The following is a 72,089-nucleotide window of genomic DNA, read 5'->3' as shown; positions in this document are numbered from 1 at the left end:
GGCTATAGTGGCAAATATGTGGGAGAAAGAGATTATTCATTAAGAATTTCCCAGGCATTATTCATAATTTCACCTAATGATATTATAGACCCTAGACCTTCTAGATGCTTCATCTGGCACTGAATGGAACCTTGCAGATCTGTGAAGCAGTTAGCCATATGGAGCACAGCATGCCTCTGATGTGCAACCTGCAATAAAGGAGTTTTCTTGCTTTTTGCAGCAATGCTTTGTCATGAGAATTTAGTCATCAATAATTTGGGCTGAGACATTGTTAGAAATATAAATTTGTAAGTGTTCCGGTTTATGCTCTTGAAATTGTGTAGAGCTAACTTCAAGGTTTTATTTTTAAAACACTGGTGTATGTGTATGTACTCATGTGTGTGTGATACACACACAAGCCTCTGACACACTATCTTACCGCTGCCTCCAATCTTTCTGTAGACTTGCTGGGATTCCGTTTGCATGCCAGCACAAGGAAGGTTTTTACAGGGGTTCCCGGAACCAAATGCAAGTCATCCGGCTTCCAGGTGAGCACTTTTATCTGCCGAGCCATCTCCCTGCTCAAGATTTTATTTTTTTTCTGATGCTTGAGACCTCAGCTGTTAAAGTGAAAAGTACAATAATTGAACAGGGAGAAGTTGGGTGTAGGTAGGCACAGTTAGCCAACAGTTAAGGGAGTCTTCAGTTAGAAACTGTTCATGAGTAAATTGTCTCTAAGGATACCAACTGTCTGGGTGTTTTCTCTGCACAACGGTTGCTAACAATTGGGAATCATGTGGATTTCCTAAAGTTTGCTTTTTAACTATATAAAATTAGATTTCATTAAATCTAAGATGTGTCGGCTATATAATACACCATTGTTTAAGACTTGCAAAACTAAAACTTTATGACTAATCCTAGCAGGGAAATGTAAGAAAATCATGCCATTGAACTAATAAAATTTGCTGGTGCAATATAAAGCATGCCTGTAAAAAAAAATCAATCATATACATACAGATATAATAGCTGCTCCTCTTGGAATTCTCTAGAAATAATTTGTTTGCGTCCCCTATAATTGAGTGTGTTTACAGTTATTTCCCAGACAGAATCATTCTGTCTGTTCTGTATCGCCGCTGGCTTTTATCATGTCACTGTGCACTATGGACACATTTTGCAAGTGGGTGTCTCACCTTTAATGACTTAGGTGATATTCAGAGCATCTTTTCTATCTTTAGGTCCGAAGTTTCAAGCATTGGTTCACAATTCACTGCACCCCTCTTCTAAACATTTGGAACAAAATTTAGTGCAGTGGCGCATGACGGGTTTTTTTGTTGTTACGTTTTCAGTTCACTCATAAAACGAACAAAATTTCTCACTGCCTATCACACCCTCTGTTGAGTATTTAGTTCAGTCATCATTAGATTCATCAGAATCCAATTATTTTTACCTCTCTTACTTTACTTATTTAGTAGATGTGTTCCTGGGTGAGGGGCCTGTTTTCCTTCTATTTTCTCTTATTCTCACTTCTCATACACCTTACTCTGCTTTCCTGTTGATCTTTCTCCCATGAGCCTCATTTATAATAGTATGCATAAATCCACCCCAAACTCAAATGTGCCGTTCCACTACTGGGCACCTCAGCTTGCTTGTTGCAACCTAAACTGATCTCTCTTTCTAACATACTTCCTTAGAGCTAAAGTTTATTCCCTTTCAGCATCATTATTTCTTTAGTTGCCCAAAGGTGCTGTGGAGATGTTGAAGCCCTAGGACGCCCAGAGAAACTGAGGCAGAAAGAAGGTAAAGGCAAAGCCTGGACTACACAGCATGACTCTGTCTCCGGGCACACACATGCACACACACTCACACATGCACACACACTCAGGCAGTCCAGATGCAACTGTACAATTCCTAGTATGATCATCTTTGTAAAGCTGCCTAGGAACACTCCCACAAAATTGCGATTCTTAATAGATTTCTTAAACTTATTTCACTATTGAAACTTGTTAGAGCCAGGAGATAGCTTTTAAAGATTTTGGGGGTGATGAGTTTGTTACTGTTTTTTATAATGTGTCTTTTCTATGAAATGGGATATAAAAACAATTTAAATGTGATCTTTATATTCTTGGAAGACATGATAACACGTTTCTGATTTGCTTTAAACTTGAAGCAGAATGGTAAAATCCTTAGGACTGAACGTGGTGAAATTGTGAGGCTGTGGAACAGTCAACACAGAAGCATTTACTCCGCAGTCTTAGTTTACAGATGTCACAGCTGGATAAAAGTCGTTCTCCGGGACGCTTTTCTTTTTCTGTCGTTTCCTTTTCCTTTACCTAGAATGTCACGTCAGTTGTAGCCGACAGAGAGGCTGCTCCCTTGAGAAACCATGCCGTGGAACTCCAGTCAAGGGAGTGAACCGCAGCAGCCTTATCTCTGAAACACACCCACTGTCTCTGAGGTAAACCTCTTCCAAGGGGAGGAAGAAACGCTAAAGACTTTTCAGTCTTTGCTGGGAGATCATGCCCTCTGCCATGTAAATTAGATGCAAAGATGGGACCACTAGAAACTCTTCCAGACGCACTCTGAAAGACTTCCTTGAGAACAAGACGCCGCAGACTGTCACATATGCCATGGACAGTCAGGGTAGAGCCAACTCTAGGCAGCCAGTTATTGGAACTGTCCCAGTGCAGAGCCCTTGAACTGTCATTGCTTTTCTTTAGTAAGCCATGGATTAAGACACGCAGGCATATTATCTTGCCCTGATTATATATCGTTATCCCGATGACCAGTCCTAAAAGTTCTAGTAACAAAAGACCCGACACACTTACTTCAGAAAAATCTTTTTAAAAAGTACAAAAAAGGAAACAACTTCTGGTCATATTTTTAGATGTCCTGAGTTCCCAGGAGGTTATTTTATGATGCATGTAAATATTGGGTCTTACACACACAGTACATACATCTGCATATGTGTGTGTGATCAACAGAGTACAACGGAGCCATTTTTCCCAGGTCGGCGAAAATTTTAAACACATAATTTATGACAACTTCCAATATGTCAACATCATAAATTTATCTCTACAGTTCTCCTATTTGGGCCCTTTAGTTAGTTTTCTTATTTTTTTCCTTTTTTCTGTTATAGTCATGTTATAAAGCATTCGTAGTGATCCTTGAAGAATAACGTAGGTAAGAAGACGTGAAAAATGTTTAACAACTAAACAGCATATTATTTAGTGTTTTAAAGAAATGTTTTAAGGAAATAGTTAAGTTTATCTTAGCTACTGTCATCAAGCCCCCATTTCAACCCAGTCTCATTGGCAAGGAGTAGCCTTCTTTCCCAAACTTTTGCATAGGTGGCTAAGTACTGTCTCTTTCATTGAAAGTACACCGCTCTTATCTTTTGATTTCTAATAATTTGTTTATTTTATGTGCATTGGTGTTTTGCCTGAATGTATGCATGTGTGAGGGTGTCAGATCCCCTGGAACTGGAGTTACAGGTGGTTGTGAGCTGCCGTGTGGGTTCTGGGAATTGAACCCGAGTCCTCTGGATGAGCAGCCAGTGTGCTTAACTGCCGAGCCATCTCTCCAGCCCCATTGCTTTTACTCTTGACCAGGATGACTACTACAGCAAGGGCGGTCTTGCAGACAGGAAGCAGTTCACATCATGCTGTCGCATACACAATTACCTTACTGGAATCTTCCTGCCCTTTCTTCAAGGTTGGCAAACACAGGTGTTATTTTCTCATCTAAAAGTGAGACAAGAGAGGCTGAGTGAAAATCAGTAAGGAGCCCAGGTTAGCGGCATAAGAAGCATCAGTTTCGTGCAGTTGGTTTTGCTGCTGTTTCGTCAGCGGCTCAACAAAAACAGTGTTCCTGTAAAGGAAGGCCCAAAGAGGAAAACGGGAGTGAAGGAAGTAAGGTTGTGATCACTGTTCCTTCCCCTCTCTTGTTCTCCTTCTAAAAAGGATTGACATCTGGGAAAGAAGTCTCTGCCCCCTTTGAAGTGACCAGTAAGAATCTCCAATTCTGAATTGCTGCGCCTGCACGGCCTGGACTTGCCAAGACTGGTGGGGGTGGGGGCTGCCGGGATTGGAACAAGGAGGCTTCTTTTCAGCAACCTTTATTTCAGCAACCTTTTATACCTCTACAGCTTCTGTGGAAACCTATTGGTCAGAAAGAACATAAACATTCTTGCCAATTATAGATCACAAAGAAGTTCCACTGTTGCCACAAGGAAGTTCTGCCTTCGGTCAGGGGGAGTGAGGGCAGATAGATCACAACAACTTCCCGTTTTATTTTATAATACCTTGCCTGCCGTGGGGAATAGCCCTCTAATATTCCCTGTCTTAGGTGGCATCCTGGCCCCAAAGTATTGCCCGTCTGTGGCTACCCAGACACATAACCCTAAGCCAAGTATCCCCAGGACTGACAACACTAACGAGCCAGACCAACTCTACAACCATCTAGCATGCACTAACTGGGTGGTAAAATTAACAAAAGCACTATTCCAAACCCCTCTGATATGACGTTTGAGTTCCATAACAGCAGCAGAAGCATGCAGTACCGTGCCATGAGTAACATACATTGTAAAGTCCAAAGATAGTCCACTTACTCCTGAACCAGAGTCACTTGTTGGTTCAAAGTCAATATGCCCAATTGAGTATGTCCATTAAGATCATTTTAAATGTCCAAAGAATTGCTGACTCTTTCAGCCATCTGGTTGACAGTCTCAGCCGTCTGCACAGTCTGGGAAAGAGCAATTCCGGCAGTAGTATCTACGGTGGCAGAGATCTATGGTCCAGCACTTGTTGCCATATTTGTTGATACTTCTGTCACCGCCATGGTGTCCCCCAGGCCGGGCACTGACTGGGCCAGAGCAGCATGCCTTTTGCCACAGTCACCTATCAAAGCTCTGCTCCAGCTAGCTTCTGGCCCCAGACACACTCTCTTTGGGTCCAAACTGCTGCATTTGCCATTTGCGGAGCAGAACTCAGGGAAGCAGGCTCACTGCTCCTGCTCTGGAACCATTGAAGGGGCCCTACTTTAACAATCTTTTAGGGAATTTGGGTGTCATCAACCTGTCTGGCTACTTCCTACTGAGCGGGGGTGCTGCATTCTTGGGGTTATTTTACATCAACATTTCAGGGGGTCTTGGTGATTCAAACCACATAAATTTGCAATGAATCCACAGGTTCTCATCCTCTGTGGAGACAAAAGCAGAACTTCTTTTCCAAAGCATCAAATCCTTAGGCCCATATTTTAAAGTCGAAATAACTTTCTTAGCAATTCCCAGAATACACATTCTATCTTTCTGAGGCCCTCAATTCACCCTCCTGCCTCCTCTTTGTTACTTCCCTACTGTTCAATCTTACAAGGGCATCCCTCAGAGTGTCTCTGGGGATGAAGAAACATACTCTGACTAGGCTTGTTAACATTTAACCCCCCTCCCGTAGTAAACCAGGGGCTAACTTGAACTATCATTTGTACAAAATCTTCGGCTGTCTTCCTTGTTACTTCCATGCCTTGTTGCTTTAAGAGTTTCAGTTACTTTTTGAAGCCTTTCAATTCACCCTCTTGCCTCTTCTTTATACTTGCTAGTCTTTTGGAGGATGTCCCTCAGAATATCTCTGGAGATGAAAAATAAAAACACTTTACCTTCCCCACTATGCTCCTCAATTTAGCCGGCAGACAGAGCGACCCCGTTCATGAATTCCCACTTTCCAGATCCCAGTGGGACCTCCACTTGCCGCAGTCAGCGCAGCCTGGATGCCGAGACTACCAGGGCTTGGCGGAATTGAGACACGGAGGCATCTTTTCAGGTGGAAGAACAGCAACCTTTATTTTGCCCAGCAACCTTTATACCTCTGCTGCTTCTGTGGAAACCCATCTGCCAGAAGGAACACAAACATCCTTGTCAATTACAGACCACAAGAAAGTTCTGCTGTCAGTCAGGGGGAGTGAGGGCAGCTAGATCACAACACTGAATAAATGTTTAGAAAAAAAAAAAACTACAGGAAACATTAGCCCACGATCTGTTTCTTTAAGGTTTACCTCAGGCAAGTATTAGCTTCCAGCACTGTATCCCAAAATATCAAGTGACAAACTGAAGCATTTAGGAGATTTGCAGAGGGCTGGCAGGATTTTTTAAAGAGAATGCTACAAAATTCCACGAGTTAATTAAATAGAATATTGGGTGTATATTCAGAGGAAAATGTTTGTTTCTTCTGCATTGTGAATGACAAAAAAATTGCTGGCTGACTTGCTGATTTGAGGGGTGTGGCAGTGTGAATGGATCCTCATAGGCTCAGAGGGGTGGCGTTATTTGAATGGATAAAGATGTGTGGTCTTGTTGGAGTAGGTATGGTCTTATTGGAGGAAGTGTGTCACTGGGACTTTGAGGTGCTAGATGCTCAAGCCAGCCCCAGTGGCTCACTGTCTTCCTGCTGCCTGCCAATCAAGATGTAGAATGTTCAGTTACCTCTTTAGGACCATATCTGCCTGCATGCTGCCATGCATGCATGGCACCTTGACAGTAATAAACTAAAGCTCTGAATTGTAAGCCAGCCCCAGTTAAATATTTCCTTCATAAGAGCTACCATGTCATGGTGCCTCTTCACAGCAATAGAAACCCTAAGACAGGGGAAGATCACTAAACATCTCTATTTTGACTAAACAACCTGGTGTGAATTCAATTATGTACTCAAAAGTCTTCCCAATAATGATAAATCATACAAATTTCAAAAGAAGATATACCTAAAATTGTATTATTATATTCTGTTTTCTAATTAAAAACTATTTGGCTAGTGTGTGTGTGTGTGTGTGTGTGTGTGTGTGTGTGTGTGTGTATGGGTGTGCATGCATGGGCATCATGTGTATGGTCAGAGAACTATTTATGAGAATTGGTTCCTTCTTCCACAATATGGGTTCTGAGGATAGAATTCAGGTCATCAGGCTTAACAGCACGTACCTTTACCCACTAAACCATGTAGTCAGCCTTTCCAATAAACTCTATCCCTTTTTATTGCTTACAAAGTTTTCATAAAGACATCATAAGTTTTCAAACCAATGAATGGTACCTGTGCTGTGGTGGACTACAGTATGAATGATACATTGATAGTTTAGCACCAAGGCCTTCTGGATGATGTTGTCATTCGTACCAAAACACTAGAGGAAATGGTGTTATCAGTTACAATTTTACCTGGAAGCAACAGAATCTGAATCTTGGGCAAAGAAGGAACTATTTTCTAGGTTCGTTCTGATGGGTAGGGTTATTATGAGAATGTCCAAATTTCTTTCTTCTCTATTTAAAAAAAAACATATACTTTCAAATTTTTTACTTAGCCATTTTGTGTGTTTGTATAGGGGGTAAGAGCTGATGTATGTCTTAGCAGGTGTGTTATGTAGGTCAGAGAACAACCCGTGGGAGTTGATTCTCTCTGTGATGACTAGTCTTAGTTGTCAATTTGAGCACTTCTGGAATCAACAGAAACTCAAACATCTGGTCACAGCTGTAAGGTCTTATTTTTGATTGGCTCATTTGAGGTGTGAAGACCCTATCCAAATATGGATCATTTGAAGTCTTAAGACCCACTGAAACCTGGACCACACCTTCTGGCAGGAGCCTACATAAAAAGACATGGAAGAAGCCTTTTGCTTTATGCCTACAAAACTGATAAGTTCATCTATCCTACTGAGGCATTTCTTTGATGGTTTTAGAACTTATTTCTTCAGGATTCCCACAAAAACTTAAGGTCAGCTGAGTTATTCAATCTCCTGGACTGAACAACTACTGGATTTTTGGCCCTTTCTGTTGGGAGATAGTCATTGTTGGACTATGAGGACCACCACCTATAAATGCAACTCTAATAAATCCCCTTTTTAAATATGTAGTCTCAGCCTTGATATCAGTTCTGTTCTTCTAGGTTAGTGGTTTCCAATCTTCTGAATGCTTGACACTTTAATACAGTCCTTCATGTGATGGTGAACCCCTTGCCACCTTAAAATTATTTTGTTGCTTCTTCATAACTGTAATTTTGGTACTGTTTTGAATCATAATGTAAATATCTGATGTGTATGATATCTGATATTCAACCCTCAAAAGGGTCATGACCCACTGGTTGAGAACTGTTGCTCTAGAGACCCATGAGTAATCCACTCTCTGTCCACCAAGTACTTTTCAAGGATCACAGTCAGATGGTGTGGGAGCTCCTTCTGTCTATGTGTTGCTTTTATTGATTAATGAATAAAGAACTACTTTGAGCCTATGGCAGGGAAGAATTAGGTGGGGAAAAGCTAGGTTGTATTCTGGGAAAAAGAAGGACAGAGTCATAGAGAAGTCATGGAACCACCAGAGATAGATGCTGGAAACTTTACCTGGTAAGCCACAGCCATGTGGCAATACACAGATTAATAGAAATGGATTAAATCAATATGTAAGTGTTAGCCAGTAAGAAGCTAGAACTAATGGGCCAAGCAGTGATTTAAGTAAAATGGTTTCTGTGTGATTGTTTCAGGTCTAAGATAATGCTTTAAAAGAGGGGGTGTAAAGCCTTCCTTTTTATTTAAACAGAAAAGGGGAGGTTATGTGGGGTTTCCCTCTATATGCTGTGATTACCATTAATAAATAAAGAAACTGCTTTGGGCCTGTTGATAGGGCAGAACTTAGGTAGGTGGGAAAACTAAATGGAATGCTGGAAGAAAGAAGGACCTCCCATACTAACTCAGGTCATCAGACTTAATGGAAAGTGCTTGTACTGACTGTGTCCTCTAGTGGGCCTTCTGCTAACTTTTTGGCATACATAGTGCATTGCATCACCATTATTCTCCCACTGCAATGGCACCCAGAGTCCTTTCCCCTTATCTGACTATAACCCAGCATCCATTAGCCTTCCCTTCTTTTCTTCCCACTCATTTTATTGATCATAACAAAATGTCTCTTTTTAGCAAGATAATGATATCATCTACAGCATTTGCATTATTTTTAGACAACACAAATACACATAAAGAAAAAAAATATCTACAATCCCACTACCACTGTCTACAGATAACTGACTTTTAAGTTTTTGCAGTGAGTTCTTCCACTTCTCCCATTCTACATGTACATGTATGCACACACCAGTTCACATGTTGTATATGGCACATCTACGTGGACATTTATGCGGTTATGTGAAGTGAAAGACAACTTTGGTATCCTGACTTTTAAAGTGTTGTCCTCATTGTTTTTTAGTGTTGCATAAGATTTGATGCTTAAAAGTTAAATCTCACTGTAATTGAGTCAATTAGAAATGCATACATAAATAAAAATATCTTAAATTCCCTTAACCCACACCTCTGAAGTAAACATTAATTATAACTTGGTGTTTGGCCTCACAGAACCTTTATGATATTATGTTCTTAAAATGTGAATCAGCAGACACACAAGCATGCTTAAGATTTCGTCTCATTACCTGTCATTTGGGGGTAACCTTTTGAACTTCAGAAGGAACAATGGGTTGGAAATGTCAGCGTTGCATCTGTTTGGTTGGTAAGACTAGAACATTCAATTGAATAGAAGTTGATAAATACAGTTCTTTTGTTTTAGACTTCTCATTGCACTCTGCCTTATTAATGCCTGAATTCATGATCTGTGCAATCAGTCTTTGCAGGGAAATGGGCTTCCCATGTAGACAAATGATAAGAAATGACTCCTTTGAAATTTGCACTGGGGACTCTGCAGATGGATATCTATCCAATTTAATAATCACTCAGCATTCAGAAAAAAATATTTTCTCTCAAGTGCCAAAGAAATATTTGTTGTTATCTTGTTTAGTTTGTAGAAAATTGGACTCACAATTTTTTCTAACCCTTTTCAAATGGTCCTGTAGGAAAAGAACTTGATGATCAACTCAAAAGCCATTGACTTTACAGAATGAGACACCTATGACATTATTAAAAACACTTAAACTCGCAGAGTTTCTCACCAAACTTATTTTAGTCTAATTTAATGGCTGTCCCCCATCACTCTTCTGTTTTGTTTTATCCTAGATAAGAAGCAAATATATCGTCTCTGGGTGGCATTAAATATTTCTCTCCTAATATATCATCAACAAAGTCCCGCTGGATTAATGAATCATGTGCATGTTTGAAAGTGGGATTGTACTTGTCTAATTGTGGCATCAGTTGTCATGGAGACTATCATCCAATCAGTGAATAAACACCCTTTCTTGGCAATGTTTGGGTGAAGAAAGCTTTGTGCGGTTGTCAGCCTGAGATTTATGATGGTAAAACTATATTCGGCAGGGCAATCAATGTGTTGACCACTCTTTGTGTTTCTGCCCTCATTTTGAGTCGACCCCTGATATTCAGCTAGAATATGAAGAGATGCTGGGTCTTTGGAGCAGTTTTGTTATTAATAGATCACTTTTATAAAGTGTGCATGAAATGGCTAGCTATTTGTATACATAGCCAGTAAAGGCAACCCTTGGTATTTCTTTGTATTTCTAATTGCAAATGTCAGATCTTGAAAGCAAGTGTGTCTTAGAGGATATCTTTTTATGTCTACTATTAAAACATGTCGAGTGATCTATAAATTACCCCACAGATAAACAGTGGATTAAAATTAGGCACTCTCCTCAGTCATCGCCATAATATTAATCATGGGAGTTTGGGTCTTTAATGTTAATATATACCTTTTAGCAGTATATGTCACTACATATTAAATTACATGAGAGCTGACAGATTTTTAAATCAAAACATTTTTTCTTTCCTAATGTCATAACATGAGAAGACATGGAGTAATTTTTGCATGCATGGAATATTGTTTAATCTTTGTTCATGCTGTTTTGATTGTTTATATTTGCAATGGACACAGATGTTTTTACCAGTAACTACTCTTATTCACATACCAAAAAGGGTGATTAATATTTCTTCTAATGCACCAAGAGCTATACAAAGGAATGTCTATACATCAATACTTATGTATTAAGTTTTTAGTAAATAAAATTGTGAGAAAATATCATATTTTCCCAAGTATTTGCTTCCTTTGACCAGAAGGAATTGCTATTAAAAACACCATTAAAAACATGAGAAAATAATGACTTTTTTGTCTAAACAAAGCCAACACCAAAATCCCTACAATATACTGTCCAGTAGAGAGTGAGTCATTTATACTCACTTTTCCTAAACAAGGATGATCAAGTTGTATGTAGCTAGTTGACATGGATTATATTCAGTGAGCAATGAGAAGTTAAAGTTTGTTTACATGTCAGTTTAGGTCACAAGCAAAATCTCTTCTATGTATACCCTATCCTAACCTTTGCGTCTATTTGAGATACAGCTTAGTTATGGATGCTGGACCTCGCATGGAGACACAACACGAGGTTACTTTGTATAGAGTAAAGGTATAAGCAAGCCTATTGCCCACTTGGCTAAACCGTGTTTTACCTGAGATTCCAATGCTTCTATGTTTATCTCTTCTGGCTGTGATATCTGTATAATTCACAGCCATAGACTATTTATTGCTCTATCTTCAGTATTTTGGACATTTTGAGTCAATCCCTGATATTAACCTAGCATATTGAGATTCCATCTCTGGAGTGTTATGGTTGCTAGTAGGTCACCTTCATAAACAGTCTGAGAGCAGAGCCAGCTCTCCGATAGCTGAGTGAATCAATGTCGAAGGCTTCAGAACACCGCCTTTCCCCCGTGTGAGGAAACAGCAAGAGGTCACGTGGGAAAACACAGGACAAGCCCTCAGCAGACACTGAATCTGTTGAAGCCTTGGTTGTGGGAGCCACACGTGTAAAGATTAAGTTTCCATCGTTTATGAGAAACAGGATTTATTAACAGAAATAGAAAGTGTCTGATGACAGGTTTTCATTCTCCTTTAAATTCCCTTTAACTGAAACATATTCGGCTAATCAAATAAAAATTATCCTATTTCTCAGTGATAAGGTTCAACAATCAAATCCAGGAAAATGAGAAAAATGTCTTGAGTAGTAACTGGAAAGGGAGTTTTTCAGTAATTGCATATTAGTGAAAATGAATTTTAAATAATATTTTAAATCACGTTTTAAAAATAATTTCTTAATAGGAATAGAGTTTAATGTAATAACAATTATTTTTATATTCACTTACATTTCTTAAGGCATTTTTGTACATATTTTTTCCCAATTTTCTGTTTCTAATTTCACAGATTAAAAAAAAAATCAAAAGACAGAAAATTTTGAGAACTTGCTCCAAAACAGAAGGAAGTTATCCTGATGCCAAATTTAGAAATCTTTCTACTATAAGGATGAATTTTTAAAAACTCCCATATAAATGCCATGTCTGAACCTAAGGATCTGCTCCCAACAGGCTCAGCGGCACACTGTCACTAAGAGGTCACAAAATACGTCAAGGTCCTTTCGGTAGCATATTGGTAATAACCAATACAGTTGTCCATGTTTGAAAAATGAATGCCACAGATTGCGATAGGCTTTTAAAGCAACATTGAAGATAGGATATCACCAAGAACATGTACCTGGCAAAAATGTCTCCACTGGAGCATAAAGTACTTGCCCTAGAGCCGCTGAGAGATAATCAGTGCCCTGGGACGTATTAGCTGCTGTGTACACAGACTCGCGGTGAACGAACAGCTTGCAACCGCACATTCACCTACCGAACGACCGCAGTGAAGAGGAGAGTGGCTGGCTACCCTGGGACCCTCCCTCGTCGTCTCTGCACACTCATTTGCTTGCTTGACATCTCAAGTTTCCCGAGGCCCTTGAATTTTGTTCTCTTTAACATTCCTGATTTATTTTCAGTTTATTTACTTATTTTTTTTTTTTTTATTCTGGGCCTTTGTCAGAATTGGCAAAGATTCAGAAAGCAGATAATTCACTTTATTAAAAAAACTAATGCCCACACATCTACTATGCTCTACATTTACTCTGTGACTTTATATCCCTAATACCCAAATGTTCTGTCCGAGAAAAAAAATCATTGTGAGGATAATAATTTAATTCTGTCTCCATACTGTAGCCCCATGTGAGGTGTCTATAGATGCTGTCTGTATAGAACATTTTATGAACTTGCAAAAGATGTGTGTTAGGTTATTGTTAAATCTCAAGGGTTCTCTTTATTCTGAAGAACAATGGCCACCAAAATCTAGTCAGTATGTGCGGTAGAAACATATGTGTCATCATCATTCATATGAACGAAAGGAATAAGAAAATAATCTTCACTTAGGCCATTTCCAGTAATATGTACAAGTGAACAAAGGCAACAGACAAGTTTTTTGTGCGTGAAAATATGTATTGACTATAAAATGACATCAATACATCTGGTAAAACATATAGGATCTTCATATTATACTACATCATTTAAATAAATATCCATAAACTATCTCATTTAAAACATTATCGCACACACACAAATTCAAATATTACTATATAGAAATTATAATGGTATAAAATATTATGTAACTTGTAAGTATACATACGATTTTAATTTCAGCAATCTCCATAGTAATCAGTGCTGTATGGAATTTATGTTTAAATTTCTCTGCATAAATGCAAAACCTGCTACCATTTTCTCGTTCATCCCGATTATTTTGCTTTCTCACTATCCTTCCATTATTTATCCCTCTTCGATGTCTTGGATGTGTTTCAAAGAAAGTTTCTGAAAAGCTAGAAATGAAGAAAGGACGCAATGATTCAGTCTTCGTTGACTTGATTAGCAGAAAACATGTTTCTCACTTGATTGACAAATCTCGACTATTAGAGTCAAACGAGGCATAATTTACAGATTTATAACATTTAACTTGTGTTGAAAAATGAATCTTGCTCACTGGGGAGATATTCAGGGGTAAAGCTTTCGCTGTACAAGCTTGATGTAAGTTTGGATCCCCAGAGCCCATGTTAAAGCTGGGTCAGTAGCATGAGCACCTAACACGCCCATCCAAAGACACGGGAGGTTCAGTTATGGGAAGTCAGAGATAGCCTGGAGCTCACGGGAATGGAAAGACCTGGTCCCAAACAAGGTAGAAGAACTGGTGACCCATAGTGCGCATGCGTGCATACACACACACACACACACACACACACACACACTCGTGTCTTGCTATTTTTAAAACAAGTTTGCTTTTCTTACGCAATTATATGCTCCTTTTGTTCTTGGTACGAAGATCAAAAGCTCTGAATCTACACATAATTATAAAAATATCTTGGTGAAAATTATTTATGATCACGATCCAGCATGATAATCCAAGAAGTCTTTTGTTTGCAGTACACAGTGATGATAAATCCGTGACAAAGCTTTCGTGAGGGTTTTAATAGGACGGTAGGAGAATCTCCATAAGTCTCATAAGGCTCATTGTGAGGCCTTGACTGGGAATGCAGCTCAATGGTGGGTTGCTTGCCCAGCACACGTGAAGCCCTGGGTTCAAGCCCAGGTACCACAAACAATAATGATAACAATTCAACTGACAAATGTCTCCTCTTTACCTCTTGGTATTAGGATTCTCGTGGATCTTTCTTCACTTGAGGGTTGAAAATTCAGTCTAACAATAGTATGCAATGTTGCTACTGATAATGGGCAGCTCTTGAAATCAGTGCCGAGGAAGTCATACCAACTCCAAAGCAATGTCCAATACTACATGAGATTTGTCTGTTTGCTTTTTGAAAAAAAATATTTATGGACTTGCATGTTATTTCAGGAGCTACTGAACCATGTGGGGACTAGATTCCAGCTCTCCCATACCATCTGTTGGAGACAGCGCTACTGGCAGTCTTTTTCCTTTTGTTACTGTTTAGTCAAGATTATTTTTTACTAATTTTGAAAAATAGCTTTAAAAAAAATCTTGCTTCTCCAAGTATTACCCTTAGGGAAATTAGTACTTGCTTATCACAACAAAAATTATTTTCGTGCTATTTGAAATAATGGCTTTGTAAATATCTTTCCATTGATTTTAGGAAGAAAGACTGTTTAGTCTCAGGAAAGAGTAAAAGATAAAATTCTAAAAACCATTACACTTGATTTGTAAATCTTTGTATCAGAGATTAGGGGTGACCCACCTTCTACTTCTGCAAGACTCTTGTGCTGTTGTGGGTCCCTTTGGTTTAGGCTGATATTGTCAGGGTATTATTTTTTTGTTTATCTGTTTGTTTTGTTGGGGTTTTTTGGTTTATTTTGTGAGACAGGGTTTCTCTGTGTGTAGTCCTGCTGTCCTGGAACTCACTCTGTAGACCCAGCTGGTCTCGAACTCACAGTGATCTGCCTGCCTCTGTCTCCCGAATGCTGAGATTAAAGGTATGTGCCACCACTGCCTGGTATCAGGGTATTTTTAATTAACCTTAATTAAGAATCTATTTAATATTAAATGGTTTCGCTCTGATGAAGAAGGAACTCGGGACTTGTGCACATAGATTAGTGATCAGTTTGCTTGCCTTGAGCTGGGGACACAGGTCAGGGTTAGGTTACTTGCCTCCTATGGGAGAGGTATTGAAAATTGCCCCAAAAGATAGTGATGATGGGGGAAGAGGGGAAGAAGAGTCAGTGGGGAGAAGGGAAGAAAAGAACAAAGCGGAACTAAAATTTTCAACCGCAAAGATGCCAGGAAAAAGGGAGCCTTCAGTTTAGTTTCAAGAAGAAATATAATTTTAATCTAGCCCAGAGAATAACTCTGTTCTTACTCACGCCTCTATTTTTTCTGAGAGACGGTTTTCCTCGGTTCACAAGCCTAGCTTAGCAGTCAGCTCCTCAGAACCAGATATATTTTATCTTCCTGCTGTCACTGTTCCAACAAAGACCTCTGCTGTCAGTCAAATTTACATTCAGTTCATCAGCTCTTTTTTCCATGTCTCCTTTTCAAAAACATTTTTTTTCAAACTCTAGTGTTCTGTTCACACAGTTGTCTAATGTTTCTTTCTTTTTCTTTCTTTTTCAAATCTATGCATTTCAGACCAGAGCTGTCTTCGTGGTGAGCCTTTTCTTCTGTGAGTTTGACACTCAGTTATTCCCCCTCCCTCTGCACCACCACTTCAGCGTGGTGTTCCCGGATTTCAGGAAGGAGTTTTCCCTGCTAGTCCCTCCCTGTCCTCCTCTTCCCACAGTTTGTATCTCTGCCTCGCATAATTACAGAACTTATTCTTTGAATCTGCCTTTCCATTCCCTGGTTCTTATATCACTCATTGAATTTAAGTTCAAGTATTTTAAAAATTCAGTGCATAGAGTACTTATTCATGATCTTTTCATCAACTGTTTAATTTCTTTTTTTTTTTGAAAGTAATTTTATTAAATTATAAAAAGTTTCCATTTACGCCCCTCCTCCCAACACCCTCCCACTCCCCCCTCCCTCTTCTCCTCCCTCTTTGTCCCCAAGGGCAGTCAGGGTCTCCTGCCCTGTGGGAAGTCCAAGTTCCTCCCCCCTCCCTCCAGGTCCAGGAAGGTGAGCATCCAAACAGACTGGATCCCAAAAATCCAGTATATGCAGAGGAAACCAGTCCCAGTGTCATTGTCAATGGCTTCTCAGTAAGACTGCAGGCCCGCCACATTCAGAAAATCCGGCCACATTCAGAGAATCTGGTTGGATCACATGCTCGTTCAGTCACGGTCCATCTGGCCTTGGTAAACTCTCATTAGATCCGACCCCTTGTATCAGTGGGTGATAGTATCCCTCGCAGTCCTTCGTCATTTTCTTCCTCCTTCTGCTCCTCATTTGGATCTTGGGGGGGCTCAGTTCGGTGCTCCAACGCGGGCCTCCATCTGTATCGCCATCCAACGCCAGATGAAGGATCTATGGTGATAAGCAAAATATTCATCAGTATAGTCGCGGGCCAAGGCCGGTTCAGGCACCCCCTCCTCTGTCCAGAGAACAATCTGGGGATCTCTCCTTGGACCTGGGATCCCATATATAATCAAGTTTCCTGTAAACTCTAATATGACTCCCTTAGTTGAAATATATTCTTCCCTGATCCCACATTCATCCTTCCTCCCTTCCCCCCATCCCGGTCAACCGAGCTTTCTCCATTCCTCCCCTACTCCCTTCTCTCTAACTCTCTCCCCTTCCAACAACCCTCCCACCCCCTCCCCCATGCACCCAAGGTTACCTGGGACTCTTGACTATTTCCTACCTCCTGGCAGATAGCTAAATAATCTTCATCAGGTTCGTCTTCTTATTTAGCTTCTCTAGGATCACGAATAATAGGCTCAAAGACCTTTAATTATGGTTAGAATCCACTTATGAGTGAATACATACCGTGTTCCTCTTTTTGGGTCTGGCTTACCTCACTCAGTAAAGCGTTTTCTATGTCCATCCATTTGCATGCAAAATTCAAGATGTCATTATTTTTTACCGCTGAGTAAAACTCTAATGTGTATATGTTCCACACCTTTTTTAACCATTCTTCTATTGAGGGGCACCTAGGCTGTTTCCAGGTTCTGGCTATTACAAATAGTGCTGCTATGAACATAGTTGAACAAACGCTTTTGTAGTATGTTTGGGCATCTCTAGGGTATATTCCCAAGAGAGGAATTGCTGGGTCCTGAGGGAGGTTGACTCCCAGTTTCCTGAGAAACCGCCACACTGATTTCCAAAGTGGCTGCACAAGTTTGCATTCCCACCAACAATGGATGAGTGTTCCCCTCATAACTGTTTAATTTCTTTTCCATGACTGACTGATTTACACTTACCTATATCTTATTTAATTTCTGTCCCATGATTGATTGACTGATTTACACTTACCTATATCATTTGTGCTCTACGTTTAGAAGTATCAATATCTAAATTCTTCGCTTGCATATTTAAACCTTAATTAATTGTGTTGATTTTTTTTCTCATGGGAGAGGGACTTTTTGCATCATCCAGATTTTATGTGCTCAAGAATTTTGCTGCATTTGTTTCAAAATATTTCTATAAATGTAAATAAACTATTCAGAATCCATTAATGACACATGCCCCTTCTTTTGTCCCAACCTCAGAAGAAGACATTATACTGGAGTGGTTTTTCCTTTAATTCCATGCACATTACTATGTTCTGCTATATTTTCGTGTTAATAAAAACAAGTAGTGAGTTTATATGTTTGAAACTCATTTTAAAGGTCTATAACATGTATACCATGTACGGGGTGGGGATGCCTCAGGTTTTATTTTTGTTGTTGTTGTGTTTTGTCTTTTTTGGTTTATCATTATCTCAAATTTTGTTGAATTTGGCCTGTAAGAGTATCACTACCTACATTTAGTATTGGTTCTTTTGGAGGGGAGGAGTAGTTTTACACGGTGCCACTGATAGTTTGAAGTTCACAGTCTAATGCAGGATTGAGGGATCCATCACCTTATTGTCTAATACCACATGCTTTAGCCTCCTAGTCAAAACTCTGCTATCGATAGTAACAACTAACAGGTATGTCAAACCTTCTGACTTTGCAACATGGCTTTTTCGTCTACACAGTTAACCCCAGAGAATATGTAATCAAGATGCAAGAAGAAATCAATAAGGAATTCCAAACATCTTCAGAGAGTTTACTGTTATGCTGGGGAGCTTTCATAGATGCCTCCAGTCACATGTGGCCCATGGGTCAGAGCCATCTGGAACGCTAGGGCTGTTCTGATCATCTTGGGATCAAATGGCTTAGCAGTAGTTTATTTTGCTAATGTTTTCAAGGGTTCAGCAGTGTATCAAAAACTTATATAATGTACATTATCCAGAATCTAGGTTATATCTTAGCACATGATACTTTATGAGACAAAGTTTTCATACTATCATAATGGCTATTCATAAGATACTTTATTAACATTAAAAATAAGTCAAAATTAAGAAGAAATCACACATAAATGTACTATTTAGCTAATGCTATTTAAATTTTTGTGCCATTCGATCATAACCACATGTTCACAATGCCATAGTAACGGTTTCTAGTGCTGTGAAGAGACATCGTGACCACGGCAACTCTTATAAAAGAAAACATTTCATTGGGGCTGTTTTATAGTTCAGAGGTTTAGTTCATTATCCATCATCATGGCTGAAAGCATGGTGGCCCATGGTCAGACATGGTGCTGGAGAAGAAACATAGAGTTCTGCATCTGGATCAGCAGGAAGCAGGGCGAGAGAGAGGGACACAGGAGAGGAGAGGAGAAGAAAGAGAGAGAGGGAGACAGACAGACAGACAGACAGACAGACAGGGCCTGACTTGAGCTTCTGAAACCTCAAAGTCCATTCCCAGTGACATGCTTCTTCCAATAAGACCACACCTACTTTAACAAGAGCACACCCCCTAATAGTATTATTCCCTATGAACAAATTGAGGCCATTTTCATTCAGATCACCACACTTGGGATGTGAATATATTTTAGTATATGGGTAGAGTTGTTTTGTACTGTATACATTGAGAGTGCTGAATGCGTAGCCTTGATATCAAGACTTCCCCACCCCTCACTGTACTCATGACAGACAGCTCCAGCCTACTACTGCTTTCCAAACCCTGGGACCAGTAGCTTCATGTAATCCACATAATCAGAGCCAAGCAGATGTTCAAGCAGGTCAAGGTGTTTGCTGTCATGACTAACAACCTGAGTTCTGCCCCAAACCCACATGGTGGAAGGAGAGGTCCAACTGCCATGATTTGTCCTCTGAGGTCCATGTGTGCTTACACATACACTCACACACACACACACACACACACACTCACACACACACACACACACACACTCACACGGATAAAATAAAGATGGTTACTCCTAATCATTTACAGTAAGTATATATAAGTTGGCGGTCTTCTCATTTTTTGAAAGAACATTTTATTTTTCAGATTTTTTAGCAATTAAAATCAGTAAAGACAAGTTATAGAATTCAAATGAAAAGTCTTATTTTTAAACATTCATAAAAGGGACTTCAGAGAAACATTTAGGATGCAAAACTGTCACCTCTAAAATAGTAAATGTCAACACAAATACAGCGTAAGAAGAAAGCCTTCCAGGTGTCACGTCAGAGCAGATTAACAGGTATGGAGTATAAATGAGATGTGTTATGCTACAAATACTCTTCACTCTTCGTGAGTAATACATCTTTACTAAATATCTAAAGTGTGTATGAATGACAGTTCCAGTTAAAGGCCTAGAAAAGAAGATCCAGCCTTGTCTTTAGAGGTCTATTTGTTGTTTGCAAGGAAGGGATCTACTTCCTGGAGTTAACATAGAGTAGCCCCATTCCAGCCTGCTGTCTGGTAGGTAAAGATGTATTGGAATGAAGCCATACCTATTTCCTTGATGCTTTGTCTCAGTAGTGTGGTGTTTGGGTGGCAGACTAGATGACCTATAATATTTGAGTCATGGATGAAAACCTTTACCTTCTGGGTCTTTTCAGAAAATCTTCTCTGACTCTTATTAGTTATTTCGGTATTGATGAGACAACAAAGCAGGGTGAAGAGTCATTAAGCATACAGGTGACTCTCATTTCCTTCATCTTCTCCACTGAACATTTTCTTTGCTGCTTCCTCCAACTTTCTTTGCATGTATTCTGTCTCATTCCAGGGAGCCCTGCTTTCAAGTTTGGCTCTGTCACCTGACTCCTGTGTCACCAATACCTGTCTTAGCATAAGTAACATCCAGACACATGCCAAGTCTGGCTTCTTTGGATATTATATAATTCAAATGTGTTCGCTTTTTTAAAGCGTGTCTTAACTCATGTATGTTTTAGCCCCTAGCACTTCCTCAGTGCTCCCCCAATGAATAGAAACTATTAAAGAGAACAAAAATGACATAAAAATGCAAAACTAATTTCCAAAGGTAAAAGGTCACCATCTGGTAAAATGAACACTGTTGAGGTTACTGTTTGAGCTAGACCCCAGGAACTAGAGACATTACGGTAAGGACGAGCTGGGGTTGAGATTCTTGTGGTTAAAGAGAAGGGCAAATGCAGGGGACAAAGGTGGAGGCACATTTAAGATGATCAGAGCCAAGGAGGGAGGGAAGAACGGTGAGCTTGAGTGAGTCAGGGAGAATTTACAGCAGTCATTTAGAACGAGGGCGTGTGCAGCAACAAATACAAAGAGGAGAACATTCTATTAGGTTGGCATAGGTAGGGAACTTGGTTGGGGGAAGGGTCACTTGTTCGTCCCAGCCTCCTAGAACCAAAATAACCACACAGAAACTGTATTAATTAAATCACTACTTGGCCCATTAGCTCTAGCTTCTTGTTGACTAACTCTTACATCTTAATTTTACCCATTTCTATTAATCTGTATATCACCACGAGGTCACGTGCTACCAGCAAAGTTCTGGCATGTCTGACTCTGACCGCAGTTCCATAGCATCTCCCTGACTCAGCCCTTCTTTTCCCAGCATTCAGTCCAATCCTCCTCGCCTACCTAAGTTCTGTCCTATCAACAGGCCAAGGCAGTTTCTTTATTCATTAATAGTAATCACAGCACATAGAGGAGAGGGGACTCCCACATCAAGGAAAGATTTGAAAACAAAGGGCCATTTACTTTGCTGAAGTTAGTAGGAGTATATGGGATTGGTGGCATCACCTTTGTCTTGGCCCAGCATTAGGTAACTATGTATGCCTGAGAGCATCCATGTCATTGTAGCTGGACCAACTCTCCTGGTGTATAGTCTTTAGAACAACTGTTTATTATTGCCATTCTGTGTGCAAAGAAACTGATGTTCAGCAGAAGTATTCATGTGTAAAGTCCCAGAACAAAGGATGGAGACTTCTGGATTGAGTTTTAGCCAGTACAACATTAAGTTTCATCTTAACCTTTCTCATGTACTCCTTGAGATCACGGAAGTTATATTTATTAATGATGACAATTTTTACTGAGAGCAAAAGGAAGAGAGCTAGAAATGCCACAGCAAGAAGATAAAAAAAATAGAGGATGCACGAAAGAAAAATGTTTAGCAAGGGGAACTTACAAATATGACTCAAATACCCCTTACTGCCATAAAAGAGAAATGAAGTATGAAATTACTGAGGGAGGCAGTATATGAAAATGAAGGCATTGATACTTCATTCAAGCCCCTTAATATATAAAGTTAAATATTCAGTCCCATTTTTAAGTGAATGATTCTGTCAAAAGAATTAATTTTCTGAGCAATGAGGATATTCATTTAGCGTGATTCCACCATCTGCAATTTATGAACCAAATTATACTCTTGCAGAAAAAGGGAAGTTCATACAATGCATTTAAACTACATCAAGACCAAATCAAAAATGTTTCCTTAAAATTGAAGAAATCACCAAGTAAAAGTTAATCGCCTGCACCTTTAGTAGACAGTGACCATTACAGAATAATATATAACAAATGCCTGATTCAGATGGTTTTTGAAACTTCAGCACATTATTCATGATATATGAAGTCAGGGACCAAGTCTCAATTGAAAAGGCACATTCTTACATCAACTGAGCAGTCAATAGTCTTGGGTTTTCCAAAAAAGACTTTTATAAACATACTTTAATTTTCTACTGAGTTTACAGGAATTCTAGAAAACAGTGCTCACCAGAACCTGGCAGGGAACTTGGAAAAAAAATGTGGGTATTGTGCAAGGCAGAAGAACTTTCTTCATACTTAAGAAATAAAATTACCTGAGATCCAGGTCATTGTTGCCATAATGGAAGGGGTTCAAGGTTACTGGCTGCTCCCTTTTTTAAGGGATCTTGTTACCCAAGATAATCAGGGACTGGGATGGATGGATAAATAGAAGATAGATGGATAGACAGACAGACAGACAGACAGACAGATAGATAGAAAGATAGAATATGTAAAATAGTAAGTCAATGAAAACATTTCAGATGCTAAACATAAAAAAGCTACCACATCTACAAGCTAGATATACTAATAGGCCACAACATGTCCTCATTGAAGAGTACAATTATAATGCATCTTTTTCAAAACATGGGGTAAAAACCAACAAAAGGGGAAATGCTTGAAAAGAAAAACCATAGGACTCTTGCATGTAACAGTGATGATTATCTACTTACCAATTTTTTTCTTCCCATTTTTTATTCTGTGATTGAATAAACAATTGTTTGTTTTCTTGGTGTCAAGTTCAGTAGCTAATTAAAGAAAAAGTCATGTACTGGAAAAACTACAGCTGCTTAACCTATGCCAGCCAAAGTCTGGACTAAAGTGCTTTGAGAACATGCGATAGAAATGTGAATTTCCTGCCCCTGAGGAAGTCAATCTTGCTGGATGTAGTGGAGGCCTGTTGGTTTTGTCTTTGAAGTATGGATACTTCACCTTTTGCTTTGCTAACATTGACTTAATTCTAATTTGAGAACATTTTTTAAACATTGTTAGTAAAATCACCCTCAATATTTTTTTTTCTCACACTAAGTTCTCTTCTTCAAGCTCCTGGTCTATAGAGATTTTGTTTAACTACAGTCCTTCGGAGATCAAGACTGACAAGTGTTCCACCATCTTTACAAGTCAAATGCTCCTTCTTCTTTGCTTTTGTTTTATATATGTCACATCCCCTGCAGTTCACTGGCTTGAGCAATCACATGTTCTCATCTAACCCCACAGAGGCTTAGAAAACGTGGAAGAGCAGAAATAACCATGATCTCAAGCATTGCATAAATCTTAGAAGACCATCCATCAAGATGTACCATGATGCACTGGTTAAGACACAGATGTCTTATCAAACTAAAACAGTCATAAGTCCCATCTTTGCCTCTTGTGTCTTAGACTGTGTCTAGTGGAATGCCAAGCTAAAAGCAACTCTTTCAAAGGATTTGCTCATGAAGAGTTTATCTGCTATCCAGAGTTCCTGCAATCCAGATCCTTACAATTTGGTTTACATGGAAACCTGTGTTTCCTGCCTCTGAACAAAACCATGCCCTCTCTCAAGATTTTATTGTCCCAACTAAGTCAGAGTTCCTTATGAAAGTCACTTAAGGTAGCTGGTGTAATGGCAGAGGTAATAAGGTAGGTTTCAAGGGAAGGGTGAGAGACTGAAGCAGCAGGAAGCCCGAGTTGGGATGGATGAACACACAGTCAAAGGCAAGAGATCAGAGACAGAAGCACAGCAGATCCAGGTACAAAGAGTTCTCTGTGGTCTAAAGAAATGATGTATAGATATAAAGCTGCTCAGGGACCAGAAAATGCTCATAAGCGGGAAAACAGCAGCAAGGCCTCCCACCCCGTGCTAAAACAGTTTCCACTTCATTCCAGGGATGACGCTTGTACCTAGCTCCTAGACCAGCTACGGACAGCTGGAAGCCCTTGAAAGCTTTTAAACCATGGTAAATTCACTATGCTTTTTAAATTTTTCTGTTGTTTACCCATTAGCACTACTGAGATAAGCATTTACCATAAAATTTTATCCATTTAAAATAAACAATTAAATGTTTTAATATAGTCATAAAGAATGAATCCATTACCACTATCTAAGCTTTAAAAGTTTTAGAACCACCCGCGAGAAAACCAAAGCCCCATTCATAGTTTCTGCCTATTCCCCATCACCTGGCAACCACTTGTCTATGTCCTGTCTCTGTAGATTTGTCTGTCCTGGACATTAAGTGTAAATGGAATTATTTAATATAGAGGTTATTATTTTTCTTAAGATAGGAAATGTTAAACCATGACTTTATTCTCTGCTGGGACTGACTGCTGTTCACCGATACATACGTATCATAGTTTGCTTGTTCACTTGTCATATGGTGGAAACTTAATATCTTTTACTATTTTATTTATTAAAAGTGATTCTGCTGTAAACATTCGCGTCCAACCAGGAGGCCACCAAAATAGTGCAGATATGGTATACAGGGACTAGACAAAGTTAGTTCTGTAAGGGTGAAAGCTCAGATGTGTGAAAACAAAGTTTGCATTTGTAATTGGGGAATTTTGTTTGTCATTTTTTTCACTTTAAAAAGCACTGAAGCTTTCTTTGTGGAAAATTATTTTTCCCTTATTTAGTTTGCTCTGGGGACATCTTGTCCAGATTTCTCCCTTTCTTGATATAAGTCAAGGGTACTATATGCTTTTTGTCACTTTCCACAAAGCGAAGTCAGAAAATTTACACTTGATCTTTCTTTTTATATATTTTAATCTTCTATTTTATTAGTTTATGTGTATTGGTGTTTTGACTGCATGTGTATTTGTGCACCACATGTGTGCAGTGTCCCCAGATGTCAGAAGAGGGAGTCCAGTTCCCTGGAATTGGAGATATAGACACTTATGGGCCACTCACTTTGTCAGTGAGAGGAGTTGAACCCATGTCTTCTGGAAGAGCAGGCAGTTATCCAAACTGCTGTGTTACCTCTCCAGCCCCACCACCTGATATTTCAGAAATTGTCTTCTAGGACTTTGACCCACCCAGAAACAATAATCAATACAGAATCAGTTCTTTAACTTGCCTCTGACCCCGATCAGTGTATGTCTTCTATTGCTCATAACATGCCACTTCAAAATACAGTCGAAAACAACAGCAATCAGATCAGCTCTTATGATTTTGTAACTCTCATGATTTTGTGGCTCATATTTAGATGAGGCTCAATTCTTTTGCCCTAGAATCATCCCACTGAACACCTATTGCCTAGGTAAGAACAGTTGGAAAGATGAGCCTACTGTCTTATGCTACTGAGAGCCTCAAGAACACAGTTCAGTCCTCGTAGAGGCCAAGTCAACAATTAGTATAGTGCTATTCCTCCAGTAATCTATGGGTAATATATACTATCGGACAGTCTAGCTACAAAAGAAAGGAAAGTAATCTCAGCCTCTGTGTAGAGGAATGTCAATGTTTTATAGCTTCTGTGTGTGTGTGTGTGTGTGTGTGTGTGTGTGTGTGTTTGAAGTCTCTAGATTTCAAGAGCTGTCTTACTCCTCTGAGTTATTAGAGCTAACTTTCAAACATTCCAATTCCTACAGTACTTAGTGTACTTTTTGTGTGTTTCCAGTAAATACTTAAAACTATATGTGGCTTCCATCCCCCCTCCCAAAAAAAAGCCAAATGATACAGGCACAAAGTAGAAACTCACCAGTGGAGAAAGCTAATGGGCAGATGCATGTCTGATTCCTCCGACACTGCAGTTGGGCAGGTTGAAATGATGAGCTGTCACTCTCGAGCATAGGTGAGTCACAGGAGCAGCATGACTGGGGTGAAAAGGAGGAGTTCCACTCCTGAGTACCCTGGGCAGGTTCTCCCAGCAACCTTCTGAGTGTGTGGCTGGGGTTTGTAGCAACAAGTTGGAGGGTCATGAACATAACACCCTGCTGTTAGCAGAAGCCAACATGATGGAAGTGCTATGAAGAATTAAAAAATAATGCAAAAGAAGGGACTCTGTGGTGTGGAAGAATTATCTGTATTCTGTCAATCATGCATTTCAATAAAACGCTGATTGGCCAGGCAGGAAGTATAGGCGGGGCAATGAGAACAGGAGAAGGCTAGGGAGGAGGAAGTCCATTTCTGCATTCCTGCCCAGACCACCAAAGGAGCAACTTGTGAGCTGACAGCTGAAAAAGGTACCAAGCCATATGGCTAACATAGATCAGAATAATGGGTTAATATAAGCTATAAGAGTTAACAAGTAGTCTGACCTAATGGGCCAATCAGTTTATAACCTAATGTAGACTTTGTGAGATTTTCTTTGGGACTTGCCGGTTGTGGGGTACTGGGTGGGAACAGATACCCTAACAAGCCGGCCCTCATGTTACATATGGCAACCATGTGGATAACTGAATCCACAGAAAGCTTGGGAAAGAATAGAGTAAAGCATGTTTTCTTGGTGGCAGCAATTTCTCGGGTCTACTCTGCTTGCTAGAGGCAAGCAAGGCTCTCATCTAAGAGAGGCTTCCTGACTCAGCTTTAGCTGCAAAACCTTGCAGCTCTTTTAACACGTCTTGCCACGAAACACTTTAATGGTGTTGATGAAAAGCTGAATGCATGCTTTTCGGGTTTTCAGCTGTAGCAGTAAAAAAGCTGCGCTGTTTTAAAATGCCGGCTTTCTGGGCTGTCCTGCCAGGGCAATCTCTGACTCTTTCAGGCAGACAGTTCGACTGAGTGTGGTCTGTGAGCAGAATGCTGCGGCTTGCTTACTGGCAAGGACCTTGAAAAGCCATAGAGTTGTGGCAGTGAACACAGCTCTGGCTGGTATCTCAGCCATAAGGCTGGAAAGCAAAGGAATGGGCTGGATCTAACTGTCAAATCCACGGCTTTAGTCCTACCCATTAAAGACTCATGTGGACAGAAAAAGAGAGATATACAGTAAAGAGAGATTCAAAGACAAAGAAAACCTCTAAATATTTTACAGTGTGTTAAAAATATATGCAGGCTAAAAGTTAAAGTTCTTAAAGTAAAAAAGGAAGGAAGAAAGTAGTTGGGTGTGGTGGTACACACCTTTAATCCCAACACTTGGGAGGCAGAGGTAGATTGACCTCTGTGACTTCAAGGTGTAGTAGCACACACCTTCAATCTCAATGCCTGGGAGGCAGAGACAGACAGATTTCTGTGAGTTCAAGGACAACCTGGTCTACATAGTTATTCCAGGACAAAGATATACAGAGAACCTGTCTCAAAGAGTCAAAAAATAAAAATAAAAGAAATAGAGGTTAAAGTAAAGCCTCACAAAGATGGAAAATACACAAAGAATCTTGATACTGTATGCTATTATGTTCTCTTTGAATTGTTTGAATGCTGACGAAGGAGCAACAGCTGCTAAAAGACTTTTGTTTATAAATACTGCTGAACTAACCCAAGATAGGAATTTTGAAAATACTTTGGCTTCAAAACTGAAGTCAAAAGGTATGTTACTTTGGAGAAGAGATTTTGCTTTTGGTTCCACAGGAAATGAAAGACTGTGGATTCATTCTGAATTAAGAAAAATCCAGTTTGAACAAGGAAGACCACCTGAGAAATCGCCAGTAGGAACAGATGGCCCAGATGTCAGAGTTCTACATCCAGAACAGATTCAAGATGCTGCCTGAGGTGATCAAGACTCACAGGATACTCCAGTCAGGACTTGATTATAACTCTAAATTTTCTTTAGGTTCCCATAAGATTATCAACACCCCCAACCAGCCAGAAGTAGCCTGGAATACTACGCCCACATTCCCAAAAAATGGACTATGGGTATTTTCATTTGTTTAAAAAAAAAAAAAGAAGGGGAATGGTGTGGAAGAATTATCTGTATTCTGTCAACCATGCATTTTAATAAAATGCTGATTGACCAGGCAGGAAGTATAGGTGGGGCAACGAGAACAGGAGAAGGCTAGGGAGGAGGAAGTTCATTCCTCCATTCCTGCCCAGACCACCAAAGGAGCAACTTGTGAGCTGACAGCTGAAAAAGGTACCAAGCCATATGGCTAACATAGATCAGAATAATGGGTTAATATAAGCTATAAGAGTTAACAAGTAGTCTGACCTAATGGGCCAATCAGTTTATAACCTAATGTAGACTCTGTGAGATTTTCTTTGGGACTTGCCAGCTGTGGGGTACTGGGTGGGACAGAAACCCCAACAAGTCGGTCCTCATGTTACAACTCTGGGAGATGATATATGAATCAACCAGAAATGGAAATCGTAAATCTAAGTCTTTCTATTTTAGTTTATAGAATTATAAAATGTGTTTGGATCACGTTCACACTATCCCCAACTCCTCCCAGATGAACCACCTGCCCCTACACACCCAACTCTATGCCCTCTTCTTTTTTCACCCATCAAGTCCAACTTGTGGTGTCAATATATCCTGAGATCTGTGGCCTTCCACTAGAGCATGGTCAACTTATCGTGGGGCAACATTCTTAAAGAAAACCGAACCCCCTTCTCCTGTTAGCAATTGCCATTAGCTCCTTGACTAAGGATGGAACTTCAAGTCTCCCTTTCCTCTCCATGATGAGATTTGGTCTCTCTCTCTCTCTCTCTCTCTGTGTGTGTGTGCGCGCGCGTGCTTGTGCGCGTGCATGCACATGTGTGTAAGATTATCAAGATTAGCATCCCATTATATGGATGACATTTTAACGCTCACATATATGTATGTAGAAACTTATATAATTAATAAATAAGTTGAATGGCCAATAGCTGACCAGGATAAAGTTAAGTGGGAAAGCCAAACTGAGAATAGTGGGATGAAGAAGGGTAGAATCACAGGAGATGCTAGCCAGCTGCTGAGGTCTTGAGGGAGCAGGATGTTCAGAAAATGAGGTAGCAAGCCATGAGCCATATAAGAACATAAATAAGAAATATGCGCTAAGTGTAGGAGTTAGCTAGTAACAAGTCTGAGCTATCGGCTGAGCATTTATACGTAATATTAAGTCTCTAAGTGGTTATTTGGGAACTGACAGGCAGAGAGAACCATCCAACTACACAAGTGGGCAAGTGCCCATATCAACCCGGCAATCAAACTTGGCAGCGTCGTCCATGTGGAACTGACTCTGGAGAATGCAAGAATGAAGGGTTCAAAATGCAAGACCGAAGCATTTGTGGATTCTTCTTCCATGATTTCAGTGATCACTGAGACAAGACCCTGGTAACAGAGGCTCTCTGTGTGAAGTCCCTGAGAAGTCATTGTGTGAAGCTCTGAAAGTGAAACTCGGGCTGCAGCGGAGAGCTGAAGAGTTGGAGATGTCAGAACTGTGAGGCAGCTGCACACAGTCAGCAGACCCAGACCAAGAGAGAGAAGTGTGCTGTGGGCAGCAAAGCTGGGACAGAAGAGTCATCTAAGCCTTTGACTCAGACATGGAGCTACAGGATTTAGTGTTTGTCTTGCTAGGTTTTGGTTCTGCTTTGGTCCAGTATTTCCTCACTATGCCCCCACCCATCCTTTAGGAATACAAACATACATTCTGTGCCATTGTGTGTTGGAAGGATACACTTTGACTTCTTTATCTAAAAGTGGTCACAGTTAGAAGCTTACCATCAGTCTCTGAAGAAACTTTGCACTTGGGGCTCTTTGATAGGGCTGAGACTGAAAGGCTATGAGAACTTTTACAGTTGAATGCAATGCATTTTGCATTATGACCTGAGCATAAGCCTAGCCTATGGGGGCTGGGAAGTGGAGTGTGGAGATATGAATAAAAACTATCTTTCATAGGCCCATGTCTTTGAATACTTGGTTTCCATTCTATGGTGCTATTTAATTGATTATGTAACTTGGGGGAAATAAGGCCTTGCTGAAAGAAGTGTGTCATTGGGGAAGCCTTTAAATGTGTACAATACCATCCCATTTGTAGTTCACTCTCTCTGCTTTATGTTTGTGTCTGAAGATGTGATCTCTCAACTTCCCCCTCCAGCCACCTGCTATCATGCCTCCCCACCATCATGGACCCTCCCTCTGGAACCATAAGCCACATAAACCCTTTCTTCCACAAGTCGTCTTTGGTCACGGTGTTTATCACAGCACCAGAAAGTAATTAATACAGAGGGAACACAGAATGAATTTTAAAATATGGTTTCATGGGAATGGAAGCAAACGAGATGCAGACTGTTAGAGAAGAATCCCTCAGAACTGCTTTTCATGACTTCTCGATAGAAGTCTAAAAGACAGCCATTTTCCCTCTAGAACAGGAAGCGATGAGGGAAAAGTCTCAACAGTGAGGCTGAGTGAGTGTGTAAACAGTGAGGATGAGTGTGTAAACAGTGATGATGAAGGAGTGGACAGAAAGAGGGCCAGCGAAGGAACCCACTTGGGTTTTGTTCCCTTTTGCCTTTCCCAGTGCTAGTCCTGGAGACCACCATGACCAATCTTTGAAATCACTGGGAGACATACACTGATGCTGTCCCGGGCATCAGGTTCCTGCCTGCTTCCTCTGCTTGGCTTTCTTGTGACTGTTTCTGCCAAGTTCAGTCTTTAATTTTCTACCACTTGAACTATCAACTAATATATTATGTTACAAGTAGATGCCTGTAACATAGAATCTCCTTATGTTATCACCATTCTCTCTCTCTCTGTCTCTCTCTCTGTCTCTGTCTCTCTGTCTCTCTCTCTCTGTCTCTCTCTCTCTCTCTCTCTGTGTGTGTGTGTGTGTGTGTGTGTGTGTGTACATTTCCCCCTACTAAATTAAATACTATAAGGCCCACTACCTAATACTCCCAGCCTGCAATACCTGTCTCATTTGGGGAATATCATCTATTCTCCAACTAAAAGTGACATGAAATAAAATTGAAAATACTGGCTTTGCAACTCCTCAAGTTTTCCTTGCTTACCCTTACCTTCATGCCTCTGACCCTTCTGTATCCTCTGCATAAAATGTACCTCTTCCGTCTCTACTATCTTGTCTGTCTCTGTGTTTCAATCCCACAGAGTATGGGAAGAGGGGTATTCACCATAAATATTATATCCATAAAAGACCTCCTATTTGCCTCCCTATGTAGTGATAGACAGACAGATAGATGACAGACAGACAGATAGCGGGTAGACAAATGATAAATCACTTGATGTTAAAAACTTCAGCTTCTTATACATGAATGAATAAAATACCCCAATTTTTATCATTTCCCTTCTGAATAGATACTAATATATTGGCTATGTCAAAAAAAAATGAGACTTGTGCCTTTCCAGACTTCTGAGAATAATTGTCGAAACTTACTGCTAGTAATAAATATGCTGCAAAGTTGTCATCTTTAATGCTTACACAGTGTCTGTTACGTACCATTCTGAAGACTTAGTGTATTTTTTTAATCTTTTTACAGTAAAACTACGATACAGATGCTGCTATTACCTTCCTGTGAGAAAGAAGCGATCTGCGCTGCGCTGAGCATGGGGGCAGAGAGAGAGCACAACTCGAATGCCACGTGTTTCAGAACTGTTCAGGATTCTCATGAACAACGCCTTTCCCTGGAAGCCTCATGACTTCCTACTGTCCACTGCACTCGGTCAAGAAGTCCCAGCTGCCTGACCACAGCCAGTTTTTGAACACATTCAACCTTCATGCAGAAAAGAAAAATGCAGGTCGATGATAGTGTAATTACCAGTATAGTAAATCAATAAGTCCTAAAAGCATTACCTCCATAAAGAATATGAATTCAGTAATGACAGTAATGGGGACATAGCTAATGTTTGTTCTCATGCGCACTAGCTCACGTCTCTTTCTTCCCACCTGTGTAGCAGTGGCATCACCTCGAGCCTTTTGTTCTTTCTGCCTTAATGTTAGCCCTTTAAGAACTTGCTAGATAATGAAAATAACATGTAAAAAATGTCCTTGTCACCCCTGTTTTTGGTTTTAAAGGTGAGAGAAACAAACCCAAAGCTGTGTGAATCAAATAGTAACCTTGATGAAATCCATTCCGCACATTCACATGGAGTCCAGAATACACAGCACATGACTCTTTCTCTTCCTTTTGTAGTGCTGCCCTTTCATGTCTTCTTAGGAATCGCTTTCTATGTTCCCATTTGCTCTTCACTGCCTGGCCTTCCTTTTTCCTACCTTTCTTCTTTCCCTTGATTTCTCTTACTTACCAAAATAATTTGGGATTTTCTGTGAAAGTCTAGAGAACTTACTATAAAGAGAACTTTAAAATACTTTGTAAGACAAAAATTGCACTTTTCCCCATCAATTAAATTACAAATACTTATTTATCTCCTGCATCATAATTTGGGCTCTTCAAAGACACTGAAAACTCGCTGGACGAATCACGAATTACACTAATTTTCATTCTGTCATGAATAATGCATTCGCTGTCTTTTTTTCTGGTGGTATCTAGCTATTGTTTTTCTAGCTATAATCAACAGGCGATACCCATGTATTTATATACTCTGTTTCTCTCCTTCTATCTCTGTTCTCATTCTCCATCTATGCACATATTTGCTGGTATATGTGTATTTATATGTGTTCTAATTTATAAGCTTCAGGGCAGCCAGAACCTCGTTTATATTATTGTTTAATGCTTGTCAAGATGCTTACTAAAGATCCATTGCTCATGTGAATCTTTTAGTTTAATAAAATGTTTTCTGTGGATGCCCTTTGGACACACAGACTACACGTAAGCAAAACCATGAATTAATAAGAATAAAAGGTTTCTGGTTCCCATTAGAATTTGAGTATAATTTGACCAGAACTTTTTTGCCTTTGGTGACATCTTTTCATGAGGTGCAAATGAGAGATTTGGCCCCAACTCCAGGTCCTAATCCTTACCCTGTTAGAAGTTGGAAAGAGTCAGTTTCAGCCAGATATCCTCCAGCTTCAGAGGGTGGGAAAGGGACTTATAAACAATTATCTAGAGACTCTGTGTACCACCACATCCTTCACCAGGCAACTCCTTGCATGTTACCTCATGTCTCACTTCAGAGGAATCATCTCGCGTGCCTCGTCTTCTCATAAAAGTGTGGGAAGAGGAAATTTTCAGAAAGGAACTCAAAAGTACAATATAAACAACTTTGGCCACGTTGTTAAGATGGTGTCTACATGCAAAGTAAACTGTGCACTATTTTCATAGACATGCCTAATATTTCCTCATTTTAAAGCCAGAAGACAGATGTAGTTAGAGATCCATTAATAAAAGTATGCTGCTGCCTTCATATAACCAAAAGAATCTAGCACACATGTACATGAGTGTGTGTGTGTGTGTGTGTGTGTGTGTGTGTGTGTGTGTCCATGAGTTCCCACAGAGGCCAAAAGAGGGCATGTTTGAATTCATGGAACTGGAGCTACAGGAGGTTGTGAGTGGTTTGAAGTGGGTGCTGGGAATTGAACTTGGGTCCTCTGCAAAGAAGTAAAAGCTCCTAACAACAGCCCTCTCTCCAGCCTGTGAGTTTTGCTGCTTTTGGCAGCCTTTCCCTAGACAAACAAGTCTTGCCAAATCCTCGGAGTCCTCATCCACTCCTCCTGTTTACAGCCTTCATCACATTTGATAAACACAGCTGCTTATAGCAAGGCATTGCCTCTGAGCACCAGTCAGGGGAGAGAGGAACATAAGAAAATAGGCAACCCTCCCCTGTCCAAAGATACATCTGGGATAGTTTAAATGGTATTTCTTCTTGCATCTCACTGACCAAATCTTACCTACACTGCTCCCATGGTTGCCAGGAAGACATGGAAATGTGATATTTCAAAAGAGTAGAAATAAATCCAAAGAAAGGAAGAGTAAAAAGAATAGACTGGTTTTTGTTTGTTTGTTTGTTTGTTTTTTGCTATAAGTACAATTTAAGGGCTCAGCTCGGTGACAATCTGAACCCTAGGATAGCACAAACGCCATTTAGGAAGAGGCAGTATTGAGTTTAAAGCTGGACATTACTGCTGGGAAGTAACGTGTAGCCAACAATTCAATCCCTAAGCTCAACCCCCTTGCAGTAGATAGAACAGAGGGATAATAACAAAGCAAAAATATTGAACTTAAAGTCTCATAGTAAAGATTTGGTGATGGCATATACAGAAGGCATGGAACTAAACCTAATTTTAAGATGTCTTACCAAAGATTATATTTTAAAACAAAATGCCTCTAAGGGTAGATCATTCCTGAAAATTTCTTGAATATGTGTTTGACTTAACAGCAACAACAACAAAAATAAAGTCTTTAAATCAGGTATGATGTGCTTCCTCACACAATCTTATGAGGGGAAAAAAAGAAATATCTATTCCTTATAACTGATAATAATGAAAAAATTTTAAAACACCAGGAAATTGATATTATTTCAATTAAGAATGCTTCTAAAATATCAATAAGTTTTTCTTCACTTATAGATTTGGTTCAATTGAGACATAGTCCTGTTTATTATTTGGAAACATGTTTTCCTAAATTACAGGTATCAAATGAATAGAAAGAAATGACAAAGACACCCAGGACTTGGATGTGGTTTTTGTCCTCAAAAAGGGAAGAGAGGGTAGACAAGCTGGAGGTTCTACAAACTCATAGCTTCCTCTCATCAAAGGGCCTTCCCATCTTCCAAAAGAATCCTTGCTTACACTCAGAACTGAGCATCAATGTTCCCAGCATGTCCAACCACTGGAAGTGAGATGTCCTTTGAGACATCAAGTGCTTCACCTCAACCTGTACCACAAATAGGAGAGGTCTGGGAATCAAGTGCAGCATGAAAGATGCCTTAGAATCAAGTTGAGAATGATTGGAGATTACCTTCTAATTAGAAAGAGATGGTGTGGTTAGGTAAATATCAAATAGTTAACTGAAGTTTCCTGTCCATGGTAACCCCTTAAATTAATAAAGGATGTCAGGATTCCTTTCTGTTTCATAAACAATGAGATTACGTAGGGATGATGAGAGAGAGCACTGATTAATTGTTTTGTTTTAAAACAATTAGATTAAATATTGTTTGGAGTTATTCATTTTAGCTAGTCGACATTTTAATGTATAAATCTAATTGCAGACTTTAATGATGCCTAATTTTGCATTGTTATATATGTTAGCCATTGTGTGTTTGAAAGAGAATCATAAAATGTAAAACTTTATGCTTAATCACCAGTGTCAAAAGTTATTAGGTAATAACCACTGAGCAGAGAATGTGGCGAAAGATACAAAGGCCCATATTTAAGACATAATTTTTCTAATAATTTCTCTGATTTTAAGATGTCATGGCGTCATGTGAAGGTTAAAGGGTCAGATACCAAATGGACTTTTTAAAAAATGTTAAGTGATCAATTTGCACTCATAAAAGGGTTAAGATTACTGGAAGCTGCAATCGTCTTGGGCCATCATCTGGGTACGTAGCTGGCCAGAGAGACAATAAAACCTGCCTCCCAGCGAATAGCCAGAAAGCCAAACGGGTGGCAGCAGAGTCGAGAAAGAGATGCAAAATGTGGGCGGCCCCAAAGTGGAGCCAGACCTCACTCATCGGATTTTGTAAATCTGGAATTCAGACACTAGAATCCTGAAACTCTGCCTCATTCATCCCCAACTGTAAGTTCCCCTTTGCCCACAGAAAGGCTCCACACAGTGCCTGGTCCACTGCCGAGCCGTGCTCTGAGGAAGGCGAAGGGTCGTGTCAATGCTGAACTGCCTTTAGATTACATTTTTCACTGCTGAAAGTTTTACTAAGAGTATCTGTAAAATCTATTAGAATTGTCAGCATAATATTTTATTCAGTCCTTGTGTGTATGTTAACAAATAAAACTTTAGGGCAAAAATAAATGAGAAAAAAAAGCGACTTCTCTTAGTTTTCTAATAGAGGAAAGGCTGATCTTCTCCAACAAAATTTGACGTTTCACTTTCTTTTAAGCTGGTATTAAGTATTAGTAAAAATAAGAATTCTGGGATGATTTTATTAAATAAAAATAATAATTCAACAAAATAAATAGCATCTGTCTATAGGAAGAACAAGATGAAGGAACAGCCATCGAGAAGCAAGGTGGCACTTGCAAACTGTACATACAACAAGAAATTACTGTTCATAATACACAAGGAACAACTCGGTAATGAGAAAACGAAGAGCCCATTGTTTCATTTAAATTTTTTATTTATTCTTTGAAAATTCCATGCGTGTATACAATGTATCTTGATCATATTTACCTTTTGCCCTCTGCCCAACTTTCCCATTCCAACTCCAAGTCTTCCTTCTGTAATTTTTGATTGATAATTCTTTGATTATTTGAGAATTTCGTGCACATATATGGTACATTTTGATCAAATCCACCCGTGTCTTTTCCCCTTCCAATTCCTCCTCTAACGCTCCCCTGCCCTTTCGCCTCCCAGCTTTATTCACTCTTTCCTTTCTTAAACCCACTGAGTCTGCTCCATGCTGAGTGGGTGTACGCGCGGGTATGACTTAAGAACTTGAGTAGGCATGACTGAAAAGTATGCGTACAAACGGTCCACAGGTATAGAGGGCATGTTCAACATCCCTCGTTACTGTCGGTATACAAATTCAAACTACAGTACTCGTGTATAAAATCCACAAGCTAAACAGAATATTTAATTTCTTGAAAACCAACAGTGAGGCATTATCTCACACCATGTGGAGAGGCCACTAGCAAAATGCTGGCAGGTGCGCAGCGGATGTGGGAGAGAGGGGCGGCTTTGCAGGCAGGGCGGCACAGCTGCTGTGAAGAAGCAGATGGAGGATGTTCACAGCCTAAACACAGAATTCCAGGATTCTAGCTGGTTATAAACCTACAGGACAAGCAATCCACGTAGCGAGGAAACCACTGTATGTCGTGTTCACTGCCGCGCCACTTCCGGTAGCTAAACTAGGAAGCCAGTGAAAATGCCTACGGACAGAGGAAGGGATGCGGAGAACAAACTGCAGCTACGCGATAGAGCGCGACATGACCTTCAAGAATGAGGGGGAAATCCTCTTGCTTGTAGCGGAATAGGTAAGCCTGGAGAATATTAGGATAAAAAAAGCGGCAGGCATAGAAAGGAGGATATCATTTACATGTACTTAAGTTGCTCTCATAGCCGCAAAGGATAATGTAGCTACGTGTTATAAACTTAGGCGTGTGGAGGTTGTGTGCCAAAGAATACGACCACGTTTCAGTTCTGAGAAATAAGCTCTACTCTGTACCATATCTATTCTCTGTCACAGTCGGAGTTGCTGTGCTGTGGAACGGCGGGGAAAGATCTGAATTATTCTCACCACAAAGAAAATGATAACTGTGTAAGGTAAGGCATGTATTGTCCATTGACGTAACAATTCCACATGATAAATACATTATAACACAGACGCCATACATACAAATTTCCCTCATCGGCTAAACAAAATACATCAAAATACTTTTGAATACATAAACACATTTGAATTCTTTGTAAAGAGGTTGTGGTGGTACAGTTTTAAGAAATTTGCGTTGACAGAGTGGAGGCATCCTAGGGAAAGGGAGCAGACTGGCTCCCATCAATGATAGCCATACCTCACTTCATTTCTGGTCATGTGATGAGAAAAACGACATCTGCAGAGTGTCAAAATATCCAGACGCAAAGGGGAAAAGTCCTACATCAGGCTGCCTTGTTTAGCAGCTCCCAGGCTCCTTGGGCTTGAAGGGACCGTGGGATGCTGGGAAAGCTCCACCAGCATCTGGATGTTTGGCGTTGTGGAGCCACAATGAAAGACGAAGTGTTAAGTTTTACAGCTGTTAGCCTAACAACCATCCCCACCCCTCCTCTTTTTTTTCCTTTTTTTTTTTTTTGTATGTTGCACAGAAATTGTCTTCTTTTCCAGAATAATTTTTATATCGGCTTATGTGTTTCCTGTTGCAAGCCCAGCAAGTATAATCCCTGTTTGGAGAAGTGACACAGAATTGTAGAAGTCAGGACTCCAAGAGACACTGGGCAGTGGGACAGGAAAATCATTGTTTATTCGTAGCGCTCAGATGTAAGATCATCTTATTAGGCATGACAGATTCGAGGAGGGAGTTGAAAAAAAGTTGAGGATGAATCTGTAGAAAATTATGGAGATGAAAATAATGAAGATTTATTTTTGATCCAGGTAGGACATGGGAAGATGAATCATAGTGTTAATGTCAGGGCTGGTACTGCAGGGAAATAAGTGATACTTATCATAAAATATGTGATGGTTATAAAAAAAAATGAAGGCTAGCAGTTTGCGTAAATAAACTGAGCTGAAGTAAACAGACACGTGTTACATAATGTTTTTTTTAGGGGAAAATGGGCTACGTCGACCACACTGGTCCCATAAAATTATAATGGAGCTCAACACGCCCTGTTGCCTGGGGACGGCAAAGCTGTCATCCATCGCTGCGGTGTGACACATTATCCACTTGTTCGCGCCACACTAGTGTGAGCACACCTGCTGTGCTGTCGCTTGTGTACATAAAAGTGCAGCGCACGGTGATGATTATGACACAGCACTCGACAATGAACACCTAAGCTCCTGGTTTATGAGCTTGCTGTGCTGTTATCAGCATCTGAAGGTCCACTCCTCCTTACCCACAAAGCCTTCGGGAAATCAGCACAGAGTCTTCCACCTCAGCGGTCCTGCAGCTCTTCCCTGCATCAGGAGCCCACATTTAGGGTCCCAGGGTTAGAGCAATGCAACTGCTCAATGATGTATTGCATCCAATGCCTTTCATGCAGCCCACCCCCTGTTAAGCAGCTGTGGCTGTGTGTGTAGATTCCACTGAACTTATCTGTCCTGTTACAGCTTGGGTGGTGGCAATGGCTTCGTATTACAGCTAATGTTTATTTTGATCATCTCAAACAAGATTAACTCTTTTCTCTGAAGATTATGTATGACTGAAACAACTACAGAAGCTGTTGTCTTGGGAGTGTTGTATATACATTTGTGTGTGTGCACATGTTGCACATACACATAAAGCCTGGAGTTCAATATCAGTTTTCTTCAGCCTCTTTCTACCCTTCTTTTTGAGGCAGAGTCTCTCACTGGACCCAGAACACATTATTCAACGAGGCTGACTGACAACTGAGCTCGACGTGTCCTCCTGTCTCCACTCCCACCATAACTATGATCACAGACCAGAACCCCATGCCTACTTTTGGTTGGGTGCTGGGGACCCAAACTTAGGACTTTTTGTTTCTGTGGCAAATGCTTTATGAACTGGGCTGTTTTCCCATCCCTGACAGTTTTGTTCTTTGGTGGAAAATGTAGAGGGCAATCTCTCCAGGGTTTGGTCTTGTGATCTCCCACATGGGTCAATGACTAACTTTTGTCTATCTTGATTTCTAGGAGGCAAAATGAAAACAAATCTTTTGCCCTTCCCTGCCCCAAGTTCTCAGTTTTTTCTCAGCCTCACAGGTATCTTGAAACATATTAAATTTTAAAGAATGTTTTGAGTTTCAGGAAATTGAAGCCATAGGAGTTCATCTATGAAATATCATGCACCAAAAAATGATCTTGTTTAGAATGAAGTTAGATTGCTTAAGTCAGAGCATGTCTACTACCACTTTGGTTAAATTGTAGCCAAGAATAGTTGTATCCTTAAAATGTTAAGAAAAATCTTCTGTAGTCTGTTTGAGTTTGTGAAGGAGTCTTATGACTTGAAGTGTATCCAGTTTGGAAGCATCCTAAAAGAAAATACTTCAGAAAGACACAGAAAATGTTATCATGTTTAAGTCCTCAATAGAGAAGTGTAAGTGTATGAAAATAAGCCTTTAGTCCCAGCACTCAGGAGGCAGAGGCAGGTGGATCTCTATGAGTTTGAGGCCTACCTGGTCTACAAGAGCTAGTTCCAAGACAGGCTCCAAAGCTACAGAGAAACCTTGCCTAAAAAAAACAAAAAAAAAAAAGAAAGAAAGAAAAGAAAATATAAGGACAAAAGTAAGTTTTTACGCAAAGATGGCTTCTCCTTTGGAAAATTATTCATTTATTCTTCTTGCATCTATTCTCTGTCCTTTCTACTTTTATTGAGTTATGACAGACGACATTTATATCTTCGTAAGGTATTAACTTTATAATTTTATATGTGTGCACGTTGTAGAATGATTGCCACAATCAAGCTGCTGTATCTTGTACCTCACCTAATTACTGTGTATATGTGTGTTAGTATATGTGCATTTGTGTTGTGTGTGTGTTGTATAGTTGTATATGTGTGAATAATAGGTAACTCTAACCTTACTTTCTGTGGGTGTTATATGTGTGTGACTAGGTATCTCTTACCTTGTTACCCTGTATGTTCTGGTGTGGACAGTGACAATACTTGTGAATGGCTCCAAGCATCACAGGAGTGGAATACTTCACAGTTAACTATAGTTTATGCAACTGTAGAGTTCCAGGTCTCCAGAACTTGTTCTTATGACTGAAAGAACAGGGTTAAATACTTTAATACTCTGTTTAAACACTTCGAGTCCTGCATTGCTTAGGGCCTCCTATCCACCATTCTGTGTTCTGTCATAGAATGTGTGTGTGTGTGTGTGTTTTGTGTATTTTTTTTTCTTTTAGATTTCACATGTGAAATCATACAGTAGCTGTCTCTCAATGTCCAGCTAACCTAACTGGGCATAATTTCCCTCCAATTCTGTCACGTCACAGAAAACAAGGTTGCCATCCTTTTTAAGGCTGAATATTATTCTACTGTGTGTGCATGTGTGTGGCACATGCATATACCACAGGTTCTTAATCCATTCATTTCTTGAGGGGTACCATGTTGTTCCCATGTCTCAGCGACTGTGAGGATAATGGGCCCTATGACTGTTTTCAATTGTGTTCTGTTCTATGAGTACAGTAATTTACATCCAGTATTGTGTGAAGCTGGCTTCACTTGCACGTTGAGAGGAGCCATCCTAGCAGGTGTTAGATGAGACCTCACAGTGGCTCCCATTAAGCTTCTCTGGTGATTCTTAGTGTTAAGTGCCTTTTTGTACAGCTACACATATACTTATTCTGGGAAAATGTTTGTCCAAGTCATCTGCCTTTTTAAAAATTTGGTCACTTGACTGGCTGTTGTTGAACTGTTTGAATGTCTTACATATTGTCAGTATTAACCCCTGTACAAGTCAGGCTTTGGAAGAAACACATTCACTAGAAAACAACTGACTACACATGAGTGGGGCCATGGTTTGTTGGTTTTTTTTTTATGAAAGTTGACTCACCTGATTACAAAACATATGTAGTCCCAGAATGCATTTCTATAAACTAAAGTACCCATGGTGCCATGATTCATTCAGTCTGAAGTCAAATGCCCAAGACTAGAAATGGGAATAGGAGGGACAAATGAAATGTGTGTGAATAACAGGCCACACTCTGGGAGTTCTGGTGCCAGAGGAGAAGGTAGAAGACCCATGTCAAAAAGAGGGAACTGTCCTTTGCCTTTTCGCTAGCTTGACTCTGAAAGGATAGGCTAATCCCTTCAGCCAGCCATATTGCTGAGAGAGATCTTCTTTATACATAAATGTCCTCACAGACACATTGGGAAATGATGTCCTACTAACCATCTTGAATGGGTCAGTGAAAAGACATAAAAAATATTAACCACTCCAAGGGCTAGCGTGATGTTCTAATGGGTAAAGGTACTTGCTGAGGGCCTGATGGTCTATGTTTGACCCCAGAAACCCACAAGGTAGAGAGAACCAACTCCCAGGGGTAGTCCCTTGACTTCTACATGGTACAGAGTGGCATGTGCATCTCCCCTACCAAATAAAAATAAATACACTCAATAAAAAGTTAATCATTGCAAACCCGCCTTCCGTCAACTCACTAAAACTGTGGAACTCTGCAAAGCACACTTGATCTCCAGTGGAAACAATAACAAGATTATAATTCTGCCTCACACAGTCCAGGTTCATGCTGCAACTGAAAACAGGAGTCTCCAATCAAGATCTTAGAGTGATGATTGATATCCCATAATTTACATGGGATGGCGGAAAGCTTAGCAGCTAAATGTGGGTGTAAAGCCACTCAATCTTATATTTCATGATAAGACTTAGAAAGAAAAAAAAGAGATTTACAGATTTACATAATTGGCAATATGCATATATGTATGTACACAATTAATTTATGGACGTGTAAACTTCTCTCGGCTATTACAGTGCTCATTTCTGCAGTTTGTTAGGTGGTAATGGCAATCCTCAGCTATAGACTACATAGACTACAGACTTCTGCTATGCTTTATATACTCCCTTGTCTTCAGTAAGAGCCTCTGTTGTAGATGGTCAAACCGCATTCCCCAAGGGTTTAGAGCCACTGGTGGTCCTACCTGGCTCAGGTGTTTGTAATTTTCCAGTGCCTTCAATCTCAGGTCATGGTAGCTTTGAGACATTCCCAAGGGACCACCTGTATTTTTATCAGTTTCATCTTTAGGCAAAGATGCTTATGGTCTAGTATTTCATCTTGGTCATCTAGATCATACACCCTAGCCAACTCCATAATTCCTTCCTTGACCCCTTGACTCAGGGGCCCAAAGATCCCAAACTGACCAAGTGTTACTCTTAACTTCCAGTTTAACTGAATCATTCTTGTGTCTTCTACTAGATGTCGATGTCCTGCTAGAACAAAGACTTTTAGGTCTGTGGAGCTACAGAAGATAAAATTTTGCTGATGGGCCCTAGAGGCAAGTGTGGACAGGGCTCCTTCCATTACTACCACTTATTGTTAGAGAACTGGGATCATGCTTTGACATTGATTTGGAGTTCCTATAGCATTCTGGAGAAACTCCTCCCCTCTATGTAAGGTGCTGTTATCTAGCCGGTGATGTAACAGTCTTCGAAAGGCCATGCTACACTTTCATCAGTCAGAGCGTCGACATTATAGGCATCCCTGTCTACAAACTTTGTTGTCATGGATTTTCTAATGAGTTTCCTCCCAAATCTCTTAATCCTTAACTAACTATTGACATTAGCCCTTCAGTGGATGAGTTCTTATCCATTTGACCATTCTATCTCCTCAAGTGCTCAGCAGATACCCAGTCTGACACCAGAAAGGTTTTCCCTTACCACTGGGCTTGAGAGATGCCTAGAAGGGGGCTGGAAAGACCACTTTCTGCAGGTGACTCTATATCCTAACTACCCACCAGCATATACGCCTAAATCTTTTCTTCCTTTATCAGCTGCTTCCTGAAGCTGGTGGTACAAACTGAGAAAGAGTAGCCAGTGTAGCTGTGTGGGGAACTGTGGGACTCAGAGTCACTTTTCATGTAAATTACTTGTGCATCTGAGGCCTGCGGAGTCCCAAACACACATGTGTCTTCTCACTCATGGAACATTCTGGGCACTCCCAGCTTGATAGTTTAAGAGTTCAAGATGCAAGTTCAGGTTGTGTAGTGTCTCACCCACTACACATAGAATATGCTTTGAAAATACTTCCCTCCAGCTTTCTGGATACCTTTCTCTGTTATTGATTAGTCTTCCATAGCTAGTCAGAAACATTTCGGTTTGTAGAAATCCCACTTGGCTATCTTTTTCTTATGTTGTGTGAACTTTTTATGTCTAACCAGGCAAAGTCTTTTTCAGATAAAGATGGGAGTAGTTTATTTAATTGGTGTTGAGTTCAGAATCAGTTTTAGGCTGATATTGTATTAACCTTATGGATTAAAAATAATGAAAAGAATGTGATGTACCATTCTTTTTGCCATTAGCAATTAAGAAGTTCATAGGAGTAGGATTACTATACTTTAAGGTACAAGATTTGGCTTAAATTAACAAGTTTTTTTGGTGGCTCTGAGTCTTAACTTCTTTGCATTTAAAGTATAGATAATTGCCTGTGTCATTGTGTTAAGTCTCAAGTACTAAAGATCATGAGAAATTTATTTTTTTTATGTTACAGGAAACTGAGGCACAGAAAAACTGCCCTAATTTGATCAAAGTAGGGGCCATGGACAGTAAATAAAATGTCAGATAATTGAGGTGTGTAGAGACATGTCTCAGAGGTTCGGTGCATGGGCTGTTCTTCCAGAAAACCTGGGTTTTATTCCCAGCAGTCACACGGTAGTTCAGAACTGTTTATAACTCCAGTCCCAGAGGATCTAATGCCCTTCTTTTTGGCCTCTGTGGACACCAGGCACAAAAGAGGTGCACAGAAATACATGTGGGCAAAAAGATCATACACACTTTTTCAAAATGTCCAATAGATAAGGTAGAAATACCTGAAAAGCACGAGATTTTGTTAGTAACATTCAACTCAAAGATCCTCAGACTAAAGCCTAGTGATTATGACTTCCGATTCCAGTTTTATCAAAAGTTTCCTTGTGTTCAAAATTATTTCTGAATAAATTCTTGCATAAGCATTCTGAATTAAAATTGTTGAGACTGGAACTGGAAAGATGGTGCAGCAGGGAAGAGTACTTGGTGTCCAAGTAGAGGACCTGATTTCAGATCCCAGAACACATATACTGGCTTATAAGCAAGCATGAGTCCAGTCCCAAAGGATCTGATACCTTCCTCTGGCCACGGTAGGTACTGCATGCATGTGCTGTACAGACATGTATGTAGGTAAACACTCATCCAGATACACTATAAATAAATCCTTACCATTTTCTTCCATCACCCTCTCCAAAGGGGGAATACATGGAGGGACAACTAACATGAAAGACTATTTGAAAAACTACAAGGAAACATGCTACCACAGAAGCTTTCTCAAATATATACATATATAAAAGGAATTGATATGGAATCACCTATAACAAGGGATAGAATACCACACGTAGACATCTTCTGTCACCAAGTCTAACCTTCAGCATCAGCAATAGATCATATCTTGTTGAGTCTTTGGCCATAAGGGTACCATGGAATACCTCCAATTATCACAAATATCATTATTGTTATTGCTGATTCTGACAAGTAGATGGTAAGACCCTATTGATGAAGGCAAAACTTATTTATGTCATCAAACACAGAGAAGTCAAGCTGGTCCCTAACTAGAAACTGCACCCTTACTTATTAGCATATTTGAGGTTGGAAGTTACCCTGCATGCTACCAGAGGAGAAAAGTAATCATCAGTATTAACCAGATACAAACCCTATAACATACAACAGCAACCTGCCTCCAAGGTTATTGGTGCAATAGTGGCACAAACATACGGGAGTAACCAACCACCTGTTTTTATTGGACTTAAAGTCTACTCACTCCATTAGATGGAACCCACAACTGACAGTGCTAAAGTAGCCAAGAACCTGAGACTAGGCAAGTTATGAACCTAATACTATTATTCTACTAAAGGAACATAGCAATAAATGATTCCTAATAACATATTACTATGATTGCATAGATTATTTTCTTGCTCAACCTGCATCAAAAAAACTTTTTCTTGCAGTAGATGGAAACTAATACAGACCCACAACTGGACAACATGAAAAGAATGAGAGGCTTTGGGGCACTCCACCTTTAATGGGTTGTCTTCATCGAATCCTTCTCCTCAAGGCTCATGGGTGTACGTAGAAAAGGAGGCAGAAAGATTTTTAAAAGCCAGAGATAGTGGATAAGTCCAAGGAAACAGTGTCTTCAACACACAACAAAACTATGGCACATATGATCCCGCAGAGACTGTGGCAACACACAAAGACCTGCACAGGTTCAAGACAGAGAAGGCCTCAACATTGACAGGAGGAAGTGGACAGAGGATCCCACCTCAAACCAAGAAGCTATTTGCAATTGATACCTGCCGGCAATTGGAAATCAGTTTTCTCTAGTGGCATATCATTGAGTGTATCAACTACAATCCAAGATGATCCCCATGCCCAGGAGTAGGTGACCAACATAAAATGAATCCCATGATTTCTTTGTATTCTCTTTTCTTTTAGCTTTTTTTGGTTTATTTGTTTATTTGCTTTATTGGGGTTTTGGTTTGATTTTTTATTTTTGCATTTCTGCTGTTTGAGATAGAGTGAAAATATAAGATTGGGTGGATAGAGAGTTACGGAGGATCTGGGTGGGATTTAGGGAGGAAGAGAATATAATCAAGATTGTATAAAATGATTAAATATAAATATTCTTTTAAAAACATTAAAAATAATCTTTAAAAAACTGCTATGGTTATATACTTGATAGCTTACTTACTTGAGATGATCAGATGATGGGGGTAACTTGATGACTGAATTTCCTTCCTAGCTCCTCTATTCAATGTCAATGCCTTCTTTCTCACTGCCTATGTCATGAAACCAATATTCCTGCTGCTGCTATTTCTATCTTATTACGTATCTCGTGGTAGTGGGTGGGGAGAAAACTCGGGAAGGTTTAAAGTATTAATAGAGATAAATTACTTTGTTTTTTATATGCTGGAAGGCAGGGAGCTCTTGGAATCCACAGGTGGGGTGATGGCAACAGAGAAGCAAGTTGGGGCAGTGGTAGTGGAATTGGAAGCTGCTCTTTCTCTTTTCTCTTCACCTCGGAAAGTCTTTTGCCAAGAGGGAGTGCAAGAGCCTCCTTTGCACACCTGATGCTCTCCTGAACAACAGCCCATGGGTCAGGAAGTCTAGGCTGTCCATGGGAAACACTGGAAATATTTGCATTTATTTACAGAACTGTCTCAAACTAGAAGGGGTTGCCATGTGACTACAGTCGTTCTTCATGCATTTACTCATTTATAAGAATTTGCACTTTTTCTTTGTTCATCCACTTGAGACATATAAGTAAAGGAAAGCCAGATAATCAGATAAACCTCGAGTACCCACTTCACTACTTCAAACTGAAAAAGAGGACAGGCCATCAAACAGGCTGAGTGTGTCATTCAGCTTACTTCCTCTGAAGTTCTCAGACAAGGGTGGCCTAGTTGTCATCCTTCCTGGGCAGACTTAATGCCATTGTCACCTAGCAAATCCCAAGGAGCATCAGGCCTAAAATAAATGATTTAATTGTAGGTACTGGCTTAGTCATGTTCAGTGTTCAAGAGTTTGTAATGGTCTCTCAAATGAAATATACCTTATCTCTTCTGACATTTCCCTTTTGAGATTTGTTTGAAACTTCTAGCAACTGTTTCTTCGAGCAAAGTTGACGGACTCTGAATTGAGGTTTTACTGATACAAACAGAATTGGACAGTTATTTCCATGGTGGACTTGGGAGTGGTATTCTAAGTCACCATTCATAAGACACTGATGTTCTTTGTATTAGATTTAATACAATAGGAAATAGGAATTTAACACAATAGGAAATTGGAGGTGGGGGCATGCATGAAACATAATAAGAAAGTTGATATATATAAAAACTAAACTCTGCTGGAAAGTACAGAAAGTACATCAGTGGACAAGTCCTATTCAAATCTGGAAATAAGTAATTTTTATGTTCAGCAGTGTTGGAAGGCAGCGAGAGACTGATATAGACACGTCAGTGGAAATCGTGGTTGATAGATACCGACAAATGAGCGCATAAACTTCAGTTAGCACCTGTCGGCTGCGGAGCCCAACAATGCCTCCAAGGACCTTAAAGGTTAACAATAAAATCGCAAATTGAATCCTCATTTTCGGTGTGAACTGATGTGTTATAAGACAATGAATTGGCATGACCATACCAAGGCCAATGTGAACGCTTAAGCAGGAGCCTGTCAGCGTGCCCATACTTTATCACCCATGCAGAGAGTAACTCCCCATGACATTAAGGATGCTGTATTTGATGGAATGTCACAGTTAGTTGACACTGGCCTTATCCTGGATCGTAGATTCTCTGTCACATCCTGCCAGTTTAGAGCCAGACCTAATGATGACAGTGTTTTGCCTTGCAAGTGACGGTAGGAACCAAAGCCGGAGCTTAGCAGTGTAAATTGCTGCACGGTGTCAGAGCTGCCAGCAGGAAGTGATTGATAGAGAGATGATCAGCTGTATGGAAGAAGGGAAGGGAAATCATCTTGATCTTGAGCAGAAACGCTTATAATCTCATCAAACCAAAGGGGGGTGATCGGAAAGAGTTTCAAAGAATTTTGAGGTTGTAGAACGTTTCTCCTTTGATGATCTGAACGTTATAGAAAATTCGTATTCCAGTGGGCACTGGAATATACCTAAATATTTAGAAGTTTAGACAGATTTTTTTTTTTGGACAGGCCCATGGTGGTCTCAAATGAGAGAGTTAAGAGGAGTAAGGAGATACATGCACACACACACACACACACACACACACACACAGAGAGAGAGAGAGAGAGAGAGAGAGAGAGAGAGAGAGAGAGAGAGAGAGAAAGCAGTCCTCCCTCAACCTCCACAGTGCTAGGAGAATAGGGGCATGGCATACCAGTTCATTCCAGGTGGTTTACAAAGTATGTAATTACAGACTAGGGAGATAGTTCAGCAGGTACAGTGCTTGAGGATGAATATATGGAGACCTGAGCTCTGAGCCACAGTACCCATGTAAAAGCTAGGTGTGAAATCCCATGCCTGTAATCCCAGAGCTGTGAGGAAGAGACAGAGACTTCCAGGATCTTCCTGGATAATCTGTCTGCTGTATCAGTGATGCACTGATTCCGCAAGAGATGTTGCATCAGACTTCAGCTGGAGAAGGGGCAAGTTCAGGATTCCACAAGGGCCCGCACACATGCAGATGCACACCCACACGCACATGCACACATAGATAAAGGGACATATGAAACTGTATAAATTTATTTTATACTACATATCAGACATTGAGAATATAAAAATGAATAAAATACACAAGTCATATAATTTATTCATAAGACTTTTTTTGGATATGCTTGTCGTCTCAAGTTTAATCAATGTTCAGGTGCTTGTTTTTGAAAGCTGAGATAGTATTAAGCACAGTAGATGTAATAAACAGCAATAATTTGATAATTGGATAGCCATTCCAAGTTAAGTCACATAGCAATTAATTTAAGGTTATAGCCACTGCCTCTCAAAAGTATTTGTTTCTTAAATTGTTAGTACTCAGGGGAATGACACGCTACCATGCATGTTTGGAGGTCAACTCCTTCCAGATTGACATAGGATCCAGAGATCCAACTGAGATCTACAGCCTTGCAGAGTCAGGTAGTACGTGCCTTCACCCACTGAGCCATCCCACGGACCTTCCAAACTGTTTTGCTACAGAGGGGAAGCCTGGAGTAGGGGCAGAGTTAGTCCCCATCTTTCTTTCCTTACCTTGAACTCCTGCCCTTCCTAGAACATCTTGCTAAAATGGAATTCAAATTGGAGCAGGATTAGTGCAGGGCATAGAACATGCAGGAAAGATGTGGAAAAGCTCTCTCATGATGAGGATTGCTGTGAGACCCAGCTAGGGTGCTCAGAGACCTGGCAGACATTGCTGCTGGTGTTTTCACTGATGAACAATTTGAGTATTTTATAGAAGCTTATATGTTGGAGAAGACTGCTTGTTGGTTCCCAGCCGCCAGGCTAGCTTAGACCCAAAATAATCATATAGAAACTGTATTAATTAAATTATTGCTTGACCCATTAGCTCTAGCTTCTTAGTGGCTAAATCTTATATTAATTTAACCCACTTTTATTAATCTGTATATTGCCATGTGGCTGTGGCTTACCAGGTAAAATTCGCAGTGTCTGTCTCCGGCCTCTCCATGGCTTCTCTCTGACTCTGCCTTCCTCCTCCCATGCTACAGGCCAAGCCAGTTTCTTGATTCATTAATCAATAAAAGCAACATATAGACAGAAGGACCTCCCACACCATTTCCCCTTTTCTGTTTAAACAAAAAGGAAGGCTTTAACTTTAACATAGTAAAATTACATATAACAAAACAGGTATCAAGCAAGAATTACAGTTACAATATTTATAGCTACTTTATCTTTTATCATAAGGAAAACTATATGTATTCTTCCACTCCATCAAAGGCTCCAGAAGGATATAATATTACTTAAGTAAACAGGAAATACATTGCAAGCAGCTTCTGAAATTCAAGAATTGACAGAGATGTGCAAGGAATGTTTGGACTATTTTCTCCATTGTCACAACTTAAGGGAGTCAGGATTAGTTTATTTTATGTTTTGTACACTGCATGTGTGTGTCTGTGTGTGTGTGTGTGTGTGTCTGTGTGTGTCTGTGTTTATATGCACATTTGGGGGCTGTGCATGTGAGTGGAGGTATGTGTGTGCACCCGGCAGCTTTGGAGGTGAAAAGGCAACCTCAGGTGTCTCTCAATCCTCCCCTTTCACCCTTTTCGAGTCAGAGTCTCTGTTCTTCTTCAGCACCATGTGCTTGGGGTTAGCAGGATGAGGAGCTCACCATGAGACTTGTCACTTCCTCACCTCTCACCACGACAGCACTAGGCTTACACGTGCACTCTCACCCAGCTTTATGTGAGCTATTGGGACTCAATCTTGGGTCCTCGCATTTGCATGACAAGCCTTTCCACTAACGAGCCACTTCTCCAGCATTTTGTACTTATTTTGACTCCTAGGGGTGGGGGATAGGGTTTATCTTGGTATGAAAAGAATGGTAGAGAGCTTGGTCTATCTTCACGGGACGACATGGCAGCCCAGAGGGATTCGGGAGAAGCAGTGCTTTACAGAAACCTAATCAAGGAAGAACCAACTGGAAAGATGGCGACTGGGCCAACATTCCAAGGAAAGGGGGGAGTCATTGTGGGTAGAGAACATTCTGGAAAGGAAAGATAGAGTGTGCAAAGGCCTGCGATTGAAAAAACATGAGATGGCAAAGAAACCTACACGTTTATGACCAGAGCGGTGCAGGGTTTAAGAGAAGAGGGGGAAACGCAGGCATTCTCTGTGGGCCCACAACAAGCCCTCAGAGAGCTATGTGGCACGGGTGGTGGACATGTCCATGAATCCCTTTAGAGTGAGCAATGGACTAAGCTCTCAAGGTCCAGTTGAAAGGCAGAAAGAGGAAGAAGAAGAGCAAGGAAGTCAGGACCGCGAGGGGTTGGTCCACCCACTGAGGCAGTGTGCCTATTCTAATGGGAGTTCACCAAATCCAGCTGGACCAGGGGTCTGAATGAGCATGTGATCAAACCGGACTTTCTGATTGTGGCTGACAATGGGGGCTGACTGAGAAGCCATTGATAAAGGCACTGGGACTTGTTTTTACAGTATGTTCTGACTTTTTGGGACCCTAGTCTATATGGATGCACAGCTCCCTAGGCCTGGATGTAGGAAGGAGGACCTTGGACTTCCCACAGAGCAGGGTTCCCTGCCCTCTCTCAAGCAGGGTGGGTGTGGGGGAGTGGGAGGGGATTGGGAGGAGGGAAGGAAGTGTAAATAATTGAATGAGGAAAAAAAAGAATCGAAATGTGCACACATTGATGGCAGCACTTCTCATTAGAGCCTCAAGGATGGGTTCAAGTATATGGGAGAACTAACCATCAGAAACCTAGTACCTGCGTGGCACAGAAATCTGGGTCCTATTGTTATACATCTTAGAGGACCCCTCAGATCCTTATGAAACTCTGGCCTGTTCGAAGGCCTTTTGTAAACCTTGAGGAAATTCCAGGACATAGATGTTAGCTTTGGACTTTACGTGATAGCCCCGACCTTCCTGGGAGTCTGAGAAAGCAATTTTTCGTGAGTCAGGCTACAGTATACGGCCCCAGGAAATGACCCCAGCAGTTATTCCAGCATCCTTTGTGTTTAAGAAGCAGAGGTGAAGCCGCCACCTGAGGCTCCCTTCTCTTTCCTTCCACGGCCACTCCCGCTCTGGCCGCAGTTCTGTATAACATTTGTAGCCCACTCTCTCTCTATATGCAACAACCTCTTCCTGTTAAACAATGCAATCTTACGGTTAGCTTAAAAAGCAGTACCTCTCTGCAAAGGGAATAAATTAAATTAAAGAGAATAAATACCAGTAGCCTGAAGCCTGGGGAGCTGAAGGCATTGCAAAGAAAACCTAGGGAGGAGAGTGGCCAGAGGCAAAGGAGAGCGGACAATGCAGAACTGAATGACAGAATCCAGGGAACAGAGCCAGGTTAGTTATGGCAGCTAAGTAATTTCAAACTACAAAAGGAATTTTAGGCTTCAAACTCCAGCTCCCAAATAGTGTTATAATTAGTATTATTTTCAGATTAAAGAAAACACCACTTTTGTGTAACAAATTACCTCCATTTTAAAAGCAAAAATAATATATTTCACTTCATAAAAAAATGCCCAAACGGAAGCATTCTTACATTAATTATTTCACTCTATTCAAAAAGCATATCCCTGCTTGCTTTTTATTATGCCTTCCAGCTTCTACTTTGAAAAACATGTTAAGAAGCTCGGAGGTATTTTTTAAAAATGAAAGGAAAAAAGAAAAATAAATAATCTTTGAAGCAATTAGAGCCCAAATACAGAACGCATAAATATACATGTACATATTTCTTTATTTGCCCCCTAGATTTCACTCCCCATTTTCTTCCACCTCCCTTTTTGGCTCCGGTACATGCAACATCTTTCTTTCCTTGAGCTTCAGCAGCAGGGAAATGTTTGCCCCAAAATTGAATAAGATTCTTTTCCCTGGATTGATTGGCAAGAGTTTTCAAAAAGGGGTGGGGTCTCTAGAGGGCAAATACATAATTTTCATAATGCTTTTCCTTTGCACCGCCACCCCAGCCTAGGAGCCGAAGTCTATTTCTGAACTGTTTTGTCAGAGAGTAATGATTAACAGCGCCTCACGGAAGACAAAACATCATTCCTCTCCCCCCCCCTCACGCCTTCATGGGGTCGGAGTTGCTCTTGTAAAATTACCAAGAATATAATTTTACTGTGGGAACAAAGAACATATGTAAAGTAAATATTGTTACAGATTTTCGAGTTTGGGGAAGAAAAATTTTAATTTGAATATTGTATAAAAGCCATGGGAAACAGGGTGTAAAATGGATTCTTTCTCAGTGCCTTCCGTTGCTCCATTCCCCATGACTGAGGCAAATGTCACTTTGTGTAAGGATGTTTGGGTGCAGGGTTTTCCAAACACAGGGTCTCAGAGCCCTTGAGCTTAAAACCTTCTTTAAAATTGTACGTGTCCTCTTAAAATGAGCCTCAGTATCTAGAAATATGTCTCCAGATGACAAACAAATATGCCATCATATTTTAACATTAACAGATTTTAAGTTATATTACTATTTTAAAATGGTTTTTCAATGTGATGTATTATTAAAAGGAACCAAAGCTAAGAAGGTGGAAATAAATTTGAGACAACGCTGTGGTATTGTTGGCAGTGTGCGACTCAATGTGGCTGTGTCCGGTCTGCCTAGGTGAGGCTCAAAAGGTTCTCACCAGATCTGGGAGACAGTTTATCTGGTGATAAACTGAAGGTGGCGCCTGGCTTTCTGTGTAGTGTAGTGTAGCATAGTGACAGCATGGGCTCCTCACAGCATCAGCTGCCCAGTAGCTCTGCTATGGAGTAGCAGCTTCAACCGTAAGTCTCAGTCAGTGGATTCCAGAGTGTCCAAGGTAACCAGCAGAGCTTCTTGACTCAATTTACCCCAGACCCAGACCATGACAGGAGTGTGATTCATCACAGCACAGCACATTAATCAATGCAAATTAGAAGTGGGGGATGGGGAATGCCACAGGGGCAGGGACAGAACTACAGACATGAGTGGCAGCAACGAGACAAAGCATCGAAGTTGTTGTCTTGCCATAGAATGGATGAGACCCAGTCATTAGAGAAAGAAAATTAAGGTCTTTCTGCTCCCTCACTTTAGGAAGGATAGCTGCATAGGTAACCCAAGCCCGATTCGGTGTAGCCCAGATGGATTCCCAGTTAATTCAGATCTAGAATGCTATCCTTGCATCGTCTCATTCTGTGGGTAAGGAAACTGTGGTGCCTAAAGCTTGGGTGATATTCCCAAGGCCATGTAGTCAGTGCAAGTTGAATATTCTTTATCCAAAATGCCTCAGACAGGGAATGTCCAGAATTTATTTTGTAGTATTTGCAGATACTTAATGAGATATCTTGGGGATGGAACCATTGCACACATGTGAAATTCATTATAGTCAAAGACAAATATATATACATATATATATATACATACATATATATGTGTATATGTATATATATTTGTCTGAAGATTATTTTATGCAGTGTTTGTATCTATATGTATGTATGTGAGTGCTAATGTATGTGAGGGTGTAGCTCTACACATGCATGTCTGTGGGCCAGCCCAGGTATCCTTCCACAGAAAGCGTCCTCTTTTTCTTGAGTCAGGAGTGGTCTAAAACCAAGTGAGCCAGACTATGACCAGTGAACCTCCAAACCAATGCATGTACCCTCTTCCCACCTCACCGTTACTGGGGTTACAAACCTGTGTCCCCATCCCTGCCTTTTTAGGTGGATTTTGATCCTCAAACCCAAATCCAGAGGGCTTATGAGGCAGAGACAAGTGACAAATTGAGCCACCTCCCCAGCCTCCATCTTATGAAAAGTTTGTAATTTTTCATGCATGAAACAATGCTTCATAGTGTGAGAATTTTGTCTTGCGGTAAAACATTTGGCATTTTGGAGTGTCATGAATTTTATACTTTTAAATTAGGAGCACACACATCCTGTGATATGGTAAGAAGCTACTCGCCTACCCAGGTCGGCTCTGGCAAGATTGTTCCAAGGAACCTGTGCTCCTTTGAGTTCAAGATATCTGTAGCTTGGCTTGATCCTGGGCCTCTGATTACTCATCCAAACCTCTCAAAGTACATCATCACCTGGAAACTTCTAGAATGAGAGTTTGCCATCAATACTTGTCAACTGGACTCTCTAGGAACCTAGCAATTGCCACAAACAAACTCCCTGGGCATTCTCTCTGCTCTCATGCTTGAAGACCGTGGTTTTAACCCACTCCAGGTGCTGTGGAAATGGCGCGGAAACAAAGAAAGCATCTCTCAGAGGCTCTCATCTTGGTTTCTAGCAAAGGAAATGGAGCTATCCTAAAATGATCTTTCTGTGCCTTTTAGCCATGTGTCACAGGTGGTTTCTAACAATGGGTGGCCCGTTTCTTTATGCCTTTCTTTTCAGCACACACACACACACACACACACACACACACATTGTGGATAAAAAGAATGGATGAAGACCCCACGTGTTTAATTATTTTACAACAGCTAATCTCAGTTTTTCTTCTCTCTGGGCCCCATCTAACTTCACTTCTCCGTCAGTGCAGAATGAGAAACCAGTACGGGAGCATCACTCCTACTGCCGTTTATCAGTAAACTGTAAGCATCTACTTCCTTCTGGTCTTCCGGTAGGGCAACACTGGGCCCCAGTGCCCTAACAATTCCAGGAAGTCTCTAATAGGAATACACACTCCTAAGAGAGACAAGGGCTGGTACCACGTCGTTTGTGATCTGCCTTCTCGTCCTTACTTCCTTCCCATCCCACTCCAGCCGTGTTTCCTGGGGCTTGCTCCAGAGTACAACAATCCCACTGAAGCCATGACTTGGAGTCCATGTCTAAGGAACCGAAACCAAAACAAGACCTACGAGCCAGAGATGAAAAGGAATAGTCTAGCATCAAACAAGCCAGGCATTTCAATTCTTTCATAATAAGGCAAACATTCTTCAGTGGGTGGGAGGCCTGGGGAATAGCAGTGACTTAGTGAAGAAAAGAGAAATGGCATAAGGCTTGTGTCTTAACAAAGTAAAGAATTGTTAAGGTATTCATCCTAAGTTTTAAAAACATTTTTTTATTTCAATTGCCTGATTTCACTTCCTGATGCCAAAGGCCCAGCCCAAAGGACAGAGGAGATGGGCAGAGGCACTTTGCACAGTTGATGAGGGTGAAAGCCACGCCCATCCTTTTCAGCCCAGCTGCCCTGGTGAGGCTCAGTCAGGTGACTCAGTCAGCAGAGCAGGGAAAGTGAAGGTCATATGTTTGCCTGGCTGCTCACTCTGTGCTGAGCAGAGTTAAACATGATGCAAACCTCTCGTTATCTTATTTACTGTGTGTCTCTATGAATACTTTCGTCCGTGGATGGACGTCTCCAGAGTGAGGAAAACTCTCCCTGAAGAGATAGTAAGAGAATGTTACCTGAAATGTTGAATAGCGATAAATTCCTTTGCATTCCTCTCAGCGTTCTGCCCCGCGACGATGAAGTTTTCATGTTTTGGCAGCTGTTGTAATTTTGCTTTCACAAACGCAAGACAAATTCTTCCCATCTAAGTGGCTTTTCCCGTTCAGCGGTAAGTTGCAGAAAAATTCTGCTATTGTGACTTTGGATGGCATGTGTTTCAGGAGCCCTGTAAAACACACGCACCTAAAAGGTTTATATTTGAATTCTTTTCATTTTAGTCAGCTGTAGACAAGGTTTAGTCTACATTTTGAAATAATTGACTCCATTATATTTCATAAAATATAGGTTAGTTCTGAAGGCAATAGTTAGCACTTACATAAAGAGATTTTTTTTAATCTTCAGAAAGCTTGTAAACCTAAAATAATTTTTACATGCCTGTGAGGTGAATCAGAAAATCTAGAATTCCCAGCTTTAAGAAAAGGAGACTGAGGCAAAGAACTGGGCTTGCACTGAATATATCAAACATGGAGGCCTTGAAGAGACCACTGTTCTTCCTTGGGCTGAGCCCAGGTCACTTCTTCTTCTTGCGAGCTTCCCTGTGTACACAGAGGAGACAGCTAGCTTGCAATAACTGCAGAGGTTAGACGCTGTAATTAAAACTGCATAAAATTAATTGATGGACTTAGAAAGATTTATGCACCTTGAAATAAAAGTACTTTCAAGTACTTTAGATTTTTATCTCTGACTTGTCAATTTTGTGTGTGGGTGTGTCCGTTTTTAAATGAGGCAAGGATGTAATTATTCAAGTGCAGAGATGCCTCAGGTTGCTCTGAACACGTTCATGGCTTACACCCCAGCAGGACACAAGTGGCTCCCTTAGACCCCTCCATCCTCAGTCTCTGACATGCGTCCAGATCACGAGTTTTAAAATGACTGGGTTATCCATGAAGGAACTCCGAGGTTCTGCCAAGCCTGCACCATGGGGATTCCCTGATTGCCCTGCCATTTCTAATACAAAAAAAAAATCTCATCTTAAAGTCCTTGTTTTAGGGATTTGCTCATACACACGCGCGCGCGCGCGCACACACACACACACACACACACACACACACACACACACACACAAAAGATTGAACTACCAATAAGCAGAAAAGATGTGGATCCAGGACATATGAGCGAGGTCTCACACTATTTCAACTTGGGAAATATCAGAAATAGCAGAAGAGAGGAGGGCTTGGATATGGAGCCATGGTAATCACTGACCAATAACTGTCTAAGCGGATAGCACTCTCCAGTAAACCTCTGCCTTTGATCTCATCATTTCTAATGACCACCCTCACTCATTTTCCTCGCCAGGAGAAGTGAGGGCTTGGAATTTTAAATGTTTTCTGTACCGTGTGGTCTCTTCAAAGAACTCCAATGTCACTGCCTAAAATGATGAACCTGCTACGTTACCTTGGCTTTGAAATTTCTAAAAGCGATACCTAAAACGCTTCAACTCTTTCAAAAATACTCATTATCCTCCATCGTTCTTATCATGAAATCAAACTCACATATGTGTAAATGCCTATCGTTGGATCATTTTAAGATACATATTTTATCATGTTAAATGTGTATGATTACTGGTGATGTGGAAATTTAAAAAAAGAAAACTCCTTATCCCCTCCCCCCAATTAAGCAAGCACGCTTCGCAGATGGAACCAGGTGGTTCCGATGTGACTGGTATTTCCGGTGAGGCAGCCCTGGGATTGCGAGTGCAGGAGCAATCATGCCTTACTAAAAGAGGGAGCTATCTTCACGGCTCCGTCTGCATAATTGATCCCTTATGAAGCGAGCCCGGTAGCCCAGGAGCACTCTGGGGATCCCTTGTTTGTCTCAGCATGTTCAGTGTCTGGGAGGCATTACCCATCAAGTCGTATTCATTCAACATCCCTCCTCCGTGGCTTTTCTGGGAGCCCCAGGAACCTTCTTCCACTAATGATAAAATAATCAGAAGCATAAAAATGTTTCTTTTGGACAAATCTGACATGTTATAATGGTAGAGTGTTGATGACTCAGAGTCGCCCCCCTCCACCGCCACTGCTTTATTTAGAGACAGCAGGCAATGGAAGGAAGCAGACAGCTGCAGAAGTTTCCTACCAAGATGAAAGTCGTGAGCTTCCTCCTAAACACGGCGTGGTTATCAATGATGAAACGGGTCTGGATTCTTGGGGCTGTGGCTCACAGAAACACCATTGTCCCCATCCTTCGTCTGAATATTTTAAGGTCACGTAGCAATTCAAAGACAAACAGGTGGAAGTCTCAAAAATGAGATGGGGTTTGATTTAAGCTGACTACGTTATTGAGAGAGCGCCACGGTGGCGGTTGGTTTTCATTTCTGTTTAGCTATTTGTGGTAAATATATAGAAACCGGAATCTTGCCTGGCAGGGGGACCAATCGGACACACGCGTAGGTCAAAAAACACTCTTTAGAAGCCTCTAAAAAACTGAGTGGGGAGTAGCTCCATCCTTTGGTAAAGTTCTATCAGAGATGCAAAGGTAGAAATGGCTACCAGTAAACAAAGCAATTAAAGCTATTTAGAAGATAATTGTGACACCTTCGTATGCTGTAAGGGAAGTAACTTTGATGTACACAAAATTAAGGGACTCAACTGAAGCCTGAGAAAATTACATTCCAAGTATGAAGAAAATTGAGCCAAGCATTGGATGCAACTGCCCAAGGGGCATTGCTCTCTGCCCCCAGATGCCCACCTCTGAGAACAGTTGGTTGTTGAAGAGAGCAAAATCCTGGGGCTGAGTGGTAGGTACAAAGGCCAGACAATCAAAGACGCTGTTTGCAAACCAGAAGGCGTAGAATGTTTACCACATTTCCCCTGGATGTTATGGAAAATTACTGAAGAAGAAAAATAAATATACGAAAAGTAAGAGCACATTCGCCATACAGAAATGTTGCCTAAATGGGACAGCGCTTTCAAGAATAGGTTTTACTGCAAGAGGATAGTCAGGGAGCCGCTGCTGACTCAAGGGATGAGGAAAGAGAGATGGTGCAGATAGAAAGTGATAGTTCACCAGGAATGTGGTACGTTTGCTAAATGCTTGGGGTATTTGCACAAGGATGCAAAGGGAGGGAACCGTCAAAGACAATAGTTATCACACTGATTGAGATCTTAGCAGCCCAGAGATACAGGAAGCCCTAAATGGCTCAGGTATATAGACATGAGAAGCATGGGGGAATCTCAGTCACAGGATAGTAAACGTCAGATTGAATTAACACGCTCTACTCTACAGCACAGTGACAGTAGTTCATGGCGAAACTGTCCTTTTGAGGATTTCAGCACACATAATGAGCAAATGAATACTGGGGTGACCGACTTGTCAACGAGTTTGGGGGGTTGGCTTAACTACTGAAGGACTGGCCTTGGAAGCGAGAGGACTGGAAACCAAAACCCATATAAAAAGGGCAGAGTGTTCCCAGAGCAAACTGGCTAGTTGACCTAGCCGAACTGGCAAGCTCTGGGATCAAGTGGGAGACCCTGTCTCAATTTATAGAGAGTGATCAGTGAAGATGACAAATGTCAATCTCTGGCCTCCACACACATACTTGTGCCCACATGCAAGTAAACACTCATACAAACATGCAAACCACACACATACACACGCTACACACATACAAAGCTTAAAATGGTTTCTGGCAATAGTATGTCCTAAACAAACATTTGATCCTAGGGGATTGTCTTAATTGTGTCCTTTGGTGGCACTGCCTTAGAATTACATTTTCAGTTGTGGGATTCTTTTATTGGGATGTTAGAGAGCACCCTCCATGAGGAAGTAGAATTGGCTTCACTTTGTTTTCAAAGTTGTTTTATTTTGATAGAATTTTGAAGATCCAGATAACCACAACGAGAGCATAGACAATTATTGTATGTTTTTTTCTCATTTTCCTTCTGTATAAACATAGATAAATTACAGAACTAAGAAATTAACATTGATAAACAATGCTGGGGTTTGTTGTTGGAAGGGCTTCTGGTTTTGGTTTGATTTTTGATAGAGCGTCTTTACACAGCCTGGGTTTACATAACTCAGTCTGACCTTAATCTACTAATTGATCTGCCTGTCTCGGCCTCCCAAAATGCTGGGAATACAGAGGTAATGAGACCTAGTAATCAATATTATTAACTGAACCACAAATCTTATTTAACTATAGTTTCCCTTCCATGTGGAAACTCCTTGACCCCCAACCAAGTTTCTATTTTGGGGAAGTTCAGTTGCTCAAAGGTAATGGCAGTTCAAATATATTATATAGAAAGTTTGATAAAGAGATAATTCATGTTTCTTAGTGTGTGCCCCTTCGAGTGTTATGATGAAATATTGCACCATCCTTCTTCACCCTGCTAAGGCTTGAATAATCCCTTCGTCACCTCATCCTCTTCAGGTTGTGCCGCTCACTGTTAGCCACTGAGTTACTCCTTTGGTTATCATCACAATATTTATCTTAAAGAAATTCTAATGCTACATACTGATGGTTCCAAAGCACAAAGGTAGGTAGAGGTGCTGATGATCCAGACATGCTGAGAAGAATCGTAGACATACTTCTTTTGTGTGGAAAAGTAGAAGTCCGATTATATTTTGAAGAAGAGACCACATTCATGTAGGCTTTCTTGCACCAAATTGTTATAATTGTCCTTTCTTTTTGTGCATGTATGTGTGTACCATATGCACTCATGAGCATATGCTTGTTTGCATGCATGGGGGACACATATGTTCATTATTTCACATATGGGTGAGCCATGTGGAAGCCATAGGGTAGACTCAGGTGTCTTTGGGGACTGCTGTCTACTTTATTGACTAAGGCAGGGTCTCTCCCTGACCCCAGAGCTTGCTGACTCAGCTGGCCTAGCTAGCCAGCTTGCTCCAGGAATAGGGTCTCCCACCTGCCAAGTGCAGGGCTAGCTGGCAGGCTGCCATCCCTGCGTAGCCTTTATGTGGGTTCTCGGGGTTCCCACCCTGGTTTCCATGCTTGCACTCTATGAACTTAGTCATCTTCCGAGTCCCCTGTCGTCTTTCCTCTGTGGTTAGCTAGAACTTTATTTTTTACAGAACCTTCTTTATTTCTTTAGGAATGAAACTTTCATCGTACATGCGTGTAGCTAGGGAAGAACACAATATAGGCAGGTGCGACCCTATCCAGTTTCAGGCACCACTAGGAACAGATCCCCTTGAATAAGAGGGGGACCTCTGGTTGTCCTTTGTCTGTGAGTTCGGTCCTGGATCCCACACTGTATTGGGTGCATTTGTGTCTTCAGTCTTTCATCTGTTGGTCCTCAGTTTTCCCTCATCTGTCACAACTCTGACGCCCTCAGAGGAACGTCCTCTTCACATCCCTTTACTGGGGTGCGGCTGGTGATCTCACATACGTAGACTGTGACTACGCCTTGAGCAAGAGTAATGCAGAGGCGGGGACCACCAGGAAGGCTCAATGGGCAAAATTTCTTTGTGCCAAGCACAAACATGACGGCCTTGAGTTGGATCCTTAGGCTCCCCACAGTTGAAAGAGGAAACGAACCCCCACAAGTTGTCCTCTAACTCCCCCTCTGTACACGACGGCGTGTATGTGCACATGTGCACGCACACAAACACAAAATAAATGGACAAATCATTTTAAAAAGCAGTGCAAGTTGGCTGCTCATCAGAGCTTGTGGTGTGTCTGGTGTCTGTGTGTCCCACTGTTAGCTGGGCTCACTTGGATGCAGTTTTTTGGGGAATTTTCTAGGTGCCTCCACGGCAAAGCAGCTCATCTGTTTTGGGTCACCATTGGACTCATTATGCTATGCATATTTCCTGGCATATAATAAATGGGTAGAAAAGGAACGTAATTAAGTGAGTGCTGTCTGACTTCTTCTCTCTCCTCTCCCAGGGCAGCAAAGCTTTCCTATGGGCAGCTGTGGCACTGTGATCTCCAAGACTTTCCTGGAAGATAAGGGACTCTCCACTCCTGGTTGCAGAGGACACCTAGGGTCAGCTAAGGAATGCGCAGCTTTATCATGTTGCTTGAGGCCAGTGTCCTTCTGCGGAGAAAACAAGATGGAGCCTCATGTTTCTGGAAGTCAGATCATGAAGACACTAAAGGCTAAATTTTCATTTCTTTCGCTGAAATAACTTTTTTCCATGGGAGTGAAGACTAACGCCACATATCTGGAATTCTTCAAGGATAAAAGAAAAAATGAAGTTTACAGGCAAAGCTCCTGTAGGCCTTGTCGGGCTCCTATAAATTCTTCAAGCCTTAGAAATAGCCATGATAAATATTGTCCATTTCCCCATTTCCATAGTTAAGAGGGAAAAAAAATCTAAAACGTTCTTGCCCCCAATCCTAATTTACTCAGTAATTAATCTGAAGCGAAAGCTAATTTCTTTGCTTACTTTGACAAATATTTTAGAACAAAGGGGTTACTTTAATTTTTTAACTGACTGGCTAATCTATTTTTGATGACACTAATCTTTTTTGGCTGGAGGCAGTGGCTGAGTTGCCTCCACATCACCGTTGTTCAACCTAGACTCCCTGGAGCCAGAGGTTCAAGTCCCAGCCGGGTCACCCTGACGAAGGCTGATAAATTGAGTGCCTTGTGATACAGCCCTGACAGCAAGGCGATCTTTCAGCGGAACCCTTGAAAGCTTACGTTTTCTCTGGACATTAATGATCCCCAAATAAAAGAGGCCACAGCATCCAAAGCCTATTTCTCATGAGCCCTCTCCCCTCGAGTTCAGAAGACAGTGTTTATGACAGAGTGGGGAGGTTAAACATGTTGGAAAAGGCAGACTCTGCCGAAGATCTCAAACAGGTGTAATGGGAGGGAAATCTGCTGGAAGCCACAGCAGTATCAACCTTCCCACCAGCAGCCACGAAGTCTCAAGAGTTTAGATATTAAAAATTCCCACTGAAGCAGATGTCAGACTATGCTCAGAGAACAGAGTGCAAGAAACGTGCTGTGGAAACTTAGCCAGTTTGAAATAGTAAAAGTGACCACTGCACACTGGCTCCTGCATCGTCTCTTTATCCTCCCTCTCTGTCATCTCCAGCTCCCCCAGGGCCCGGCAAGGATGGTGAGCTGATGCATGCCTGGGAAAGCAAAAACTTCACTGTGGTACCCAGTACCTCAACTTGCTATTCAGTAAGCAGGGAGTTACAGTTTTCTGGAGATCTGTAGGGAGAAAAATAAATGAGTCAGTTTCACTGTTCCACAGCTGAAAGCTCTATGGTTTGTATTGCTCTTCATTTAACTGTATTACATACCAAACACCCCTCAAATGCATCTAAATATTAGTTATGTCATATATAATCATGTGTATGTACAAATCTACATGTGTGTGCTCTAAACTTGCATGCAAATTGCTTAATATTCTTTGGTGTATTTTATTACCGGAAGTAATGATTTATAACCAGAAGTCTACTGCAGTTGTTATATTTACAGGACATGAGAAAATAGTTACTTAATTATTAAGTGAATTTAACTATTATCCCCAGGGTTCAACTCATTCATTTATTTTTCATTCAGTAAATGTTAATAAATGCTTATTAGGTTCAAAGTAGTATCCTGTGTGCTTTGTTTCTGTTCAAATTGTGTTATATGTGTGTGCACGTCCACACATGCACATAAGCATGACTGTTCACTTGTGTCTGTGTGCATGTGTCCACATGCATGTAAGCATGAATATTCACTTGTATCTGTATGCATGTGTACACATGCATGTATGTATGACTATTCACTTTGTCTGTGTGTATGTGCACATATGCAAGCAAGGTAAACTATCCATAAATAGTGACCTGGGAGGAATGACAGAAGTTATCAGCAGATGAAAGAGCTACAGTGACCATGATAAACAACTTAGAGTTCAGTCTTCCAATGATAGCTACGCGGAAGCACTGGTCATGAAGCTATGAAAGAAAATTGCTGTGTGGCCTCTCTTAACCACATTGTTCTGGAGTCCGTAAAAGTCTAGTAAGCTGTATTTGCGGTAGAAATGGAATTGTGTTTACTAAAGGCATTGGGGAGAGACTTGTGAAAGAATAAAACATTGTCTTTTCTACTCAAAGGCTAGATGCTTAGAATTTAAGAGCTGAAAAGAACTATAAAGATTATCTAATTCATTGCCTCTTAATCTTTTAAGGGGTCATGTACCCTTTTAGAATCCAATTAAAACTATAGACTTTCCTCTTCAGAAAAAAATTCACAAGCAAAATGTGGTATAATATTTCACAGGGTTTATAGTCACCCTCCTTAGCTCCATCTAAAACTCGGGGTTATGAACTCACAATCTCATCAATATTCCCATTGTATAGATGAATACACCACAGCCCAGGGGTTAGGTAAGGTTATAAGCCTAATTCTGTCTCCCTAAAATTCATATATTGAAGTCTTAAAGCTCAGTAACTCAAAATAGAGCTGTGTTTAGGGATCGGGGCTTTAAAGAAATACTAAAGCTGAAATTAGATTGTTAGAGTAGGTTTTGCTTCAGTACAGCTAATGTCCATATAAGGAGAAAATCCTTGAACAGAAATCTACACAGCTCATGTGAAGGAGGCCACATGCAAGGCAGGAAGAGCAGCCTCAGAAACAAACCTTGACCTTATATTTCTAGCCTCCAAAACAGAGAAAATACATTTCCATCACTTAAGAAACCCAGGCTGTGGTGTGTTGTTATGGCATGCCTTGCATCCCAAAGCAAGAAATGATTAACAGTTGATTTAATGAACTAGATAGTGCTTTGAATGGTGTTCCTTTCTCCAGCCTCATTTAACATACAGAATTCAGTGTTTTCCCTCCCTTCCTCCCTTCCTTTTCTTCTTCTCCTCCTCCTCTTTCTCCTCCTTTCTTCTTTTTCCTTTTTTTTTTTTTTTTTTTGAGACAGGGTCTTTCTACATAAACCTGGCTGTCGTGGAATTCACCCTGTAGACCAGACTGGCCTCGAAACTCTAACTCACAGAGATGTGCCTGCCTCTGCCTCACAAGCACTGGGATGAAAGGCGTGCATCACTATGTCAGGCTTCCAATTCTCTTTCAATTGTCTTTAGTGGAGAATAGCAAAGCGGACTTTCTGGTCATCTAACATCACTTTCCTTCCACACATACCTCTGTGACGGCACTCAATTACAAGATCAGAGGTTTAAAATGCTTGTTATCAAATCTTCTAAATGCTTGTATAACATGCAAGTCTCATGCCCATGATTCTTAGGCATGGCATAATAAACTTACTTTCTAGGTGTAAAGTCTCTTCCTGTTCATTCTACGAGTGAGTCTCCTCCTAACCAGCTCCCAGATAAATATCTACAATTCTAAGACGCCTCAGAATGAATAGTTTTCCACTATAGCTCAGAACATACCATTGCAATTAACAAGAATCGCACTGCGGCTAAGAATGCATATGGACCATTCTCATCTCTCAGACGACGTCACATTGTGGTTTAATGGATTAAAAGTCAGGTCCTAAAGGGAAAATGTCTGACTCTGAATCTTTGTTTCTCTATTATTTCATCACCCTGGATTGATTTCCTAGCCTCTTTAAGGTTCAAAGTCCTCTGTAAGACTAGCAGAGCTCTCTTGGACAGTTATTTCGAGGGTTAAATGAAATAATAAGTTATATGCTTAACACTGTGTTCTCAAAGAAACATTTAATATGAAAAATATGCCTATGTATAAAAACCTAAAAATTTATCAAAAACCTAAAGTTATGAAGCTCCTGGAAAAGAAGCAAACAAACACAAAAATCTGTGACTTAACCCTGCACAAAGACTTTTAGGCAACACACAGAACACGTAAGCCTTCAAAGAGAAGAAAAGATTAATTAGATATCCTTGAAATTCAAAGTCGTAGATGCAGTCCTTTTTAAATGTCTGTGAAGGTCAAAGGACAAGCTGTGTAGATCTGTTTCTCTTCTTCTTCGGCGTGGGTCCTGGTGTGGAATTCAAGTCACCAGGATCAGCATCAAGGGTCTTCATCCATCTTGCAGAACCAAGCATCAGCTCTTTAAAAGACGCCGTTGCACAATTAGTAAGCATCCTGGTATATTTTGCTATAGCACCCCAAGCTCAAGACTTTGTGCTCGGACGCTGTCGTGTGTACCAGTACAGTGACACCCAGGCAGGCAGTTGAGGGGGGAGGGGACAATGGCATTTGCTACCCTGTCCTCAGCCGGGCTCTGCACAATTTCTCTTCTTAGTTTCACCTCCATCCATCAGAATGATCAGGCGTAAGCAGGCTGTCATGTGATCTCGCTTGTCCCTCCCTCCACACATCAGAGTGTTGCCATTGGGTTAGGGTAACACTACTTTATTTTCTGAACATGACCCCTTCCAACTGCCTTCACTGATTCCACCCCATGGCAGACCAAATGTCCATCTCTGCGCTCATGACTGTGTAGCCATTTCCAAGTCTCTTTGATTTTGCATCAGGAATATTTGTCTTCAACTTAAACCATCTGCAGCCATTCCATCCTCCTTCGTGATTTCCTGAGATTCCCCCTACACTCAGAATATATTCTGGCATCCACAGTGTGACTTTGCAGCCTTACGTGACCCAGACTGCCTGACGGACATCACAGCCAGTTTCTTACATGGATACTCAACAGGCTCCTGCAGTGTGGACCGCTTGGCTCCTTTCTCCATATACTAAACGTGTGCTCCCTCCAAAGAGTTTAGATGTTTTCTGCTCCCCAGATTTTGACCCCATGCTTCCCTGCTGTTCTTCATGTCCCTGTTTCACCTCTTCAAGTGGCCTTTTCTGAACACTCCTTTTAAAGGGGCTCTGGTTAAAAGAAAGTCTGTCTCTTTGTCTCAACATCATTTCTTCTTAGCAGTCCATCACTGAAACCAGGTTGTCTTTTCACCTGTCTGTATTTGGGGTTATTTTGTTAGCTGTGCCTAAATGTCTGCTTCGTACAGTCAGGGATTAATGTATTCTGTCTAGTGCTGTATTCAGAGAACCTGTGATGGGCACATGGGAGGGTTTATTGTATGAATAACAAAATGAACAGCATATAGGATCAAAGGAAGATGGCCACTACCTCTGGCCATCCCTTACTCTCCTGTTCCACTCCCTACTGTTTCTGTCCAATTTATCTATTTATTCTTTGGATGCCAGCTCCAACACTTCCTTCTAGAGATCGTCCCCTGCTGCTAATAATTCAATCAGTCCCCACCATGCCCTGCCTTAAGGTTCTGTGGATTTTCCTTTTTTCAGACATTGTAGTTTGTACTGCAATTTTCTTAGGAGATTGAATTAAAAACCTGCCTCTGATTGGCTGGTGGTGGTGCATGCCTTTCATCCCAGCCCTCAGGAAGCAGAGACAGGTGAATCTCTGGGAGTTCGAGGCCAGCCTGGTCTACAGAACTAGTCTCAGGACAGCCAAGGCTACCCAAAAAACGCAGTCTCAAGAAACAAAGCAGACAAAATAACCTGCTTCTTTTTTGAAACCCATGAACCTATGAAGATTGTCCATTCTTGTCATTGTCCCCTGAATATAAAAGAGTGATTGATTATAGTTATTTGGATTAAATGTCCTCCATGTTCTCAGTCATTTGGACTCATTTGAATCCTCAGTGGCACTGTCTGGCAGGTCTTTGGGATGTGCCTTTGTTGGAGAAGGGTGTTAGTGAGGACAGACTAGTTTAGAGGTTTTAAATTTTTCTGTATCCCCGGTTCACTTTTTCTGCTTCCTGTTTTTTTGCTTGAGATGTGAGCCCCCAGCTCTCAGCTTCCAGCTCCAATCACCACGCCTGCTGCCACCCTTTCCCAAAGTGGTGACAGCCTTTTATTCCTCTGGAAACATAAGTCGCACATCAATTTCTCCTTCTATAAGTTGCCTTGGTCAATGGTAGTTTATCACAGCAATAGAAAATTTCCTAATACCCTGGGCTGTACTATTATAATCTTATATTTGTCAACTATTTAGCACATGACCTTGTAGTGTATGAAGATCAGAGACCAGTTTGAAGAAGTGGATTCTCTCTTTATACCATGTGCATCCCCAAAACCAAACTCAGATCATCTGGTTTAGCAGCAAGTATCTTCACCCATTGAGCCATCTTGCTTGCTCCCATGTTATACAGTTCTTTTCTTCTTAAAATACTTAAGTGAGATACACACACACACACACACAAAGAAATAATGAATGTGGATTAGATAGATAGATAGCTCAATAGATAGATAGAATGATTGATAGATAGATAGACAGACAGACAGACAGAGGTATAGTACAAGTAAGTTTTGGCCATGAGTTTTAAAAAAGGAAGGAGATGTTTAGATCAAATGATACATATAAACCCATTCATGTATAAACACTCAAAACTACACTATAAGACCAACACATACACACATCTCATAAACCACACTTTCTCAACTTGTTCCCCTATGAAAGCTTTTATATATACACTAAAACTTTTAACCAATAAATTTTTTGTAGCATACTGAGGGGTATTTTTCATGTGCAAATATGTTGACTGTATAAAGGACAACACAGAAATCTTTTGTGCACTGCTGTGGTCAGGGGCCAACTCAACAGGACACTCATTGAGACAGTCAATGGGACACCCAATGAGACAGTCAGTGGGACACTCGTTGAGACAGTCAGTGGCACACTCAGTGACACAGTCAATGGAACATTCGGTGACACAGTCAGTGAGACACTCAGTGACACAGTCAGTGGCACACTCAATGACACAGTCACTGGGGCACTCAGTGACACAGTCACTGGGACACTAGGTGACGCAGTCAGTGGAACACTCAGTGCAACAGTCAGTGGCACACTCAGTGTGACACAGTCAATGGGACATTCAGTGAACAGTCACTGGGACACTCAGTATGACAGTGAGACACTCAGTGACACAGTCACTGGGACACCAGGTGAGGCAGTCAGTGGGACACTCAGTGACACAGTCACTGGGGCACTCAGTGACACAGTCACTGGAACACTAGGTGAGGCAGTCAGTGGGACACTCAGTGACACAGTCACTAGGACACTCAGTGGGACAGTGGGACATTCGGTGAGACAGACAGTGGTACACTCAGTGAGAGAGTCCATGAGACTCTAGGCTCAAAAACTCCTTCCATTCGCAGAGGTCTTATTAGGCAGCATTGCCTTTTTGCTGCGTATCTCAAGTGTCAGCTTGACAAACTGAGGCTTCCCTGGGAAGAGTCTTAGTGAGGAATTGTCCAGATCAGGTTGGCCCATGGGTGTGTCTTGGGGTGGGAGGATTGTCCTGACTGTTAACTGAGGTGGAAAGACCCACCCTGAGAATTGGCAGCGCCATTTCTTGTGCTAGACCTGGAACTGTATAAGAATAATTGAAGCTAACTAGTTACCTTGTAAAAAGTAAACAAGAAAGCAAGCAGGAATTCTCTTTCTCTCTCTCTCTCTCTCTCTCTCTCTCTCTCTCTCTCTCTCTCTCTCTCTCTCCACCTACCCCTCGACTGTGGATGACTGTGGATATGGTATGACCAGTAACCTTTACATTCCTGTCTTGGCTTCCCATCAATAACAGTAACCCAGGACTGCAAGTCAAGTAAAACCTTCCTGTCAGGGTATTTTAGCCCAGCAGCAGAAATGGAACCAAAGAAGTCTGTTTCAGTGAATAAAGGAAAGGTAGAAAAACGATACCTATTTTCCATACTAGAATTCAGGACAGAGAAGGGACCAGATGAGCAGATCATAGAAACGTGAGAGGAGCTAGAGGAACACTTGAGCGACACTTTCCAAGAACCCAGCACTTGCAGATACCTCTACACACATATGTGTAATCTAGGGCGCCAAGGCACCAAGGTTTAAACATAGCCTTTCCTTAATTAAGACCCCATGCTAGAACTGAGTTCTTTTAATGAAAATATATGTTCGATGATATGGCACAGCAAGGCAGCATCATATATATATGATATATATATTCCTTTGGGAATTGGCAGACTTTCTAGAGCTATTTGGCAATATTTATAGTGAACCTCAAAAATATTCCTGTCTTATATCACAGTCACTTTTTGAAAAAAAAATGTTTTAAGGACATTTTCAGATTCATAAATAAGGTTTTTAGTAAAATAACAGTCCTTTAAAAAGACAAAAAACTTGCAATTTTCAATGATTGATCCCCACTCTACCTAAATATCTAGTGTCACATGAAACTGCACAAGATATGACATACCCAGGTACAGTCACTTTAAGGTTATTATAAATTGTAGCTTTACTGGGTAGGTGATCACAAGACGGGAGAAGAGGGGTTGAGGAGACAGTGGAGGGCAAGAGGATACACACAACATGCAAGTTACAAGGGAAGATGGAGAAAGAGAAAGATCAAAGCAAACTGTTTGAAGAATGCCACCATGAAACTTATGGTTTCCATGATAATGAAAATGTTTACTAATTTAGAAAGTTTCCAAGGTTATAATATTAAGGGGAGGACAATATTCTTTTACAACTTACATATTATAATACCCATTTATTTTGAAAAAATTTTTCTTTTTAATGTGTATTATTTTTAAATTATGTATATTGCAGATATGGGATGTGTGCATGCATCCTCAGAGACCAGAGGGGTTGGAGCCCCTGCAGGTGGAGACACAGGCACCTATGAGCCCCTTGATGCAGATGCTGGGACCCAAACTCAAATCTTGTACAAGAGAAGTATAGACAACCCCTAACCACTGAGCCATCTTTCCAGTCCCTTTTTGTTTGTTTTATATATTATGCTATATTGGGGATCAAACCTCAGGTCTTCCACATGCCCTACATATGTGTTCTACCGCCAACCTCCATTGCCAGCCCTAACAGAATAGTTACAATCCCCAATTTTAATTCTTAAGATCCAAATAAATATTGACTTCAAACAACTACTACAAATATTAACTATGTGTATTGCCCTATGCTCTTGCCCCAGACAAGCCTATGAAGTTAACTTTCTTTGTATTCTCATTTGCTTGAGGACAGGGGAATTGTCCAGAATCTGTCAGCCAATCACAGTGACGACAGACAGGAAGATGAATATCAAGGCTCCAAAGTCCCTTCCTCATTGCTGCATTTTCCTCTGGTTCCTTTCCTTACACATACATCTCTTTCCTTCTCTGTCTTTTTAATTGCTTGTTCAACTTTTATCTACATGGCCCAAAATAAGTACGCAGGCAATTCTCAATTTTACCTATTAGCTTTCAGGCAGTAAACATCCTATGGCATCTTCCTCTTGGTCATAATTTTAAAAATTGTTCCCTTTTTTAAAATTAATTTTTATTTATTTATTATTTTAGCTTCTGACATCTTTGCATTTTGCCTTTTGTTAGTACTTCTCATACCCTACCACCCTGTCTCACTTCTCTTCCCTTCTCCCACTGAAACACTTTCTCTTCCCAACAAACCCCCTTCTTCCTTTTATCTCTTTATTTGTGTTTGACCGACTGAGTTTAACTAGAGTTGCTTGTATGAGCATGAGCAGGATATCATTTAAAGAAGCCTGGGTAACTTAACAGTGGATACACCACTGAAGAAAGTGATATGCCGTCCCTAAGTCATCAATAGTCCTCTGGAAAAGTGAGTCTTCCCCCCTTCCTGCAATGCTGATAGACCCAATTGCTCAGGAACAATGGTCTTTTATCCTATCACTTGTACTACTTTTAATAAAATGCTGATTGGCCAGTAGCCAGACAGGAAGTATAGACGGGGTGACCTGGCAGGAAGTAGAGGCAGGGCAACAAGAATTCTGGGAAGAGGGAAGTTTCAGTCTGCAGTAGCCTCCCAGACAGAGAGGAAGCCGGACACAGAGCAAGCAAGATGTGACTATGTCACCGACAAAGGTACCAAGCAACATGACTAGACAAGAATTATGGGCTAATATAAATTATAAGAGTTATTAAGAAGCCTGAGCTAATGGACCAATAAGTTTATGATGAATGTAGACTTCTGTATGATTTCTTTGGGACTTAACAACTGTGGGAACCAGGCAGAACAGAAACCTCAGTCAACACTCACTCTTTTGCAGGTCTTATGCAGAAAGGAGAAGCTGCAGAGATGTTGAAGGCAGGCTGCCTATTTG

The 72,089-nt window shown here is 40.8% G+C and overlaps 1 long non-coding RNA gene across 1 annotated transcript; it reads left to right on the top strand.

Moving 5' to 3' along the window:
• The first annotated feature begins 37,002 nt into the window (after positions 1 to 37,002).
• Positions 37,003 to 63,277, top strand: LOC146895218 (uncharacterized). The gene is made up of 3 exons (XR_015000756.2): positions 37,003 to 37,122; positions 37,335 to 37,411; positions 61,947 to 63,277. It is a non-coding gene; the product is annotated as an uncharacterized LOC146895218 (long non-coding RNA).
• The last annotated feature ends 8,812 nt before the right edge of the window (positions 63,278 to 72,089 follow it).

This window comes from Myodes glareolus, chromosome 3, assembly GCF_982192425.1.
Source record: "Myodes glareolus chromosome 3, mMyoGla1.1, whole genome shotgun sequence".
Classification (NCBI taxonomy): Eukaryota; Metazoa; Chordata; class Mammalia; order Rodentia; family Cricetidae; genus Myodes; species Myodes glareolus.
Note: the sequence above shows the minus strand (reverse complement) of the source record. Positions and strands in the feature narration are given on the sequence as shown.